This window comes from Nothoprocta perdicaria, unplaced genomic scaffold, assembly GCF_003342845.1.
Source record: "Nothoprocta perdicaria isolate Ctin4 unplaced genomic scaffold, notPer1 scaffold_108, whole genome shotgun sequence".
Classification (NCBI taxonomy): Eukaryota; Metazoa; Chordata; class Aves; order Tinamiformes; family Tinamidae; genus Nothoprocta; species Nothoprocta perdicaria.
In genome coordinates, this window is record NW_020454183.1 from 2,272,845 (window position 1) to 2,344,533 (window position 71,689).

General features: G+C 41.5%; 2 protein-coding genes across 2 annotated transcripts; one reads left to right on the forward strand and one right to left on the reverse strand.

Annotated features, from left to right (window-relative positions):
• Positions 1 to 11,300: 11,300 nt before the first annotated feature.
• Positions 11,301 to 35,066, forward strand: NRDE2 (NRDE-2, necessary for RNA interference, domain containing). The gene is made up of 14 exons (XM_026046408.1): positions 11,301 to 11,370; positions 16,177 to 16,285; positions 18,347 to 18,565; positions 19,901 to 20,050; positions 21,503 to 21,962; positions 22,149 to 22,551; positions 25,296 to 25,429; positions 26,127 to 26,250; positions 27,118 to 27,290; positions 27,896 to 28,282; positions 28,981 to 29,909; positions 32,154 to 32,292; positions 33,712 to 33,783; positions 34,430 to 35,066. Exons 1-14 carry the CDS (start codon positions 11,301 to 11,303, stop codon positions 34,553 to 34,555), a joined length of 3,495 nt encoding a protein of 1,164 aa, XP_025902193.1. The 3' UTR covers positions 34,556 to 35,066.
• Positions 35,067 to 35,427: 361 nt separating this feature from the next.
• On the reverse strand, positions 35,428 to 44,195 carry PSMC1 (proteasome 26S subunit, ATPase 1). Its single transcript, XM_026046420.1, has 10 exons — positions 44,143 to 44,195; positions 43,188 to 43,284; positions 42,089 to 42,213; positions 41,452 to 41,637; positions 41,114 to 41,242; positions 40,174 to 40,270; positions 39,850 to 40,039; positions 38,666 to 38,817; positions 36,712 to 36,866; positions 35,428 to 35,980 (listed from the first exon to the last, which is right to left on the reverse strand). The coding sequence occupies exons 3-10, from the start codon at positions 42,146 to 42,148 to the stop codon at positions 35,846 to 35,848; spliced, it is 1,104 nt and encodes a 367-aa protein (XP_025902205.1). The 5' UTR covers positions 42,149 to 42,213; positions 43,188 to 43,284; positions 44,143 to 44,195; the 3' UTR covers positions 35,428 to 35,845.
• Positions 44,196 to 71,689: the final 27,494 nt, after the last annotated feature.

Sequence of the window (71,689 nt, forward strand, 5' to 3'; positions counted from 1 at the left end):
AGAGCCTACCTGGCCATCACAGGATTTAGAAACAGTTCCTGGACTGAGGGAACAGTCTGAAAGCTGCCATGTGATTCTGTGTATGGCATTGGAAATGCTGGGGAAAAAAAAGGGGGGATTTAGAACTGATCTATCTAGAGAGAGTTTGGGAGCTAAAAGTAAATAAATTGCTCTAGCCCTTAGAATTTCTCTGTGCTCCATAAAACAGGGTCTTATGTTCATTCCTCATAAATAAAGGGGATTGTATCAAAGTTCATCCATTTCTCTTCCAAATGTTAACAACCTTCTAGATCTTGAAAACTGGCTGATGAGGTGGACCAAAAAGAGTTGGTGTTTTTAGGGAATCACTCAACATTCAACACTGGAGCAGACTGATGCCTTCGTAGGGAACAGCTAGCAATGCTTTAGGGTAGGAACACTTCTATTAACCTAAAACTAAGGCATCCCAAGGGAACTGGCTTTCTTTTCTATAGCAGAATTCTTTGATATTGATGTTCTTTGATATTGATCTGTTTATCTTTTATACTGATAAACAATTTAGGATGCAGCATAAACAATACAGAATAGTCAGCTGCAAAGCCACTATCTAACACTAAAATGTAGTTCCACTGTGAGAGGTGATAGTTCTATCACACTTTGCACAAAACTACAGTACTCACGAGCTTTGGGGCAGCACTATAAGTGGTAACCAAAAAATAGCCGCTTACAGCTTCAGCTGGATGCTGAGTGTCAGCTAGCTCCACGGCCTGGCGCCGGGCCAGGGATGGAAGGCTCTCAACAGCCTGCTCGGCATTGTAATGTTTCCTGTTTTCTTTTGCAAGTAACACTTTGTAGTGTAAATGCCTTGCTAGTGGTGTCACCTATGACACTTTGGCCTTTCCATTCTGCTCCCATGCTTCCCTCCAGAAACTGGCCCAGCTTGTTGCTGATGTCTCGGTGCTATCTATCTCCTTAGTTCCCTCTAGGAGAGCTCGCTGGGTCAGATATCCAAACTGGATCCGTGCATGCGTATCGGATTCGCCTGACCTAAAAGGCCTCCCACAATCCAATCACTTCAGCTGTCTCCGCATGGAGTCGGCTCCAGCTGGCCCCAAGCCCGCCTGGATTGGATGTGTTTCTGAGGGAAGCAGTGAGGTGTGACTGCAGCGCGCCATGCGGAGAGACCTCCGCCGCCTCCTCGGTCCCAGGGAATCCTTGCACTTGTAACACGGGTAACCTGCAACACAGCCAGTCCCATCGGAGATAACTGAGGACTGGCTCTGTGGGCATTACGAGCCCACTCTCACTTTTCTTTTCTCACTTTTCTCTTGCACAGGCTGTTAACTTCACTGCTGTTCAAGCAGCATTATCAGCGTGAGGTGTTCCTGCTCCTCTTGCTTTTTGTTGCCTCTTCTGTCTGCCCCATGCCACCCATCCAGTTGTGCAAGCCCAGCTTTCCATGGAGCAACAACGCAGATTTGCTTACTGACCAAAAAAAAAAAAGGCACTTTTTCTACAACGATCTCTTCCCTGAATCAACTTTCTGGCAACTTTTTTATAAGCCATATATTTAAAAACCCAACAAAAAAAATTGTATTGGCACAGCTGAAGCGAAGGGGTGGTATTAGAAGGCCTTAAACTACTATTGCCATTTTTTACTGTGAAATGGCCACAGGGCACCTATGCTCTAATAATTTAACTATACCGTTGTAAATTAGAATTAATTTCAAGTAGATACACCACTTCCAAAATCAAATACAAACACCAAACATGTCTTTTCTGTGCTGGTGAAATGTTAAAATGAAAAGTAGTTGATAGTAACTGGAATTTTAGAGGGAAGGCTTCACCTCATCACCCTTGTAATTAAAATAGTTAGGAATGGCATTAATAAATAGAATGATTTCTTTGTATCACATGAAAATTGTATTATTTTTGGTCTATTATGTATTTGCCACTTCACAGGCTTGCAAAATTATAAACCACACAGAGTATGGTACTCTCCAAAATGCTGTATGGATTCAGCCAGACACAAAGCACTTCATATTGGTTTGGAAAAAAAACACAAGGGATCCTTGTCCTTCTCACTTACCTTTGCCAACGACTTCGGCGAAGGAAAGGTTGCAAATGAAATGGCCATGAGGGGGTTCTCTGCCCCACAGTTACAGCGTAGGTCGTAAGGCCAGAAACTGTGGCCGATTCCCTGCTTGGCCGTGTTGCCTCCTCTTCTTGCTTTGCTCCTGCTGTGGGGGAAAAAAATAATCAATTGGAGAGGGTGGAAATGGGGGAGGAAAAGGAACAAGATGATCATCAGGCTCCAAAGGTCAGCTCAAGCAGCAGCATCTGGATAGCTCTAGCCATTCCTTAGGAGGGTGAGTGACCTTATGTGCAGAGAATGTCGCTGGAAAGAAATCCAAAGGGAAGGAAGAAATACACAGCAGGAGCTTTACTAGGGATCAGGAAATTCCCTTGACAAGCAGAGGAAGTGCCGGCTGTCGAGCTGCTTCCCAGACAGGCAGGAACGATGTTGGAGTCTGCCGCTGGAGAAACCTCCCACCCAATCTGGCTATCACAACACAGCTGGCGTCCCCAGGGAAGAGATCCCTCAATATCAGAGAGCACCTGGAAAGACTGTATTTCTCCTGACCAGAGTGAACAAATTCTATTACCAGGAGCCTCTATTTGGCTGTTAATTTTTAAAAAAGAATCTAGCGGCTCCCATTTTTTAACTCTGGCCGTCCTCATTCCTTTCCTCTCTCCCTTTCCTCCTCTTCCATTTCTCCATGTCTCTCCCCAAGTCATCCATGTCCCCGACACCTCACTGAACATACTGTGCTGATTATCTGAACACACTTATCTCCAGGCTCGTCTCCATCTGCTAATCCTATTAATTTACCTTTCTTAGTTATTTACTGAGCAGCAATAAAAAGTAATTATTTTTTTGCTAACAAATCTGGAATACCAATGGACAAAGCCGAGGTATAGTGTTCTCTAACATTAAAAGACTGCTGCAAGTATTCTTTTCTAAATGAAAATGTGACAAGCTCTCTGAGCAAAAAGGACCTTTTCATGGCCAGATGGAAGATGGTGTTTCAGATAATGAAATGGAAGTTGTGAAAATGATCCTAGGGTTCACGAAAACCCAGCAGCTTTGAACAAAACTGATAAGCTGACAGAACATAATTATATATTATCAAATATGGTTTATATACCAAATATGGTATATAAACACACATGTATATATCTTTCCATTAACACTGCAGAAAGTATGTAGACATTCAAATTAGGCAGGCCTAGCCTATTTTATTTCATTAAGAACCAGGTTAGAATTACCATCACCCTTGATGCTTGTCCTAAAACACTTTATGCATGCAAAGCATTTTTTCCAGCCTTCTGAGCCAAAAGAACTAGCTTTTATGCAATTTGATGGGTGTAGAAATCCTTTCAGGGATAGGTAAGGTAAGAGGGAAGTGGTTGGAAGAAGCATGATAGTGTCTTTGAAGAAAGGTCATAAAAATAAAATGGATGTCCTGCCTTATCTATATGAAAATTAAATTTCCAGATGCTATTATGCTGCTTACCAAGTGCACCTGCCTACACATTCTCCTTTGCCTACCCATTCTCCTCCAGGTTGTACAGCCTTTTGTTAACTATCCCCAAAGTAGCTGCACTTTAATAGAATTTAATTGCAGTGTGTATAAAAGTACTTTCACTGCTAATCGGATAAAGGACATTTCTTTTTTAATAAATATATAATCAATTAGTCCTAGTTAATAACATAACTTAGTGATGCCATCCATAATTTAGGTATCTTAAGCTGTTATTCTTATAGACATAATAATCTTCTATGTGCTGAAGGGAGAGTATACTAGTTTAGGATAGCTGTATGTAAGTTCGTTATGTTGCAGACTTTATATTTTTACTGCATGTATATCAACTAGTTTCAGTTCCTGTCATATTGACTGTCAGCATTCTGTTGGGCAGGTGATGCTGCACACAACTCAAACATTATACAAATTATCTGGTATTAAAACTTTTTACTACCAGTAAAGTGATACTAAAGTGGAATTTTCTAGCAGTTTCTAGAAGGCCTGCTGTCCTACTCATAGCTAAACTAATGGCATTACTTTAATGGAATTAGTTTTGCAGTGCAAAAAGACATAGTACAAATGAAAATCTCCCACGAGCATTTCAACTTGATTGTTGGTGAAACATGGGGATGAGGAAGAATTCTGAGGTTGAAAAGAGATTCAAAAATACACTTAATGAGATAAGCAGAGCCCAGAAACTCATGCATGTGACAAATAAAGCTTTTTTTTTTTTTTTTTCCCCCCCCGATGAGCACTAATTGATGCTATTTTAGACTAATTTTAGATAGGTAGCAATAGTGGGGAGAGAGGAGAGAGATGGTTGGATTTATAGAACAAACAGAGCACTTGCCCTTTTATCTCCACTTAGATAATAAGTCCAAATGAAACAGAGGAATAAACAAAGCTGCTTTAGTAATTAGAACTTTGGAGGGCTTTTTCATTCCAGAAGAACAAATTTTGGTAGAGTTGACATAGTAATTGATGTAGTTGTATGGACTGAATAAATCAGAGACTTAAACATGACAGAGATCTGGAATTTGTCTAACTCAGAGATGCAAAAAATATCTGGAATTTACATTCCAAGTATAGAAGCTGGATGAGTAATCACCTCAACAGTGAGAGTAGAAACAAGAAAAGGGCCTATAAGGAGTGGAGAAGAGAAATGAATGAATGAAATGAATGAAATGAATTAAGAAAGGTATGAGTTGGAGGCTGGGAGGTGCAGGTATTAAGCAACATTTGCCAAACCTAAAGCATAAATAGATCTTGCAAAAGAGTAAGGCAAAATAAATAGCATATTATTAAAATAAATAAAATATTAAAATAAATAAAATATTATTAAAATAAATATAGGCAAAATTACTAAACTAAAGGTGGTGGTGAGGGAAAACACAGAGATCATATATAAGGTAAATCCCCAGCATAATAAGTACTTTTTTCACTGTTTAGGAAGGATAAAATATAGAAAAGAATGTCCAAGATGCATTTTTTTTTCTGGAAAAGTATATATATTTATATATGTATATATTTATAAATGAAAAGAACCATGACTTGGAAGCTAAACTAGAAGAGCTCATCTTGCTCAAGTGGGGAGCATTACTGACTAATGAAAGAAATAACACATGAAGTAGAGATTTTAATTCATCTCTTCTGTTGTGGAGGAGCTATGCAACAAGAGAAAATGATAAACATTTAATGCATTTTCAATTATTCTGTCTAGTCGAAAATAACACACAGAACTTTAAAACAATTTTGAAGAAAATGAACAATATGGATATATATAGGATATGTTTGATATGGATATAAATAGAAGATGGGGCAAATTCAATGCAAGTTTACTAAAGGTAGACTGTGATTACTTTAACAATAACAGAATTTTAACATATGGAAGCCTGATAGATCCAACTTATTGTATCTCAGTAAAGCTCTTAAACTGTGCAGTGCCTCTGAAATTGTTACTTGAAATTGGAGGTAGTACAGGAATTATTGGGTAAAGAACTGGCTAAAAGAGAGATGGCAGTGGGTCTGTGTTGAGAACTGTGAAGCTGGAGGAAAGTTTCAAAGGGAGCTCCTTCTACCAGCATTTAGAACAATCTTATTTAATAATGGCAGTGGGAAAAAAGAAAAAAAAAATGTGCCAGTGACAAAAAACAAGAGGCCTTGTCCACAAAGAGATGTTTCAAAAATGTTCTTCCTAGAGAACCTGTGACCTAACAGCATGGAGAAATAAATTTAATATAAAACACAAGGCCATGTCCTTAGTGATTAATAACAAGATTTTCTGATAAAATAGGGGTTTCATCCAGCAGAAGTGATTGATTAGAAAGTGACAGAAGGTAATAATTGATCACTGGGTCATTGAGTCCTTGGTATTACTCAGCCACCTGAAAGATAAATGCAGTTCTGTAAAAGATTTTCAGTAGAGATTGAGAAGTATGATGCCATTCTGTAAAGTATCAAGGAGCCTGGAATACAATGTACAATTCAGCTTCTGATTATGAGCTGAATAAAAGTGCAAAAAATACAGTGGATTGGACAACCAGTCTATGAGAAGAGATTGCTAATTGCTAAAATTGTTAATGAAGGAAAAACTGAGTGGTATATGATTACTGAACATGCATAGAGTTCATCCAGGTAAACACTCTGGGGAAGGAAGAGCTATTTTAAGCCATAGGACAATGCTGGCAGTGATACAAATGGATATAAACAGAGCATGAATGAAATTAAACAGGAAATCAGGACGCTTCTGACCATCAGAAAGTGGAGTTTCTGGAACTCTCAACATATCTTGTGGGTAGAAAAGACCAGCAGGTTTCAAAAGGGCATTTATGAGCAGGCCTGTATGTAAGCATATACGTACTGTACCCAGTGACCCAGACCATCCCTTCTAGATCGGTGTTAACAAAACACTGGATGCCAGGGATAAATGGCTAGATAAATTTTGCTTGGCTAATGAGAAAAAGAGAATGGATTTCACATAAGAAATAATGAAACCCCTGGGAAATCCAGAACAATTCCTGAGTGCTTCCAAAGGATGAATGGATAATAGAAACTTGAAAATCGTTTCATTTTGACAATGCCAATTTATTTAAACATGCTAAATGTGTTCTATAGGCTGCATTCTGAAAGGTTTGTCGGCGACATCATTACCTCCCCCTCATATCAAAGCATCTGATTCTACAATCCCAGCATAGAAAAACAAAACAAAAAGCAAACAAAAAGGCATCTAGAAGCTTCACCTGTGGTTTCAGATGAAGCCACAAAGTCTCCTCAAAACAGTGCACTGAGTTAAATGTTTCTTGTCTGAATAGCATGCAACACTAATTTGTTTTGACTTGTGAATAAAAGAAGTATGTCAAATGCATTTTTCTTACAGGAAGATCTATTCCTGTGTTAAAGGGAATGATAGTGGGTCTCCTGGGTACAAGACAGAAAGGCTGGAAAGATGGGATGTTTTTCTTACAGGAACCAAATTAAACTTCTTGCCTCTGTTGCTCTACAAATAACAACTGGCTAAAATTGCATTTTGGATCTATAGGGAATTCTTATCGTTCAGAACTTTTTAAAATTCTATCTAGTCCTGTAGTCTTCACGCTGAGAAAACTTGTATAAACTGCTAGTGGGGGATTTTAGCAAACAATGTTCTGCCTGTGTCTGCAAAATACCTCCGTCCTCTTCTGAGCTTAATTCTATTCTCAGCAGCAAAATTCTATGTAAATGTAGTATCATATCATTTCATCAATATCTTTTTTTTTAATTTACATATATCATTTATACTAACATTCATACACACACATGCAGCAGGACTAAAACAACAAACCTGAAATTTGTGTCTAAAAACCTAACAGGCTTACCTAGAACATGACCTAAAAGCTGAGATTCCTTGTATTTATTTGACTATTTGTTTTATTCCATTGAAAAGTTGAAAAGTATTTTATATTTTATACACAAATAAAAGCAAATCTAACTATGACTTTAATTCAGACTTAAAGGCCAGCACTGCCTTGCAGCTTGAATAATACAATGCAAAAATCTCCCTTAGGGATTTTAAGTGTAGAATCAGAATGCATATCTGAGCTGAACCAATAATGTTTATTGCATATGTCCATCATAAAAATACCCACTACAGTTCACCTACTCAGAAGGCATGTGATATGATGCTTGCTATAAATGAAAATTTTACAGATACAACTTTATACAGATAGAACATTATACGGATAGAACAGTAAATGAGCACAAGGTTTGTTAAAATAAACCTTTAGAAAGATCATTTCTAAACTACCTGATAGCCTTTGTAAAAATAACAGCAATCATGAATGTACAAAGATCAAGTTACATAGGTTTATTCTCCATGTAGTTTTTCTTTTGAAGAAATTTGTATGTACCACTTTGATGAAATGTTATACTCCTGTTTTATTAATGATTTAGACTGCTAGGATTTTATTCATATATTATTTAATACATTGTAAGAAGACAAAGGCAACAGAATACTGTATTTTCATGCACGATAATATGATTTTTCAAAATCTCTTCAAAAAGACTCTAGAAATGACAAACTGACCTTCAAAATGGGATTACTTTGAGGGTAAAACACAACACATCAAATGTAATAGCAGTATTATACAATATCCTCATCTACTATACTAAATGTATACATAAATACAATATATAATTAAAATCCGAAAAGAAAGTTAGCATTTGGATTTTGTTGCTAAAGATGACTCAGGTCTCTTCTCTTTAAAAATGCAACAGAAGCACTTTTGAAAGAGATTTAAAGTTATTATACTTTTGCATTAAACTCTGTTCGGTTTTGATCTGTCAGTTTTGAGGACTGAAAGAATAATATCAAAACATTTTAAGAGTGGGTTTTTTTTTCCTTTGGAAGTTATCTTTCTGAGTTGGACATGTCAAAAAACAAACAAAAAAACCCCAAAAAACCTAGCAAAAGTGTGAGATGAGGGAGAGATTTATGAAACATTCCAGCTATGCTGCACTTGGTGCTTGCAGTATGAATCTGTTTGCCTGGGGAAAGAAAATAGGAAGTGGGGAGAGCAGGTTCTATGAGAGCTGTGACTGTGTCCCACATCTGTGTTCAGTGAGGTCTAGCCCTCTTCCTCACCTGGCAGCAAAGGCAGGTGTGGGAAGGAGAGCAAGAGCTTTGGGGGGGAATGGAGTGGGGTGAGCTGCTACAAGGATCATCAGGGCATCACTGAAGACCCCAACACATGGTGTCCTGTGTTCCTGCAAGAGAACTCTTCCTCTTGACAGCCCTGCTGGCTTGGTCTGCCATGGGATGCGTCTGGAGTTACCACTCTGACCGCAGGTCTGTGCAGGACCTGGTGGAGCTGAAACAGGAGCTGCCACGTTGCTGCTTGCTGCTGCTGCCTTGCTCAATGGGTCTCAACAAAAAAATTTGCCCTTATTAAAATTACTCAGTGGATCTCAATACATCTGAGTAGCCTTGGCACGGACAAAAGGATTTCTCTGTGAAAGAAACCTGATAAGAGAATGGGAAAACATAGAGGAAGGCTGGAAACTTGGCACGCTATCAGAAAAGGAACTTGTGTTATTAGACACCTCATTGTGCCCCATAAGTCTCACCACAGAAAGATAAAATTATAGCACCCTCCTTTTACATTTTCCCGATTTCTCACTGTTGACCGTATTAAAACCACTTATTTTCTATATTTTTACAATAAGCTTTGAGAAGGCTGGTGAAGCTTAAAACGCGAAGACTGCTCACCTATCCCAAAGAAGTATTCGCTTAAGAAAGCCAAAGAGAGTGCATAAAAATACATCGTCACCTCTCCAGCTCTGTAGTCGACATTCACTTCCTGTTCTTAATGCAGTTAGTGCTCTTGCAGTCTTCTAAACTTTTATAATACTCTAAGGATTTTTTTAATCTGTTCAATGTAGCATGTATTCAAAATGGATGCCTTTATTTCTAGTGCTTTTGTTGAAGATAACCGCAATGTATGCTGTAAATTACAATGTTTACAGCACTTTCACTGTGAGGCGTATGCTGTAAGCCTTTGTATGTGAATGTATATTCATATGTAAGCCTTTGCATATGAAAAGAGGTCTTCCTTTGTAAAGAGGATGGTCTCTTTTTATCTTCTAGTGAGATAAACCTAATCCTGCCATGGACTCTTAGATCATTACAGTGTAAGAAAGAACACTACTTCATTTTATTAACTATAACATTTTATTAAGTATAACTTTGTTAACTATAACAAAGTTGAATACTCTAAGAGCAATCTGTAGTTTCCTTTTTCTTTTTTCTTTTTCTTTTTTTTTTTTTTTTAATAAGGTTCTGTAGAGCTTGTCCTGTTACTAAGAGGAAGCCAGGTATACAGCTGCTGTGTATTTCTGTAGATATTGTAAAAGGCTTGAAGCTTTCCCATTAGTAGATAGAACTGAAGTGACAAAGCTGAGTATTTCAGCTAACTTTATTTTAAGTGACAGACATTGAAGGTGTTTTGGTCAGGATCCTTACAAAAGGGGGGGGGGGGGGTTTGGCACAACTGAGTGGAGCCAAACAACATTTTTGTTAATATATTTATAATAGTACTTTTTGCCTGCGAAGGATTATAAAATATTCATATAACATTATCGAAATGCATTTTTGCAGGGTTGTAAGATAAAAACTGCAAAATAAAGCTTGCTAAATGTGTAACTAAAGATTTTACACTCAACTTTTTCTCCAGGATGGGCACGGTTCACTTAGTAAACCAGATAAATTCAACACCTAACATTTTAAAAGCCTGATTTTAATTAATCATAAAATAAAAAGAAATAATATAATAATATAATCAACTTCCACACAAATTTAGCTTCTGCTTCCGATAATGGGAAATACTGCCTTCATGAAGACTCTACTAGTGTTCAATATCTATTTAATTTGTTGATGTTATAATAAAATATGCATGGCAAAAACAATAGAACTCTCAGTTAATTTATCCCTCTCTTTTATTCATAGTTATGGCTGATGTCCAAAATGCAGGTCTTTATTTAAGATCCTTATAAACTCCTTAGTTATTTAATTCACTCACAGAAAACACATTTTCTCTTTTTGTATTTTCTTTGTTGAGAAATTTTTAGATACCATCATTATGAATAGCTGAAACAATGTGTGTAATGACATTTCAACAAATAAAAGTGAATGGTTTTATCATGAAATCCATTTAGTTTATCTGGAATCTAAAGTGTCAATCTCTTTAATGGGCTTTTTGTCCAGTTCCTAAAAGAAAAGGATTTTCAGTAGACTGGTGGTAGTTTTCCTAGCATTGAAGTTAGAGTAAAAACTTTCACATTTCAATACCTGTTCAAATTGGATTTTAATCTTATGGTCTGAAAACACTGCTCTACATTGATAATTGTTTTCACAGAATTTGTGCACCTGTTAACAACCTCTACCCTCTGGTTAAGTTAGAGCAACATTGTTAATGAATTTTAGAACTGCTGGAAAAAATTATGACATCAGGAACAAACATTTATACAGACAAGATGATGCAAGTTTTCTCAGGAAAAGGGCTAAAAATTGCACGTGACAAGAGAAGGCTTAGCTTTTATTATTATTTTTAGAATTTAGTCATCAATTCGTGAGTGGCGGGCTCCTTCCGCCGCAGCCCGCCATTTTGAGAGCCGCGGCGGAAGGACTACATCTCCCAGCGTGCTCCGCGCCCCGGCGCCATCTTGCGCGGCCGCGCAGGGGCGGCGGAGGCGGGCTGGGACATGGCGCTTTTCCCGGCCTTTGCCGAGTCCGGGGAAGCCCCAGCCAGCGGCGGCGACGGCTCTCGGAGAGGTAAAATCCCGGGGGAGACCTCCGTCCCCCAGCAGCGCCCCGCGGGCCGGCGCTTGGGAGGCCGTTTCGCAGTCATTCGCCGCCCCGCGCGGCCTCCTTCACCGGGCCAGCCTTTCCGCGAGCCTCTCGCCTCCTCGGCGTGCGCTCTGAGGGGCCTGACCCGGCCGCCCGCCCTGCAGCGGGGACGGGACGGAACGGGAGAGCCCGGCCCGCTCCGCAGAGCTCCCGCCCCCGCGTGATGACGCGCTGCGCGCGCGGGGCTGCTGGGGTCGGTGCCGCGCGCGGGAAGGCGGCGGCAGCCGTTGGGCCGCAGCCGTTGGGCGCGAAGCCGTTGGGCCGCAGCCGTTGGGGGCGCCGCCTCTGGGGCGCACCTGAGGCTCTGCTGCCTGGCCGGGTCTGTGCAGTCCCGCTGCTGAGGCATTTGTGTAAGTGCTGCCGTTTGGGATGTGCCTCCCTTGTACACAGGAAACATTCATATGTGTGTGTGCCTATGTATGTGCTTGGGCATATACGTTGTGTGCTCGAAACATGTTTCAACAGTCATGGTTGCTTTCTAGCAAGTTATACCTTATTAAATGGATGAAGAACTGGTGTGTGTTACCAAACTCTGATGTGTCTGCACAATCCCAGCCTTGACTTCTGCTGGGAGATGGCGTTGGGCTGCAGTCCTCTACCACCCCTTGGTCTTGTTTTATCAGCTAGACCCCACAGCAAGCAAGTATTTAAACAGAACTGTTTGCATAGGTTAATTTTTGTATGTATCTGGTCCTGTCTCAGTATTTGAGTTTTTGAAGCTTCAGGAGAACAGGGTGGTGGTTGCTGCTTTCCAAATCCTAAGCAGGTTGGTGGTTCCCATGGGTGGTATTGAAGCTGTTGATACCTACCCTGGCAGTGCAGAGATGTTTTAGCCATGCCGGGAACCGTTCTGATAATGATACTTGGTGCAGGGAGTAGTAGATTAGTGTATAATAAAAAGATCCCACAGTACAGCTTGTAGGAAGAGGGAAGCAGCAGAGATACAGCCAGACTTCTCTAGCAAGAGTAACTTCTGCTTATATTTTAAATATCTTGGAATTAAGCCTTTAGATTTGTTATGCATATTCTGTGTCATCACAGAATACCTGTTTGGAAGATTAGGTCACAGAAAAGAGGTTAAGACTGACTTTCAGATCTAGATCCAGTTATTAGCGCTGTTTCTTGAGCTTTTTTGGGGGCTCCATTGGAAGGTCTTTCTAAAAGTGGACATCACAATCATGGACAAAACTTAAGGGAACATCTCTTGCTCATTTTACATTTTAGATGATACTGCATTTTGTTGTTAACTACCACATTTCAGTACAAGCTACAAAAATTGTGTTAATTAGAACTGCTTTTATAGTGGCATGTATCAAATTTCACACATTCAGCTTGTGAGAACATGAGTGGCAACTCTGATATCTCTCTGATAGATGATTCTCAGAGCTAATATGAAGCCAAAGTCTGCAAGAGACAGAGATCATGTTTTTAATGCAAAATTGAGGTGCCTTTTGCAATCATTAAGGACTGCTTTGTAGTGTTATAGAAGTTGAGGCTATAATATTCTCTTCACGTTTCATTCTATGTCTTTTTTTTTTCTTAGAAAATTTCCTAAACCAATTGTAAATTAAGTGATATCTGAAACAAGTACTGCTGCACACTCTTGCTATCCTGTTAGTTGCAGACACCTATAAGAGTGTGAAATAATCTCACATATGCTTCCTTGCAATTACATTGTCAAGCTTAATTAGTTTTTGGTAAGAGTTGAATTACAAATTTATTAGTAATGCTGCTGAACAGAGCAATGGTAATAACTGGCTCCCTGACAGCAGTAAGCATTATGCACAGCATTATTTACAATCTGAATTATAGTTGGAATGATATGGTGGTTTCTACTGAAGGCAGACTTTCAGGATTCTGAAGGGCAGGAGAAAGTATAGCCCAAATCTTAAAAACTGCCTCTGCGGATGTGCACTGTAAATCTTTCTGGCTTGGGAAGCAATGCAAGGAATGCCATTGGACTCCTGCTGCTACTGCGCTTGTGGATGCGGATAGTAGAAGTAAACAATACATGTGGTTTATTATGAAAGATCTTTAAGAATGTAACTCCTGTCCCTGCACATAGGAAACGTTTTTAGACATTGGACAAGTAAAAATGATTTTAAAAGTGTAAAATTTTAAAATTGGGAATGCATTTTAATGTTTTGAAATATTTCTATTCAACCAGCTGATTCACTGGAGATTATTTACCAGAGGGTTTGACTTGTATGTTGTGGAATGGAAAAAATTGTATCTTAGCCTCCTGCAAAGGTTACTAATGAATTATTTACACATTACATAGGGAAACAAATCATTTATTAAGAATAAAGAGAAGCTGTAAGAATTCAAAGTGTATAAATGTGTAATACATCTTTGGAATAAGTGTAATGATTTTAAGGTCTGTGGGGCTAATAAGTTCTAGTTTTGTACTGGTAGGTCATTTTAATGAGCCTGCCAAGCAATAAGTGTTAAGTATATCTGAGTGATATTACAAACATGAAAAGGAAAAGTTTATTTTGTATTCTCCTTTGTTTTTGTAAATAAGCAAAAGCTCATATGTACAGATACTGAATTTAGTTGCATTTGTGTATATCTGTAGTAATGTGGACCAGTGATTTGCTCTGAGTTCATCTGCAGAGAACAGTATTTCAGGAATACAGTATCCTCTTGTGTTCCTTTACACCAATTCCTCATTACAAAAATGAGGAGAAATAATTTATGGCAGATACTTTTTTTTTTTTCTTTTTAATCAAAATCACATTAGTCTCAGGTGTAAGACAGAACTCTGCATAAAACTGTGACATTTATTGAAACATTAACTTGATAGGATTATGCAGTTATCAGGTATGTGAATTTTTTGAATTTGTATGTGTTTTAAAAGTGGAATTGCTACAGAATCATCTGAGAAAAACAAGTTGGTATTTCCTGGAAAATACTAAATACAGTTCTTCTAAGAAGTAATTCATCCTGTAGGTTGCTGCTTAATATATCCCTTACAGGAACTCAGTAAGAAATTAGCTTATTCTTGCACAACACACTATTCTCCAGCAGAGCAAGTAATTCTTTTGACAGGTGAGTCAAAGATTGCCTGGAATTAATCCAGCATAAATCTTCAATCTTGAAATTCCCCAAATGTTTTGGAAGAATGCTCTGTGGTAGATTTATAGTTTAAAAAGCAAAGACACTTAAAATGGGTAGTTTTGTGTTGGGATAGATTATTTTATATTAAATCTTTTTATTTTTTTTTAAATCATCCTTTAAATAGGCAAGTAAGAATCATGGTTTTAGGTTCTCAATTTAATTTAATTTTGCATTAATATCTCTAAAATACTTCCCTGATACACAAAATGATTCTTGTGACAATTTGCAGCAGAGAGGCAATGCATTTGTCCTAGGTATGTCCATTCTGGTTGCTGGACAGAAGGACACACAAGCTACACAACTGAATTTTTATTTACTGTCTGCATTACCTGTTTGATGAGTTGAGAAGTGCTGCATGGCAGTGTTCTGTAGCGTACTGGTTGGGGCACTTTCTGGGAAGTGTCTTTTGGTCTTTGCCAGTTCTCATTCCTTGCATTGTAGGTTCTGCATTGCACAGACATCCAGGTTCATATGAGGCAGGGAAAGTCACTTCATCGAGCTGGGATGGTCCCTTGGGAGGGCTGGAGCTTTGCTTGGGAATTCTTACTTCTCAGTGGGTTTAGCCTACAGTAGTAAACAGTTTTGCAGCCTGCCCCACTTTAATCCCATTTGTGAGCAATGATTCAGGGACATGAGACAAAGTTTTGTTATGAAGGGATGTTTCTGAGAGAAATGCTTTCCTAGGAGGAGAGAGATTTAGCCTGACAGGCAATAAGGTCGTGCTTTGTAAGGGCTAGAGGTTAGTGTAGTCAAAGGCACAGAGACCAGAGTGTGGCATGAAGATCACTGAGCTAAGATGACAGTAAAGAGCATGAGGGACCACCAGGGAGACAAAGCATCTTCCTCTTGTCATCTCCAGTGCTTTGACACGTGAGAGACTGCAGTTAAATTCTATGCCTAAGCAAAATCACATTCTATACCCTATACCCTGTCAGCATCTAGTTGATGACCTGAAGGTATCAGGTATAGATGTAAAATGTTAAATGCTAACTGATATGTCAAAATGAATGATATCAGTCAGCTTATTTATTTATTTTTAATGCTGTTTGAAAGGCTAATGATGGTTAGAGGAATGAGAATCTAGTTCTGTGTTATGACCTATATTCAAAGAAAAACTGATGGGAATGCCCACTCTTGGTAAGAATTCTCAATAAGATTGTGTTAAAAGTATTTTCTGTACAGGCAGTACAGTATATTCTTTGCATTTTTAAATTTAAGGTATATTGCATTTATTAACTACATTTAGGTTAATTAAGTCCTTCCTGTATTTTTTTTTTTTTTTTTTCAGTTTTATTATCCAGGTTGGGATCTTTACAACAGGAAAGATTTTGTTTATTAATGTCTACCATAGAAACTGTAGCATTTTCTTAAACATAAAGCTTAAATTGATGTTTTGGAAAGATTCTAGTTCCCTATTGTTTTGGTTTGTTAAAACCCAGTGATTTGCTAAATTGGAAATTTCATGGACTGCTTTCCAAAATGCTCGTCTATTAAAAATGACTTAGTAACTTTGTTGTGAATTTAGCTGTCTGCTGACTAGATGAATCTCCAACTTTCAGACAGCACAGCAAGCTCATTTGGATTTATCTCATGTTTTTTCTTTACCTGCAGAATTAGACTGGCTTAGTAACCCAAGCTTCTCAGCAGAGGATGCGCTCCGACTGCATCAGCACACTGCAGAAGCTGCAAAGCTCGCTCCTGAAAAATCACCACTAATCAGGTAGAATATATTTCAATATTCTTCTAAATAGCCTTGTTCTTATGGCCTGCCTATCCTTTGTTCTGTGTGACCAAATTCAGGAGCTTTCAGTGCTGTTTTTCATTTCACTGCTCACTATTTAAAAGGCCTGAACTGAGTCACGTCTAACAGTATGAATAATGCTTCTATGTCCTTTAACTTAAAATAATGAGAAATTATACTTATATAATTACATTCCCATTTTCTTTTTCACACAGCTGCGTTTAAATCATTGTTAGTTTGGCAAGGAGAGGGAGCGAGTGATCATGATTCTTCATTAGCTTTTGAATGCCCTAAGTGACCCTTGAAATAATGTAAAGATTATCATCTTTGTGACTTCTCTCTGGAAAACAGTTCAATCAGCCATTTTACAGTCAAGTATAGGAAATTTTTTACTTTTATAAAACTAGCCAAATGTGTGAATTAATGAAATATTGCATATATAACATGCAGCTGTACAGAAAATGCCCATCACTGAAGTGGTTGACTATATTCTTTTACAAAAAATGAGCTTTAAGCAGACAACTTTGAAGAACTGGAAGTGTTATGCAACCTGCACTAAAATAGGTGTTTTTATCTGCATATCTAGACTATAATCAAGACTTAGTAATTAATGGAACCGTTACTCCGTTATTGGCGTTTGTAATCATTGCAAATTTTGGAACTCAAATCCAGCTTTATTTGATACAAATTCATTTCTTTATGTTGACTATTGTTGGTAGTGATAGAAAATATTCATAATAAAAACCACAGCTGAATACCACTTCTTGTGTACCTCCTATGTTCATGTATAAATATATTGTGTGAATGAAAACTTTTTCTAATTGCTGTTTTTTTCTTCAAATATTTTCAGATTTTTAATATTATGAAGCTAATAAATTCACAAATTGCCCTTCAAATAGTGTGCTACAATAAAAATGCCATATTTGAATCTTTGAAAAAGAATTTGTACACAGAAAAGGAAAAAGTACCCAGAGAAATATGTTAGTTTGGTTTTTTTGCGTATTAATAGCACACACTCTCAGTTCAATGAGCAGTAACTCTACTGGAGTATGTGTGGAGCAGGGTTCGCTCCTCGCTTATTCTGCGGCATCTATTTTTTCCTAGTACATTTAAATAAAGACACTGATTTGGGTAAGGCTCTTTTTGGATGTGCCCTGCTTTTGAAACAACGCATATTCTTTGCTGATGTATTGACGATTATTGAGCTTTGTCACTTCTCTGAAATATTCCTGATAGTTTCAGACACGGTTTAAAATGAGATTGTGTCATAGTAAAGGAATTAGATATATCTGATTCTTAAGCAAATACTTATGTCATTTCCGCTCATCATTAAGTATGGGTGTGCAGGTAGTGCATACAATGAAATGCATGCTTTTTGCAAAAAAAACTGACTTTTTTTTGACTTTTTGATGTTAGTTGTCATTTGCATGTAATGTTTGTTACTACATTATTTTACATGACAGCATTAATGCCGGTCACCCACAGCAGTCTTTTGAGAGAAAAAATTAGACTGAAAGTGATTTTTTTAAAAATGTTTTCAATATTTCTTGAGCAAATTGTAAAGAAGGGAAAAAAGGGACACGTTTTCTCTTTTTCAAGATTGCCCTGAAAGGTTTCTGATCTTTCTAACTTGACCAGAGTTGACTTAACAAAGGAGTTGGGAAGTCTTAACGGCTCAAGCTGAAAGTCATTCTTGAATTTGATGATGATAACGTATGGATATTGATGTAGTTAACACATCAAAATATCTTTGACAACTCAAACTTTAAGACTGGCAATTCAGTCATTCCAGAATCCGGGGGGGGGGAGGGGGGAAAGGGGGGCAAAACCAACAACAACAAATTTTTTTCATTTAATGCGGATTATTTCACAAGTATAGTTTTTGTGGCCGTTAACTCTCATCTCCAAAATTATAGGGAGAATCAAGATAGAAGGTGAAAGGACTGCACGCTTTGAAAGAAAGTGGTGTTCTTTTTTGTGTTGTTTTTTTTTTTTAAACAGTTTTACTAGTAAAATATTTAAGGAATTGTTTCCAACCAGGAATACTTCAAGATCAGATCTGTCAGAGGAAAGCGATACAGATGAGAATCTAGACAAGACAACTAAGAAGAGAAAAAAGAAAAAACATCACCACCATAAAAAAACAAAAAAGAAAAGCAGAGAGGACTCCAGTAGCAGTGAATCAGACTTGGACACTAGGAGCATCAAAGACAAAACCACAGGAAGTGGTAGAAGTCGTGAAAAAGCAGCAGCTCCAAAGTATGTACTTAGTATAGTGCCAGATACAAGTTCAGTCTGTTTATCTATATGATTCCTTAACTTAGCGAATGAAATTCTTGCCACTGGTGGCAGTGTCTTATTCTTCAGAACAGAACAGGGAATGGCAATAATGAAACATACTTTTAAAGGCAGAGACTTATTTTAAATTTTTGTAAGCTTCTTATTTCCTTTCATGAACCTTTGATTAACTGAGACATGTTAGAGAGGGATTGTATTTAACGTTGTTCTTCATCCAGCAGCTTAAAAGGCAGTTATTTTGCCTTGTAACAATACCTTCTCCTTCACAGAGGTAGTTTCTTTTTTTTTCCCATATTAAGAGTTGTATGAATCTAGCGGTATTTATTACATCCAGCCTTTAACTGTTTTTTTGATATATGCTGTATGTTTCATATATCTTGTTCATACTACATCTAACTGGGTATTTGAGTGTCTGAAATTGTTTTACTTGATCTTGTTTGTTGATTCCAGAAGCTATAAAATACTGTGTAATTAGTGGAGGTGTCATTCCTATTCAGAATAAGGAAATAGATTTCTAGTGTGAGTGTGATCTTTGAGCAGAAAAAATCCCAGTTTGGCATATGTAGTCCTGCATTTTTTTCCTTCACCTGGATTTTGATCATTTCATTCAAAGTATCCCAGTCTGGGTGAGGATTAGTGGAAATTGTCCACTTTCCATGTAAATCACCTTTCCCTGCTTATCATCATGTTTGCTTATTTGAGCAGCCATTTTGCCTTTCTTTGATTCCCTAGTTGTTATGTGAATAGTATCACTTGCTCTGTCTGTGATTCACAGCATCTCTTTAAGTGTCGTAAGTCATGTGGAATTCTAGAAAGCTTCTCAAGATTATAACACTCTGGTTACATATTTAGAACATTAATTCTGATGAGGAGTTCGAAGTATCCCATAGTTCTTAGGCTAATGGCAAGTTCCACTTAAATAATTTAGCTATAATTTATAAACCACTTTGTACTTTATACCCATGCATTTGATAAAATGAGTAGACTCACAATTTTAGATTATAGTTTACCAAAAATTTAAGTAAACCTGGTTATTGCATTTAATAATCATGGAGCTCCTGGTAAAGCCATGAGTTTTTGCCTTTTTATTATTGTTATTAATTGTCTTGATGGCCTCTTCAGTGTAATTCCAGTTTGCCAGCATGTAACTAACTTTATGATAATGATTCATGTACCATAACTTTCAGCAAATTACTATGAGCTACAGAAATGCAACCTTTTCTGGTTTTGTAAATGCTGCTTATGTGCCACAAATATTCAGAAAATATTTCTCTCTTTTTTTTTTCCCCCCTTCAGTCTAGATAATAAAACATCAAATCTTACCAGCAATCGTTCTGTTTGGCTTGATGATGTCCAGGCTTTCACATCAGAAACGTTCAGAATAGACAAGAAATCAGATCCTGCAAACTGGACCTACAAATCTCTATATCGAGGGGATATTGCAAGGTGCAGTATGTTGGTTTGTACTGGAATTCAGTCTGTCTCAAGACTCGTTAACTTCAGTCTGGCTGTGAAAAGCTATAAAATTTTTTTATGTTGAAAATGAGAGATGATAACAAATGCAGGACTAGCTTATGTCAAAATAAGCCTCATATTATGTGGAAGTATTTTAAGAGTGAAAAGATACCATGAAATAATAAAAATAAAGTACATCATCAATTTTTTTTAAAGCATTTACTTTTAGTAGCCTGCGAGTGTGTAAACTCACAGAACTGCCATTTCAAGTTGGCTGCATGGGACAGATATAAAAACATGAGTTTGAAGTCAAAAATCCTAGGTTCTGTTCTGTCCTACCTAGTATGTGGGTAATCATACTTCTTGATCTCTTTATTGCCCTGTATCAGTGAGTAAAAAGGAAAACAAAGATGCTAATTATTGCACACAGTATTTGTGAAATTTGATTACTTGCAGGTTTAGATATCCTTGCCTGAAAGGTACACTACCTTCTTAGCAAATGGATTCTATGTTAGATTACCCAGACTTTGCTTAAAAGGTATCTTCCTTGCACAGGTTGCTCTGTTTCAAGTGATATTAGATGAAATTGCGTATTAACATCCCTGGTGGGATACTGGTGTTAGGGCCTCAGAACACATCTACATGCAATAGCAGACTTGCCCGTCTAAGGGAGCATACCCTTGCCTTGTGTATTGTTTGTGACCTTTTCCTTGATATGTTTGTCAATGGTTGTTAGATATAAAAAATAACTATTTGCAAAGAGGAGATTTACGGAGCTTATTTTAGTGTCTGTATCTCTGTAGTGCAATAGCCTACCTACAGTCCATTTCAGTTCTGTGCCATCTTCAGACTTGCCTATTGCTTAAGGTGGAAAGTAGTATTTTGGAATTGCACATCACTGGTTCAGTCACTGAAATAACATTTTTGGTAGTATTTTAATTTGTCAGTTTTTAGGATCACTGGGGACTCTCTCCACTCTTATTCAGAACTCTTCCTTTCCTTCTTCATCTCAATCCTGCCATCTACCTCCCCTTATTGGCATCTAAGATAGATAGAAGCTTAGGGATACAAAAAGATACTACAGGACTGAACTACTGGTGTCTGATTAATCTGATCTGAATAAAAATCTTAAATGATATTGCATCTGTTGTGCTTTCTCTGGGTTTGTCTAAATGGCTTAAAATTATTGGAGGAAGATCTTCTACTAACACATTAAGTCAGAGGAAATGTAATATAATAGTAATTTTGATGGTAGCAAAAAACATATAATTGAAGCATTGCATAAAAAAAATACCAAGATATCAAGTTTTTCTTACACTCTTAAGTCTTGGTCTATGTGTTACATGGGTCAATTTGAAGTGCTCAATGTAGGCTTACTTTCGAAAAAAAGGTGCCTTTTCTAAAATGTATTTTAAGAGATTTAATAGTATTTTTCCATACAAGGTATAAAAGGAAAGGAGAATCCTGTCTTGGCATAGATGTGAAGAAACAACGTATAACATGGGCTGATTCTGCATCAGAAAAGAAGCGATTGCAGAAGCAACCTGAGCGCTATTTCACGAAGAGCAATGTGAAGATGCTGACCACGGATGGGATTCCTGTTCACAGTAAAAGTTCTCTCTCTGACTCCACTACTTTTATACCAGTTCCCCACATGGAAACTTTTGATCCTCCAGACTCAACAGAGGTAAATCCTCTTGGGATTTATGATCCATCTACTACAATGTGGCTGCAAGGAAAAGGATGTGAAGAAAGAGCCCTCGAACCTGCAAAGCAGCAGGCATCCCAAGAGCCTGGGATAAATACCAGCTCGGTTCTCCTGTCCAAAGTGGAAGAGCATAACAAGAAGGTCAGAGAAAACCCAAGAGATATTCATGCTTGGATGGAGTTTGTTTCTTTTCAGGTATGTTTCTGACCTAATTATTGGCAATATAGTAATTAAATAAAAGTGTGGTATATTGTAGTTTCATTTGTTTAGAACTACATAGCTTTAATGGTAAAGAGTGATCTGTTGATTGGTTTTCACAAATGACAACGTTCCTCTGTGGTGGTTCTTCCTAATGTTGTCATGATTTCTTTTTATTTTAAGGATGAATTGATGAAAGGACCTAGTCCTTATGCCAGTAAGGGAGAGCAGGAAGTAAGAAGAAAATCACTGAAGCTAATCTTGGAAAAGAAACTAGCTATTTTAGAGAGAGCTATTGAAAGCAATCCGGGTAATGTTGACCTGAAACTCGCCAGGCTGAAGATTTGCGCAGAGTTCTGGGAACCACCAGCTTTGATCAAAGAATGGCAGAAGCTAATTTTCTTACATCCCAATAGTCCAGACCTGTGGAAAAAATATCTCCTGTTCTGTCAAAGCCAGTTCAGTACTTTTTCTGTTTCAAAAATCAATAGTCTCTATGGAAAATGTTTGACTACGTTGGCAGCTGTACATGATGGTAGTATGGTATCACATCCACTACTGCCTGGCACAGAAGAAGCTATGTTAGGTAAGGTTATTGTTATTTATTTTATTCATTGCTTATTAATATTATTTTTATTTTTATTTATTTATATGTTATGGTGAGAAATGTTTTTATAGGAGTTTACTGCATTCTCTATAGAAAAAGGTTTTCATATATATTATGGGAGATTTTTATTCTCCTCAAAATGTCTGGTATCCTGATTCCTGAGCTGAGAATTGAAACAAATATTCCAACCAAATATGGATATAGTAGATGCTTTCCTTCCCCAGGAGAGTTTGTCTAATGTGCTGCACCATTTCCAGTACAAATGTCAAGGTTAGAGAATTGCAGCCAACACCAAAGAGATGTGCTTTTATCTTTGAAAATATATTTTTTAAAATGGTTGGCTTGTGAAAGAGACAGTTATCTGGTGTTCAGGAATCTCATACTCACCTTAATCTGGAAAAGAAAAAGGTGATGGAAAGTCTGGCGTGAAATTTTCTTGATTGAACTCTGTCAGCAGATTTGGAACTCTAAAACAGATGATGATGTCTCCTGTATTTATTATATACATATATCTACAATTTATAATTTTTTATATAATCATCCCTGTAAGGAAATAAGTGAGATGCTGGACCACATCCAGGAAAGAAATAGATTCATGCTCTGTTTTGACACAAGCTTTAAATTGATTTGGAGCCAGATGACTTAACCTATGGTGCTGCAGTTCATTTGACTTCTCTGTCTCAAAGGGTTGTCATGGTTATTGATCTATAAAGAACACTCAGGCGGGAAATACTGGTGTCACTATAAGTATGGATTTTTTTTTCTTTTAAAATTTATTTTAAAACTATGGGAGAATATTATGAGATAGTTGATCTTTCTTCATATGTGGTGTAGGCCAAGGAAACTCTGTTCCATTTGAGCTATATAGCAGCTATTACGTGATATCCAGTCTGGGTGTAAAGACTTGAGTTGTTGGATTGCCAGCTGATTTCAAGGGCGATACCTTACGTTGTTCATTCAATCGTCTTGGATCAAATACTGGAAAATGTCCTATAAAGGAAAAATCTGGTGCTTAGAGGTGAATGTTGGACTGCCTGATGTTCTCTAAGTACATCTGCCTTCTCTAATTTCTGACCCTTAAGTCACTTCTTGCAACAGCATGCATTTTGTCAGGGCAAATGAATTACTGAGCCTTTATTTCTCAAACAGGAAGGATTCTTTTTTTCTCTTCATGGGGAGCACAGTTGATTTGCTTAACTATTGATTTTTCGATAGTTCAGTAGGGTCCATTTAACTGTTTAATATTTTCTGAAAACATCATTGTTGACAATGCATAGGTTCAGAATTTTTCTGAACAAAAAGAACAAAAATTTTCATTTTTGTTCCTATTCACTCTTGTGTGTGTGTGTATGAACAGTAATTTATTACACACTTGCATCCTCCCCCCCTCCCACCCTCACCCCAGGACTCAAATAGCAGGAATGGGAAAACTTCCAATGGTCTGGTATTTTTTTTAGTACCTCGACCATCTGTAGCTCCTGGGCTGAAGTTGGACTGATGGTGTCCTTTTACTTATTAGGAAAATTACCAAATTACCCACTCACAAATTAGTTATGGAATGATATTGTAACTGCATGGTAGGCTTTTATATTCAGCCTTTTACAAAGTGCAAGAGCTGCTTTTTAGTAGTGGTAGGCTGTGCCATCTAGTGTTCAGCAGCGTACAGTACTACCTCTTGGAAATACAGGGGTCATTTTTAAACCATGAAATCTGGGAAAGCAAGGAAAAATTGTTTTAGAAGTCTAAATCAGTTTTTATTTCCAAATTTTTGTTTGAGATTTAGTAGTTCAAATTTACTAGCTTTTGTTATTGTAAAGTTAATGCTTATGCACACTCTTTGTTTTTTTTTTTAAATATCTTTAAATATCTGATTCTTAGCGATTAGAAGAAAATAGGTTCCTTTGCAGGAGATGCTAGCAAAATGCCTGTTTTGTCCCAGCTGAATTCAAATTTTTATGCCAATGAATCTGACCTGAGTCTGCATGCAGAGCAAACAGAGTACAACATTTGCCATTTGCATGTATAGAAAAATAAGACAGTCGTCACAATCAATTGAATTTATATATGAATATATAAACAAGTAAGCTGGGGCCGTGTTTCCCTTTGTAAAGTGGACCTTGAGGCTCTGTGTAGCAGGGCTATAGCAGTGATTACAGAAATACTTTTGAAGGACAGGGGTAGGGCTGTCTACTTGCAAGTGTTAATGCTTTAGCCAAGAGACCAGACTTCTCTTAACTGAGTTTTTACCTGAATAGAAAAAAAATGGGAGTGACAGTTGGAAGGAAAATGCTTTGTTACAAGGTATATTGCCAATGTAACTACCTCTTGGAAAAATGATGTGAAAAGTATTTGTTACACTGGCTTACTGTGTGAATTGTAATAATACCAGCATCTCCAAAGACACTGTGACAGATGCTGGATAAAACGAAGTTGAGACCTCCTACATATAAATTGTTTTCATCATCAAATGCAGTACGTGTGTGACATGAATTTGGGACACATATATAAGGTGAAGGGTTTGAAAGCAGATGAACTACAACAATTTTGACATGTATTTGTGACAGTTCCTTCGTGTTTGAGTCCTCGGTTTGATAACATTCCAGGACAGCTAAGCTCTACAGCAGTTCTTGCTAGAGCATGTTTATCTTCTGTATATTTGGGACCCATAATAAAGACAATAAACTTCTTGTGAAGCTTTAATATTTTATCTCCTTTATTTACAGCTATTTTTCTTCAGCAGTGCCATTTTCTGAGACAGGCTGGCCATTCGGAGAAAGCAGTGTCTTTGTTTCAGGCTCTGATTGACTTCACCTTCTTCAAACCTGACAGTGTAAAGGACCTACCAACAAGGGGACAGGTAGCAATTTCATTTTAAACGGGTTTGTGTCTCTGTGTGTTATAAAAGATGCTATTAACAAAACAAGAAAAAAAAGGGATGAACCTTTAAGGACAAGTGATTACATTTTAAATTGTAACTTATTTTGGGGTTTTTCAAGGTAGCCCCAGCAGTTTTCCACTGCAGAGAAAAGTTTCTATAGTGCCAAATGACCATTTCTTTTCTATATAATGGAAGTGTGTTAACCAGTCATCTCGTGTCTTCTTTCTTACTAATTAAAGAATGAAAAAAAATCAATTGGTTGTCAGCTCAGCACTGACACATTGGTTGAACTGGTGTCTGCCATAGTGGGTGTTTTCATTGAATGTTTCTACTTTATTTTAAAAGTCCAGTGCTTCATTTTTCTTCACCTCATTCTTTATGCACTACTTTTAAGCTCTTCCTCTTGTGTGAGCACTCACATGTGCACCTACTTCAAATTCTAATGTCCATAACTGTATGTGCACTTTGATGTAATAACCTGACAAAAGACTGGAATATGTGATCCGGAAAAAATTAACTTCAGGATCCCTTAAAAAAGTATTCTGGTTTAGGGTTCATTAAACAAGATACTGAAAAACTGAAGATGACCCAGTTAGTCTTTTTACAGAATGATTCTTCTATATGTGACAGATTTTTTTTGCTTTGCTTTGCTTTTTTTTTCCCTCCTGTACTACAGGTGGAATTCTTTGAACCGTTTTGGGATAGCGGAGAACCTCGAATTGGAGAAAAAGGAGCCAAAGGCTGGAATGCATGGATGCACCAGCAAGAAAAGGGTGGCTGGGTAGCTGTTACAGAGCCTGGTATGCTCACATCAACATGTGTAGATGTTTTCCATGTGTTCTTCTAAAGAGTTTATTTAGAATGATGAAAGTTTTTTTTCCCTTTATTCTTTTTTCTCTCATAGTTTTGCATACTAGTTTTCAAAAATATTTATGAAGATTAAAACAAACTGTATCCCACTTGGGAGGAAAAATATCTGCTTTATGTTCTCTCTTTTCTATTGTTCATGGAATATTGTCATCCTTTCCAGCAATGAAAAACAGAGGGAAGGCTTGAGATGTGAGCCCTTCATTGAGCCCTGTGCCCATATGTAATGATAGGGCCCTTATCCCATAAGGTCTTTTTCATCGTATTGATAGCCCAGTAAGGATTGCAGTGATAGATGGGCGTTTCCTGAGGGATAGTTTGTTTCCCTAAGAATAAATGTCTGAAAAGTTTCTTCTCTTTGTTAGATCAGAAGAAGAATGAAACTTTTTTTCCCAAAAGATTATTTAAGTAACCATAATTACTTATAGTACTACTTTTGAAAATGGTTTATGAACAATAATATTCATAAAGCACATATGAGAAGTGGGCAAGTTAAGTTACATAGAAAGATGACTGTCTCTTGGTCGTAGCTCGCAAACTGTAGACGGTACTGTAGTCTCAGCCAGTTGGGGACTCATTTGTTGCCTTGTGAGGAAGTTTGAGTGCTGACACTGATCCTCTGGTCCAAAAAACTTGGAGATCTGCTTTTACACAGTTGGTATCAAAACTCCAATGTGCAAATTTTCAGCTCAATCTCATGTCTGTTAGAATAACATGGCTAAGTCTGGTTGTTAGAATTGGTGGTTTAGTTTTTTTTCTGTAGTAATCTTGGTGGGGGGTTGTTCCTCATTTGTTTATAGATGATGATGATGAAGAGATAGACGAGGATCAAGAAATAAAGAATAAAACTCTACCAAAATGGCAAATTTGGCTGGATGTTGAATATTCACGTGAAGCAAGACAATGGTTACCCTGGAGGCCAGACAAAACCAAGAAGCAGCCTGAAGAAGACTGTGAAGATCCAGAAAGACAGGTCATTGTTATATGACAAACAATAGATGATAAGACAATATTCTTTATATATGATTTCAGTGCTAGTGGATGTTTTAAAAAAGTAATTCTTGTCTTCTGTTTGGAATTCCCATTTCACATGTACCGTTTTGCTGAGACTGCTGAACTCCTTGGGAGGGTCATGATGAACTTTGGAAAGGGCTGTAACCAAATGGTCTGTCCTTGCTGTTATGTGGTTTTTCCCTCATCTGCATGTGTTTAAAATAGCTGCTTTAAATAAGCCAAGGATGTCTTGCTGTTTAGGTGCAATCAGATACTGATTTCCAAATACCAATGAGTTAAATAGCATAAACAGTAATATCTTTTAGCCTCATTGTGCAAGTTTCTTTTGGAGGTCCTCAATGATCCAGAAGAAAGAAATATCTTTTAAGCAACCTTGGAGTCTTAGTGAAAGATTGCATTGCTTGTTCAGCTTGTCTGTTATCAATTTGAATGAAATTCCCTTATCATTTAATAGAAATTATAAATTATTATTGACTTGAAAACTTATGTCATTAATTATATAAATTTAAGATTTGCTTTTTTTTCTTATTGCATCAATTAACAGAGTTTTTTTTTTGCATTTAGGTATTATTTGATGACCTTGGACCATCTTTAATCCAGCTCTCTAGTCCTGATCTTCAGCGTCGACTAGTGTACTCATTTCTGCAATTCCTGGGAGTTCCATGTACAAGTAGGCTCTTTCCTTCAAGCCTCTACATTGCCATGGATGAAAATAACATTTTTGACAGTGTTCTTTCTGATGAAAAGCCACTGACTTCCATGGATTTGCAGCTTTTTGGATTCAACAGTATTGGTCACATGGATACAATGCAGAGAAGACGACATCACATAGGCCACTATAAGGAAGGAGAGGAGTTCATACAGAATGCTTTTCAAGTTCTATTCATGCTGTTTTCAGGAAAGGAAAAATCTAATCTGTCTGCTTGCTGGCTGCAATATGAAATATCTAAGGTACTGTGGATTTTTCATTTAGTTGTTTTTGTGATGTGTGGCTTTCTTGGATACTAATGTTTATATTTAATTAAAACAGGTAAGTCTTGTAGGACCGAGTATTTAGGTAAAGAAATGTTAGTTAAGATTATGTCAGGAAAGAAATGATACCCTATTCTACCATAGATCACCATTGGAAACTTAGTCTTTCCTAAAAAAATTACATTACAGTGTTGTTGAAGGAAATAGCACCTAATCACTTGAATATGTGTTTATTTAAGTAAACCTTCTTTAATTCTTTTGTGGGCATCTATTAAAGAGCTAAGGTTGTCTTCCTGACTTGAATATTTCAGAAGCTTTAGTATTGTGTTATTCTTACGGACAAGTTCTCCCTCTTATCCGAGCATCTGGTCATTCAGATACTTGTCATTTATTTTTCTCAACAATTTCAGATTAGCAGCTCCTTCGTGTCAGGAGTTGGTCTCTTTTAAAGAGTGAAAATTTTTACTCGGAAAATTTTCGCTCAGAAATCTACTGCGGTGGCTTATGGCTGAAAACAGGCAGTGCTGCCAACTTACAACACCCAGTAGCAGCACCTCTGGCCAGTGGTGAAGTGTGAAATGATACAAAAACAAATGAAATCAAATAATGCTGTGCTGTGATTTTTTTTTGTTTGTTTGTTTTTTTCTCATGTCTCTTTTATTCACTGTGCTCTTCAGATAATTCAGTGTCTCCAAACAAAAAGAAAGAAGAAGCTGAAAGTGCAAGGGAGGAAAAGTAAAAAATTGGCCAAGAATCTCCTTAAAGCACCCGACAACCGCAATCACCTCTCCCTCTGGAAGCTGTATGCCTATCTGGAATGGCTACTTGGGAACATTGATGATGCTAGGAAGGTGTTTGATACAGCTCTTAGCACAGCAGGAACAGGAGGAGTGAAGAACCCCCAGCTCTGCAGCCTGAGTCTGCTCTATGCCCAACTGGAAGTGGAACTGCTAGAAAGTCTGGAAGGAGCCGTCATGTCACGGGCTGTTCATATATTGACCAAACTGGCTGAAAATGGACCATATGTGCCTTATAGCGGACAAGTAGTATCCGTTAATATCTTGAAAGCTAGGAAGACATATGACCATGAGGTGCAAGATTATTTAAACAAAATCTCAGCTGCTAATCAGAATCAGGTCAGCGACTCTAACCAGCTGGTTAACTTGGTTGGTTGTTACGCACTTTTCCAGTATTTGACTGTTGGGATTGATGCGGCAGTACTAATATATGCACAAGCTTCGGAAAAGCTTGAAGTCCCTGATCCAAAGAACTGTGAAAATCCTGGAGAGAATCTTGCTGTCCCAAATTTCCCTGCGGCGCTCGAAGACCTTTCAGTGCTGCACACAAACTTACTCAGGTTCCACATGAAAATCAGTGTCTACCCTTTGGGCCCGCTGCGAGAGGCGCTCGCGGCGGCTCTGAAGCGGCACCCCCATAACCTGGCTCTCTGGAGGTCCTTCGTCCTCGCCCAGAGGAAGTCTCACAGCGCCAGCAAAGCACGGAGGTTTTTCGACGGGATCACGAGGTCCGCTCTCTCTTTAGAGCCATGGCTGTTCGCAATCCGAGCAGAGCAGATGAGAAAAACACTCATTGACACTGTCCAGAGGTAATACCTGGGAGGCCCTTGGGCTTTTGTGGCTTTTTTCTTTCTTTTTTTTTTTTTTCCTTTTTTTGGTTTGTTTTCCTGCTTTGTCTAAGCACTTCACAGAAAAGGGGAAATGGTCTCATTTTGCATAAGAAAAAGCTGCAGCTGAGGGAGATTTTCTTGCTCAAGCCTGGACAGTGAGTTAATGGCAGGGTCCTGAATGGAATTAAAGACCACGATTGTAATCTCCTGTTTTTTCTCATAGTCTAGGTAGTTTGTTGATTTGATTACTTGACACTGATTATCAGGATATCATTTCTTTAAGTAATTAAAAAAAAGAACTACTATGAGCTTAGAGGACCAAAGTGGACATTATTAGCTTAGAAATTTTAGTACTACAGAGCTAAGGAGTGTAATAACAGAGCTGCATTTTAGTTTCTTGCTGAGCCCACTGCCCTGTATTATTCCTGGATCACGGAATACAATTGTGGCAAATTTCTCTGTTTCCATAGCGATTACTTGAGAGTTTAATCTTTACATGGAGCTGTTGCTATGTAGAAGAGCTTGGAAATTTCCCGAATTCACAGTGTGGTCTGGGCTCAGCAGATATTCCTCATTTTCCACCTTTCCCAGGAGCAAAATGAGCAAATAGGAGGTGTGGAGAACAGAGGTACATGTCCATTCTTGGAGCACAGTGTCTTTAATGGTGTGAAGCCTTTGCTTGGAACTACCTCTGCGGTGCTACCTACACCTAATCACCGTGACAGATTTGTTCTCTGTGTCCTGCATAGAGCAACAGAAAGCTCTAGAAAAACATCACCATGAAGCTTGATGTTGCTGCAAGCTTTCAGTATTAGCACTTGGTGGAATTATATAATTAGCAGTACTTTGAAGTGCTGGAGCACTGCTCTGGTTGCCAGAGCCTGGCAATGGGCACAGCGCGGGAGGTGTGCCCGTTGTTGCCAGTGCGATGGGAACCTGGGTTGTAGCAGCGCTGCAGCAGCCCCCAGAGCCAGGGACAATTCATACAGTGATTAACTTTTGCTGTTAATTACACACGGACACTATGTTAAGTTTTCATTATTGTTACTAGAATTTTATGTAAAAATACGGTGAGATGATTTTCTCTGCAGTACTTAGTTCTTTCACAATTGTCATCTTCTGCTGGCATTAGCTTTTCCTGTAGATTATGTTTGTGTTGGCAAGTCAGGTGTTGAAAGAGCAGAGAGCTACGCTGCTGCAATAGAAAGATAAATGTTTCCACAGTCATGGATAAAGAGAATGTTTAATACTGCAGTGACAAACTAGGAAAATGTCTATAATGTGTGGCTGTTTCGTGATTCGTTTTCTATTTTTACTTGTTTAGATGCATAGATGTAGTTTAGAGACATGAACATGTCTTAGCTCTAAAAGCTAAGTAGTAGTTTATATAAAACAATGTGAGATACAGCACTTTTTAAATCCTGATTTTAATCCTGACTATTCCTTGCGGCTCAGGTGAGGATAAGAGGCAACACCCTCAAAAGCCTTTGGAAAAAGCGGGGCGCGTCAGGGGGAAGCGTGGGATACGCTGGAACAAGCTGTGTGCTGGGGGGACACATGCGGCAGAGGCGATGCTGCCCTCAGCACTGTGCAGCTCTCCCCTGTGACTTGAGCGTCAGGATTAGCCTAGTCTGTGTCAGCTGTGGCTAGAGAGCAACACTTCAGTGGATGCCGAATGCTCCTAGTGTCTTCCCTTTGTGTTATGCACCGAGCCTGTGGGATTTATGCTACTGCATGGACAGGAAGACGGTTCCCTGTTGTAATCCCAGCTGGAGGCCAGCCTGGCTGAGGGCCCTGCCTGTGGAGGACACAGCACCTGGCTGCCAGAGATGCAGGCGCTGGGGGAGCCCCGCTCAGTGCGGCCGGGCCGAGCGCTGCGCTGAGCCCCAGCTTGCTTAGAGCCTGCGTCCAGTCTTTCCACGTTATGTCATGGTGCATGGTTATACTCGAGGACAAGTATCTGCCCCTGTTGGACAGCATTGTTTTTTCAACATGCTTAAGTAATATTCATAAAAATATCCAGTTTAGCTTCTTTTAATTGATACTTCCTATTTAGAGGAATGGGTGCAAGAAATCCCTTCTCCGACATGCTGAGCTCATAGTCTGACTACTCACAGTACCACGAGAATGGTTGACACGGCTCCATCTTTGTCCTCCTTCACCTGGACGTGGCCCCTTGGCTCATGCTTAAAATGCTTCCCATTTTCTCTTTCTCTGTTTCAGGGCGGATGTTGGTGAAGTACACGCTACTATTCCCGAAACGGGCTTAACAAATCGGATTATAGCTCTGTTTGAGCACGCAGTTCAGAGTGAAAATGGCACCCACTGCCCGCTGCTGTGGAGGATGTATTTGCACTTTCTGGTGAGAGGAGAGCGTTGGCCTTAGCTGATTTATAGCACTTGGAATTTCTCGTGACCATCAATATGATGCTGTAACACGAATGAATGCAGAGTATTGCATAGCATACATATCGGTGGGAAGGCAGTGCATCTGCAGGTGGTAACACTCCTGGCTGTTTGGAATATTAGGGAAAACGTAACTCGTGGGGGTTAGGAGTTGTTTTTTTGCAGTATGGTTTTAGCATAGATACATGGAAGAGACTGCACTGTAACTCTGTATAGATTATAATTACATACGAAGAGTTCCTCAAAACGTCTGAGAATGGGGAGATTCTGCCAAGTGTTACTCAATATAAAGACAAATAGGATGGGGAGCAAAATTTAGCAAAAGAGGAAGCAAACTGTAGGGATGTAGGATTCTGCTTTTTTTTATTATTTTATTTTTATTTTTAAGACAGTGAACAAACATCTCTTGTTTTTGTTACCTTCAGGTGTACTAGTAGATTTGTAGGGAAACTGTAAGGCTTTCAGTTTTTCAGTCAAATTCAAATCTGGGTTTTTATATCACTTTCAGATCTGAATTATAAAAATACAGTGCATGAAGATGCCCAGAATCTGCCATCACTCCTCTTTTTTTTTTTTTTTTTTTTTTAGTTAGTTATGGTCAAGTATAATAGAAGGCATTGTTTTATTTCGACTCCTCAAGTATTTTATTTTTCTCTGTTATTTTATCCATATTATAAAAACTTTCCCAGCTCAGTATTTTGATGAATTAATTTCAGTGCAAGAGAGATATATTGAACCCCCTTGAGCATAAAGGAAGACGTAGGGTCTGTCAGGGAATTGAAAGAAAAACATGAACTTTTTGTGAGAGTGCAGAAGAAATGGTTGAGAGAGATGTGGCCTTCACCAGCTCCTGAGCAAGATGGGGCATATGCACAATAAATATGTGTGATGGCTGCAACCCAAATCTGTACAAATGGACATGTACAAATGCAAGGTGCTTATTTGAAAAATGAGGTTGAAGGAAGGTGATAGCAAGTTGATGGCAATCCAAGGACACTTGGCTGTTTTCTGTCTTTCAGTTAAAAAAGATTTTCCCTTTGTCCAAAGATCTTGGGTGTTTTTCTTGTAGCGGATCTGGTGCAAGTTCTGTGTCATTTGCACTCTTGCTCATTGCAGTAATAGTTGTCAGCAAAGGGGCTGATTTTAAGTGAAATGTACAGCTTTGTGCTAGTGTGTGTTCCAGTGCTTGTCTTAGCCCTTAGAACTGTGCAGCTCTCGCAGGATCTAGTGAGAAAGACCCCTCAGCAGAGCAGCACTGACTATTCTTCAGTGCAAACTTCTCTGTTTTGGAAATAATTGTGTATTATTTCAGCTATCACTGTTTATTGAAATATCAATACCTTTTTTCTTTTTTTTTTTTTTTTTTTCCACACAGGCTTCACTAGGAAAAACAGAGAAAAGTAAAGGATTATTTTACAGAGCCATTCAGAACTGTCCTTGGGCAAAGGTAAGCACAAAGAAGGTATAAACATATAGCGAGGACTTTGATTTTTGTAACTCTGTTTAAAAAAAGATTAGTTATCATAATGAGTTGCATGCAGATGAAGGGAGCACTTTCCAAAGAAAAAAAAAAGGGTGAGAATGTTTGCAAGCAAGGGATGCATCGTTCCAAAGGGGGACAAGGGCAGTAGGTGATGCCTTGCAGAGCAGAGCGGTACTGTGCTGCTTCTTTAAGTTAGTAAGTACCTGTCTCTGTAGCATCTGGCAATGACTAAGTCCTGCAGAGTGTATTTTGTTATAAGCTTGTTGGTAGCAAAAATAAGTAGGCAAGTTAGATTTTGTTGTTTTAGGTTATATTTAAATATATGATTCAGGAGCCCAAGTGAAGTCTGTGTAAGCTATAACTGCTGCAGTATTTGACCTACATTTAGTCTTTGGAATGGAAGGATTTAGCATGAATTGGGAAAGATTGGACATCTGTATAACTGTCCTTGTAAAAGTACTAAACTGATTGCATTATACTTGTAATAATGTGTGGCACTTTCTTGCATTCATGCTGCAGAGTTGTTTGCATGTGTTCCTTGTTGTCAAGTATCTTCTTATGCTAGAAAGACGGTAGAGAAAAATGTTTTAATATTAGCATTGTTTTCTAGGTACTCTATATGGATGCAATAGAGTACTTCCCTGATCAGCTGCAAGAAGCACTTGATCTAATGACTGAGAAAGAATTAAGAGTGCGGGTGCCTATGGAAGAGCTGGATCTCCTTCTGGAGGTTTAAAGGAAGTGAGTCAAGAATGGAAAAAGTGCAGAAGCTGGTGCCAAACCTGGCAGTTAAAACTGTCTCTCTGCAACCACGAACTCTCTTGGGGCTTGGGTACTGTGTACCTAAAAGGCAAACAGACTTGCTGGAAGGTTTACTAGCTACAAGTTATACTGCAATCAGGTACTGCATTTTGCCCACAAAAAAAAAATGCATCCCTTTTCTCTGAAGGTAGAGCTGGCTTCCACTGGAGGCTACTCTCTCCTAACTAGCTTCTCCTATTGAACATTGCCCACATTTCTTAAATCTGTTGCTTGAAATTATGTTCCTGGGATTCAGTGGAGATTCTGTACACAGCAGCTCCGGCTCAGGGAGCAAAGGAACTCAAGGTGCCCACGAGGCTACAGTGCTGCCCTGCAGTGGGCAGGGCTTAAGCGGGGAGCTCTGCTTGTAGACTGGTACCTATTTTGGACTTGTATTTGTATGTTTGGACAAAAGACCACTTTAATATGAATATTTATAGAAAATATACCAGAATACTTTTAATTTTGGCTGAAATTTGAATTATTTTTGTTTCTTAACAGGTCTGAGAGAGAATTCAAAGTGAAGTTTTATAGATAACATCTCTATAAGCAGTGTATTTTTAAACAAGTTGTTGTAATTAATTATTCCCTTTTTTCCAAATATAGGTAACTGTCTTGAGGGAAGTAGAGGGTGGTTTTCTCTCTGTTTTCACCAGAAAAGGCAGAATAGTCAATGCATGACCATTTGACAGGAGCTTTTACTCAAGAATTTTATTTCTTTACAGGCAAGGCCCTAGGGGAATAAGAAATGTAGCAGCAACTTAACAGTATGTGTTATGTTATGCGTTTATTTTGAAAGGCAGGAGGTGCTGAAATATGCAAGACTAGGTTTAGCATCTCCAGGGTTGAGACTCGAGCGCTCAAACTCTCGGACAAGCAGATCAGCCAGTGCCCCAGCAGTTGCAGAGGGGCAGCCGCTTTGGTAGGAAGTGGGTTTGGATCACCAAGGAAAGCCCCGTCAGCCATGTCACTACTTACCCTGGAAGCCTGCAGCAACAGGAAAAACAATCCATGTAAGTAACCACTCTTTCCCAACACTACAATACAATTCAGTTCAAACAAATATTTTATTGGGAAATGAAGCAGTTGCAGTAACTGAAAAACACAACCCCCCAGGATTTTAGTATTTCAAGAACAGGATTAGCGAGACAGCTTGGTTGTGCACGTGAGGCTGTCTGCAAACCAGCCTAGCACTGCTGCCACCCCACAGGCAGGTAGAGCTGGCTTAAAGATAGAGCCCCTCTGGGGTTCCCTCCTGCTTCTTATAGAGAACGTTCTCTTTAGATTTCTTGAAATCTTCATTTGTTACTTTCATGCGTCGCTCCCTCAAAGCCATCAGTCCAGCTTCTGTGCAAATGGCCTGCAAAAGGGAAAGCACAAGCTACACAACTGGCTGAGTGCAGCCTCTAGCCCACAGCCCAAAGCAGGGGCCTTCTCACAGCACCTGAACTAATTCTCTAGTAACAGAAGTGAAGATTGTGGGCAGCATAACAATTCTCATGTTTGATGTTGTTCAGTAGCACAGAAGTATATAAAATAGCCTCTATAAAGCTGGATGCTTATGGCCTTTTGAAGGGAATGTGATGCTTCCATGACAAAAGAAAGGCAGCCTTAAGATAACACTTGACTAAGGAGCAGATTGCAGGAGGCTCCCACACTTTTGCAAGCAGGTGATCAATTTAATTTGGTAAATTAACTCATGCCACAATCGTAGCAAAGTCTGTCTACTTTCAAAAGTAGACGCTGGGTATCTGAAACTACTCCAGCTACAAATTCATCTTATTTCTGCTCACAACATTGTTTCTAAAATGCTTAATCTCCTGCAGTTCCTTGAATAGTGATTTAACATGATCTCTTGCATAAATATTCTACTCCTTACATTTCATATTCAGGTGGCACCACTTCTGTCAACAGAATTAGCATTTGAGAGAAGCAGATCTGGCATTTGCCTAAGAGATGTTTTAAAGCAATGTTTTAAAGTGATGACCCTCAGTGATGTAACCACAGGAAGAGAGTCAAAAAAATATTTAGCAGATAGAAAAAAGGGAATTAATTTGTGTTTTGAAGGGTAAGCAGTGGTGATATACAGACCTTAATATCTGCCCCAGAGAGATCATCTTTTGCCATAATCAGCTCATCCAAAGTGACATCGTCTGCTAAGGTCATTCTGCTTGTGTGGATCTGGAAGATGCGTTTCTTGGTCTTTTCGTCGGGGAGAGGGAACTCTATTTTCCTATCAATACGTCCTGTGCCAGAGAAAAGTTTGCAGGCTTATTTTTTTTGCTTGCAGCAATTGGAAACAGAGCAAGTACATTTCAAGTTTGGGTTGACAGCCGTTTCTGCACACCACAATCAACCTTCTAGAGCAAGAAGTGACATCACAGTCAATTCTGCCTGTAACTAACCTGAAGTTATTATGGCTCAAACACAGTTTTGCTGTTGCTGCTCTGTAGAACTGCAGGTAAAGGAACTGCATCAAAGAAGCACAAAAAGCTACAACTTTCAATCTCATTTAACTAGAAAACAATTTGTCATAACCCAGCAGAATATTCAGGTACTTACATTTTACTTTTACTTTCTTGTAAAAAAATCATTGTGCTCTGAGATTAGGTTTAGATCAAACACCGAGTTTAATATTTGGAATGCATCTTTGTAGCCATACAAAAAATCCTTCCTCTCTGAAAATAGTCTTTTTTATTCTATGTAGTGCAGTTAAACTCAACTGAAGAAGTGTTTTGTGTAAAAGTTCCCACTGAAAGTTCCCACTATGTTTCCTTTTGGTTAGTAGGGACATGCAGCGTTCCTGCCTCCGTGGTTCCAAATTAACAACCACTCTTTTTAGGGTTGTTTCCATCTCCAAGTCATTCATAACCATCTCTGCTTCTACAGTAACTTCTCTGAAAGGGCTCAGTAATTATAGATGAATGTGGCACACTGGTAAACTAGCCTGGCGAGCTGCTCAAGCAGTAACTTAACTATGGGAGTATGTGGATGAAGGTTCCTTCAAAATTATTTCAGATCATCCTAGCCTGTCCCAGTTTTGGTACAGCAGAGGAAGATTATTTGCTCCAGCAGCACTTACCATGGTTATCTCAGATGATCTTTGCTCTATTACCTTATTAAAATAATAAGACAGAGGTATCTTTACATGTAATCACCTTGATCACTGAGGTAAAGTAAATGTAAAAAATCACTAAAAAGGGATTTACTTGAAGACAGTAAGGGGAAGCTTAGCCTATTTCTTTGAGGTCTCTTCTACTTGAGAGATTCTGTTTTTGCAAACTCCATCATGTAGGTTGGCTGTGGTGGTAGGTCTCTTAGGGACCACTTGAAAATACTACCCTGTCTGTTCAAAGGGACCCATGTCCATACATAGCCATGAGCTTGGTATTTTGTATTTATTATATATACATATAATGTAAATAATATATACTATTTGTATATTATATTTTTTTTATGTTTGTAAATAAATAAGACATTACTTATCCCCCACTCCCTTCTCCTCCTTTGCAAGAGGGGCATTGTGAGGTGGGTAAGGGAACTGGTCTGGTTGCATCAGAACCTAATCTTCACAAGGACCAGCAGCAATGTTTCAAAGTCCTTGAGTGCTTAAGCTCCTTCTGAAGACTTCGCTTTGATGGTTTAGACCCCAGTGCTCCTCTGTTAAAGTGAAACAGCCCTGCCCTGCGTTACTGAAATGCTGCTCCTCTTCTATACAGTTAACCTTCATAGTTACCTAACAGAGAGCTAGGTATTTAGCCATCTGAATACAAAGGAAGAATATTTGAATTATTCTTTTACAGAAGAATCATCTCACTTGCCCTATAGTGTTTTTTTTCCTGCTTGCACTTCTATATCATTTAGAGGCTTGTGAAAGGGCTGCGATTTAACAGATGCCCTCTTAAGAAACACCGAGGCAGAGGAGACAGTACATAGATATGAATCAATTACATGCATTCTTTTCAGCAGCACATTTTTTGATAAATTGTGACATGCCCTTTTAGAATAAAAGCAATGTGATAAATGTAGCCAGTGGAAATCTTACCTGGCCTGATTAAAGCTGGATCCAGTGTTTCTATTCTGTTCGTGGCCATAATGACCTTAACGTCCCCCCGAGAGTCAAACCCATCGAGCTGGTTCAACAGCTCCAGCATCGTACGCTGGATCTCCCTCTCACCACCTGAATTTGAGTCGTACCTTGGAGAAAAAGCAATATAATCAGAAAAGAAGGAATGCAGATTTAAGAACACACTTACTAAGAACACAGATACTACCACAAGCACGTAAAATTATCCATTTTTTTTAAAGCACCTATGTTATATAGGGGAGTTTTTATGTGCACCTATAGAAAACAAAACTTGTAGTTTTTCCCAATATAGGTTTTCAGAACCTGATTATGACAACAGATAAGTAAAAAGACAACAAATTTGTTTTGCTAGGGAAAGTAATGATAAGTGCATGAAAGAAATTTGTCCCTTTTCCATGTTTATGATGTATTCTAAAATCATTCCCAGTTCCCTTGCACAAATATTTTCTAACAAAGCTAATTACCAACAACAAACTAATTCTTAAGAATTCTTAAGAATGCACCCACTTCAAAAAATAAAGTATCTGCATTTCAATAAATAAATCCCTTGTCCTTACCAACATGGATCCTGGTTTTGCTCTGCACCTTAACTCTAGGTAGCAGTGGCTGCATTTCTTTGTGGCTTAGTCTGATATTTACCAAATGAAATGACTATATAATCTGCACCCAGAGACTCACATACTCTTTTAAGCTTGAATTGGCATTTAAGAAGAATTTAAGAAGAATTCTCCCATATTATGCACTTCACCCTCAGTCCAATCCCTACTACGTACACTATAATTTATGGAGCAGACACTGTCTTTACACTACATCTTCACTAGTCCTGGCCAAGCTGCAGTATGCACAAATATGCTTTTCTTTTGTGCTAAAGATGGTTTTTTTGTTTTTTTCTAAAGGCTTAAAAGCACTTTGAACATCCTTATCTTTTGCATGCTGCTTCCAAACTGAATGCTAATGATGCCAGTGTCTAGCAATACACACTTGGTGGGACTTGACCTACGCTTAGTAAAACCATCGTTTGATTTGAGCCTAGTGATTTTCCAAAGCAACGTGACAAGCGTGACACAAGCAGTGGTCACCCCGTCCCGCAGCCGCGACACGACACGACGCCCACGACAGCAGCAGCTCGGCTGCCCCCGCACCTCTTGGTTCCGATGGCGTCAATCTCGTCGATGAAGACGATGGAGGGCGCGTGCTCCTCCGCCACGCGGAACAGCTCGCGCACCAGCTTGGGGCCGTCGCCCAGGTACTTCTGTATGAGCTCCGAGCCCACAACGCGCAGGAAGGTCGCCGACGTCTGGTTTGCCACTGCCTTGGCTAGCAACGTCTTTCCTGTTTTCAATCGCAAAGAAATAATGCAGTTAGCCTGCAGCAAAAACGTGTCCAGAAAAAGATTCCCGACAGTGTCAAGGGTCAGTCAGTTCAGCAGTGCCAGCTCCGCCCAGACGGTGCTGTTCGTGTGATACCTGTGCCAGGGGGGCCGTAGAGGATGACTCCTTTGGGCGGCTTTATGCCCATCTCTTCGTAGTATTCAGGATGGGTGAGGGGAAGCTCCACAGACTCCTGCAGTGCCGGGAAACAAAGGAAATGGGATTTCTATAAACTGCCCTCAGCAGCTGCAAGGTTCTTTCTTGAAAACTGTGTTACAAGCAATTAAGGCAAAAAGAACCTAATTTCAAGACAAACCTTGAGAAACACGGGGATTAAAAAAAAAAAAAAAAAAGCCTTCATGTTCCAAAAAAGCTTATTATTAACAGGTGTCCTGTCCTGTACTTGTTTCCACTTGAAAAAGGAAAGAGAAGCAGTGTGCGAGTATTTCCCCCTTCTAATCTGGATGCACCATACTAACTCAAACTGAGGACACCACAAAAAGAGAGAAAAAAAAAAAGAAAAAAGCCCTTCTTTCATATCACTTTCCATTATGAGTACCTGATACTATAGATCAACATCTTAAGAGTATTTGTGATTTTTGAAGCCCAACCTAAATCACTTCAAAAGGTCTACTTATCCCAGGGTTCCACCTGAACCCTACTGGAAAGAACAACAACAAAACCAAACCACCACCCCACACCCACCTCCCTCCAGAGTGTCCTACCCTGAATGACACTCAAGACAAAACTCTGTCCCTTAGAGTTTCTCACCTGGCAAGTCAATAACTCCACAACATGCCATACATTGCACAACAGCATGTTACCGCAGGACTTTTATAAAGTCAGTGCTCTGCAGCCTCTGTGAAAGGTTTCTAGGTCTCTGAAGGGGTGCCCTACTCGCTGAGGAGAGCTGTTTCAATCCCCGAGTGTGTCTAGAAACGACACGCACAGCAGCAGGGTGCTGCTGGTACTCATTTAAGTTCTCAGTGCTATAGCTACGGGGATAGTTTAACTGTGAGTTGGCACACGTGAATACCTTGATTTCCTGGATCTGGTTGTCAAGGCCACCGATGTCAGCGTACGTTTCTTGAGGCGCCTTCTCAACTTTCATCACAGTAACTAACGGGTCTGTGTCATCCATGAGGACGCCTATCACCGCATGAACCTAATTCAAGCATCAAGAGCGGTCAGAGACACCTGCAAGCAGCATTTCTAATAAATCCTCCAGCCTAAGCCCAGTTGCACAGATTCATTAAACACGCAGCATTAATCCTCAGGGCCTGTGCTCCTGAGATTCCCAGAATAAAGGCCAGCCAAAAACAATCCAAGAACTTGCACTTCATTTTCTCATCTTACTCTGTAATGACGACTCACCTTGTGATTTAGCAAAACAGAGCAGCCTGGCTCCAGCAGATCCTTGTCCACGAACGACAGGATGCTCACGTAGTGCTCCGAGCCCACCGACGTAGACACGATGGCGTGGTTGTCGTCGATGATCTCCTCCAGCGTTCCCACGGACATCGGGGTTCCCCTCAAGTCATCCACCTTGGAGCGCTCTTCCTGTTAGGAAAGGAAGGAAAAAAAGAAGAAAGAATTCAGAAATTCTCTCTAAATACAACACAGTTAAAAAGAATTCTGAAAGCACAGGAAGGGCTTTTGCTACTGCTGTTTTAAGCTTTAGGGCAGCAGCAAAAGCACAGGCTGTTAATAAAAAAAACTATTTTTTTATGTTTATAGACACAAAGCTCCACTTTGACAGACCACTGAAAAGCAAAGGCGGCCACTGCTGCCTGTCTCAAGTAATCTGTGCTTAACTAAACACACCAACGCATTAGGAAAAAAGATCCTGTTTTCTGTACAGTAACTGAGACTTAATGACTAACCACCATAAGCCTAACATGTTCAAACTGGCACACACATTCATGGCATTAGGCCCATTACTTTTGTATCAAGTGATTTATGCTACAGCACCTGTTTTAGTACTAGAAGTAACAATTCTCTCAAAACTCACCTCTTGTTTTTCTTCCAAAGGTTTCATTTGTTCTTGATTTCTGATAAATTCTTCCTCCATTAACAAGTAATCTTTAATTCTCTCTAATTTTAACAATTTGAGTCTGCACTGTGTATGAGGAGTCACTATAATCAAAACAGAATTTCAGTATTTTAGAGAGCTTGACACGGTCCAACTATTAATTCCTTACCAAAAACAAAACAAGGAAACTTTTAACTTTCCTGAACAACTGCAATTTCTATACAAGCCGCAAAAGAAAAGAAGCTTTAGTAGTAGTAGATTCCAAAGAGCTGGTTATTTAAATGTGAGTTTTAAATGTATTTTATTTTTCCTACATCAATTTTAAAATGCTAATTAAACACAGATCTCTCTGCACGTTGGGCGGAAACCCCATGCACTGCTGGTCTCTTTTGTGGGAAGAGGCCTTGGCGCGCGGTAGCTGATCCCTGGCAGAGCCGGGAATCCCTAGGGTTTTCCGTGAGCCAGTTGGTGCCCCCACAAGGGGAAGGGTGACAGGGTCGCCAAGGCTGCTGCAAAGCAGGAGCTCTTCAGCTGGAACCTGAAGCCTGCCCCGTAGCAATGTGGCCCCCCGATATTTCCTGCACAGAGCCACAGGTGCCCAGGGGGGCTCCACCAGCCTCCGCCAGCACCAGCAGGCAGAAAAACCCAAAGGCAGCAGGGGCAAAATCTAAGCCCGAGATATCTACTGATCAGAATCGGACATCATTGTGTCTGATGCAACCCCATTTCCAGAGAAAGTCTAATAATTCATCAGGCAAATGCTTATTGCAAACTGATAGCTCAGGATATAAGAAATTATTGATTATACAGGTCAGTGAAATGACTGGTCCCTATTTTACATATCCCACTAATTCTTCACCAAAGCATTTTGTTTAAACAAGCTTTCCCCTAGTTTTCTCATCTCAGCTTCCATCTCCCTTATATGGGAACCCATATGTATGAAATGCATCTCAAACGATAAAAACCGTTTTTTGTATGTTTTAAGGCTACATTTGGCTGAAGGGCCGAATGAGGGGAGGCCTGGGCCCCACGGGCAGGCGGGTGCTGCCGCTCGCCAGGGCCGCGTCCCCGCACTCACCCAGGGGCAGTTTGCTCGCCGCGTCCGGGCCCTTCGTCTTCTTCTTCTTTTTCCCCACACGGGTTGGAACTGGAGGTTCATATTTTTTCTTCTTATCCTTTCAAAAGGATTCCATAACGAGATAAGGAAAATGCCATAAAAATAAAATCAGGGCACTAACAAAATAATCAATCACACACAGGTGTCAGACACTAAGACTAACAGAAAGCTAAACATACACTGAATGTCTACACAACAAAAGCAAGTTTTGTTTCCTTTGTGATATATAGTGAAATGTCCAAAAAAAAAAGGTTCTTAAAAAAATTCTCCTGTTTGTTCTACACCCCTCTTTCTAATTAAGATTTCTTTATTCTGATGAATAAAGAAATTCTGATGAATATTCCGATGAATAAAGAACACAGAAGGCTGGAACCTGAAGCAAACCTGAAACAAACACACACACACACACAAAAACCACGCATGGAAACTGGACCTGATGATGAGGAAAACACTAAAAAGCCCCCAAAGTGGGGAGATCCAGTCCGTATGTAACCTGCACTCAGTTCTCTAGTCTGCGGCACAGAGCTCCATACCGCGCTCTCCCAAGGAGAACGAAGGGGCTTCTACAGATCCACAACATGTGGAACCTCACGTAGGTGCAAACACAGCGTCGCTTTCGTAACAAAACCAGTTATTTGAGTGACACTTTGAAGATACCCAACCTTTTCTAATCCAGACAAATTTATAGTTTTATTTTGTTAAATAAATTACTACTGTCAAATACTTCCCCTTTATGTCTTTATTTTAAACAGCAATCTATTTTCTCCAATATGTATCTGGAAGAAAGGCACTTCAAAAAATAACAAGATTATATGTGCAGCTCAGATCACAAGAAATAATAACAAAAACCTAACCGCCCAGCAGCAGCTTCTGGAGGCCACCTGCAGCTAGGATTTTCGATTTTCGCGTTATTTACCTTGTCATCCTTCTTGCCGCCGCCAGGCCCGTGTCCTCCGCTCTGGCTCTGGCCCTAGGGCAGGGGGACAGCGAGGTCAGCGCTGCCGCCGGGCCCGCAGCTCCCCGAGTCTCGGGCACTCTCCCCGCCGCGGGCCCGGGCGGCTTCTCCCCCCGCAGACCCGTCCCCGCCCGCGCCGCCCCGTCCCGCCGGGCCCACGCGGCCGTTAACGGCTGCGCTGCGGCCGCCCAAGGGCCGGCTGCCCGCGCGCGGTGACGCTGCAAAACGCCGGCCGGCGGCGGCAGCAGGAGGCCGGAGCCGGCGGCAGCAGCAATTCCCCCTCGATGATGCCGCTGCCGCCGCCGCCGCCGCCGCCGCCGCCATGGCCGGAGCGGCGGCCCCGACCCCCGCCCGCGCCGCCCGCTCACCCACCATGGCCCCGCGCCGCCGCCGCCGCCGGAAGTGCCGCCCCGGCGCTGCGGAACGGGCCGCGGCCGCGGCGGCGTCACTACGGCGCGCGGCGAGGGCCGCACGAGCGCGCGAGCGCCGCGGCGCGGCCGTTGGCGGCCGTTGGCGGCCGTTACTGGGCGCCGCGCTCCGCCCCGCTGCTGCTGCGACCCGCGGCTCGCCCGCCCTCTTCGCACTTGCTCTGCGCTGCGCGCATCGCCGCGACCCGCTGGCGATACCTGCGGGAGCTCGCAGTCAGCCACTGCGGGGTCGCTGTTCTATTAATTGCACTGAAAGTTCTGAATCCCCGGAAAAATAAACGTGTGTTAATCCTGCCAGTTCAGGCTACCTCCCAGAGGCGCTGCATGATAAAGCTTGCGTTTGCCCTGGCAGGAAACCCAAACACTTCGTCTCCTTTGCACCACATATCGATCCCCTGCGTTTCAATGCTCCAACAAGATAAACAGGAATCAACTATGTGAACTAAAACCCGGCAGCTCTTCCCCCCAAAGCTCATTTTGGTGTGGAAGAGTGGCAAATATCCCGTGTGACTTGTATTTGAAGTTAAAACGTTGCTTTGCTCCGTTTTGTTTCCCTAGAGCTGATGCCCCCTTCCCCATCAGGTAGCTGTTCATGAGCACTGCGGGCGTCTCCCGCGAACATCTCCCTGCAGACAGACCCAGGGAGCACTTCCCGCTGCGGCAGCCCTACGTGCAGGCAGAAGCTGAGGCTGCTGGAAGCGCGGGTGCAGCTCGAGGCTGTGCTCGTTCCTCACGGAGGCCAGCGCGGCACCTTCGCTTGGGTGCAGCACAACCCTACAAGTGAAGCGCAGGGGTCACTTCTGTCCCCTCGTGGGGCTGCTGCCACCGAGTCAGGGCCGAATCCCTCTTGTGGGTAGAGGGATGGCTCCCGGCACGCTCGGCCCCGGGCCTGGAGCTGCGTGCGGTGCGAGCGGAATCTGTGGATTTTCACACTCTTCCCCTTCTTTGGGGTGAAAACTCCATGAAAAGGTTCTGCATGACTGTCTGGGGAGGTGGTCTTGGTCTTGGGGAGTTTGGTGGCCTACACTAGCAGCGGGAAGGTTTTCAGCAAGATGAAAGTATGGTCTAAAAATAGCTGTATCCCGCTTCCACCTGATCCCTGGGGGAATGTCCAGCAGGTAGAGTGTATTTACATCTACAACAGTTCTCAGGGCAAAGATCAGAGCACTCGTGAAACGGCCCTTCATTTTAGAGCCATCAGTAGGATGTTCGCTCTGATGCTGTGTTTTCCTTCATATTTTCACTAGAATTCACTTCTGTGAATAAGGAACTTGGTTTATTAAATTTTAATGTGACCCTGGTTCAGTGTGCAAAGACGAGGGGAGCTTCACACTTATCCTTCCAAAACATTGATGAATGTGTTTCCCAATATTTCCATTAATGGTCCCAAGGGCTCTAGCGAGCCTGTTAACCTGCTGTGCTGGAGTGGATAGATTGCACTGCATTGGAAAGTCTCCTTAAAATATAGGAGAAATCCTTAAAGTCTGACCTCCCAAAGAAGCAGCAAATCCCATTTTCTCTGCATTGCTAGGAACAGTGTGGGTGAAGTCCAGGTTCTTGAATACAAAGCCCTCCATTCACACAACTTGAGTTGGCCCTTTTTTTTCATATTTGTAAGCATCCTTATGCTTGGTTCTCTGTTCTGACATTTTACTTCTCAAGAACAAGCACATTAAAGAAATATATAAATAGATTAAAAATTAAATGTCTCGACAGCATTCCACATAGACTCCCTTTGAAACTTTGATTTCTAAAGTTTTTAGAATAAGAGAAACATTACTGGAAGCATTCTTTAAATGCAGATAATAAAGCTATATACCCTTAAGTTTTGCAATAATCACCTTAGAAGTTTAAGGTTGAAATATTCTATAAAAAAAAAAAAAAAAAAAAAAAAAGATTTCTACATTCACCATGAACTTCCATTTGACAGTCTTTCATTTATAACTCAAAAAAGCTTTTTGGCTATGAGATGGCTGACAGTCTGCCTTAACCTGCCCCATTCTTTTCAGTTAAGGTGTTGCTACCAGCCCAAACTCCCTCTACATTAAGGATTGGTAGATCTGTTTCAAAATGCACAATATTTCTTAGTCAGAGAAAACCTCTTTTGATGTCTAAGGACCACATTAAAGATTTAAATTTCCAGGTTGCGTTATTACAAGTTTTGGAAATATGAGAGGATTTAGATTATTTCTTGTTTCTAATCAAATGAATGATAAAAATAAATTAGGTAAATTGAATGAGAGTTTAGAAAAATTATGAAGAATTATATTTCATTTTATCCTTATTTTTGATTCTTTAAAAAGCATAAGTTTAATAAAATTTAGGAATAGAAAGGCATTAATAGAACACTTTTCCTTTAAAAAAGCCAACTAGAATGAATTGATAACATTAATATTTTCCCCAGGTTTTTCTTGAGGAAAGAAATTAATTGAAATAATCCTTTTCAACAGTCTCATCTCTTTAAAAAGTTTAACTTCCAAGCCAAAATGTCTAACCGGACATTCCCGACCAGCTCCAGGAAGACGTGACTACTTGGTGGATTTTTCCAGATCAACAATATGTTTAAAGCTGGGCAAAGTTAGTTTGGTTCCTGTAGCTGAAAAGGCAACCGAGCACGTTAGAGGTTTATTTGAAGGGCAGCCCTCACTTCATGCCGAGTGGAACCGGGTAAAGCAGAACAATTTCTAAACTGAGAAGGCTACACATCATCCCAATAGTACACAGTACATAGGAAAGACACATGAGTATATTTGAGAGATGGATCAGAATAAAAGGAAGAATTATCCATGACTCAACAAGACTCATAAAGAAATATGCAGCATTTTTAGCTTACTAATTCTCAAGAGCACAGGCGAACATTAGAGCAAATGTTTGCTCTCAGGTACTGGATTAATTGCCTGGCACTTGCTTGCAAGTTGCCGTATTTTTAATTTGCCCTTTCTGTTCTAGGAGGGAAACTAGGATGCCATATGTAAAATATTGGTCCCTTCCCATTTGCAGTTCATATTTCCATATTGCAGTTGATATTTTTAAGTATATTTTTGTGAAGTACTTTGAATTAGGAAAGCCCATCTGCATCATGTTATCTTTGATACCTGTTCCACAAAACAGCTCCCATTGTTATCTGTTGATGTTGTCGAGTCTGAGTATGACCAGAACCCAAACTTCTTGGAGCAGGAATGACTTAAAACTTGACCAGGAGAAATCTAACATCCAAAGCAAATTAATGGTTTAGAAAATAGTGGGAGTAAAATCCTCTGGCATCTTCCAGTGCAGCAGGAAAGCACCTTGGAAGCTTGTTCATACCTGTTTTTAGAATACAGCAGACTAACATTATATTAAAATAATGGTTGAAATATACTTTGTTTCTATATGGTCTCATTTGATAACCTCAAAATATACTTCCCTAAAGAAGTTAAACCTCCCAGTATTGCAGAAGGCAAGTAGGTGAAGGAGATTGTCTCACTCCCATCATCAAACAGCAGCAGTGAAATTGCTCTCACTCGGTGTCAGTGATACCAGCACTACCCCGATGACTCTGGTGGCAAATGCCTTCCCAAAAGCAGTGGCAAAATCTGCCCCAAAGAGTTCCAGGGAGTTAAAGCAGTGTAAGGTCAAAGTGGGATCCTAAATCCAACCAAGAGTGAGTGCCAAAATAAAATGTCATGCTACACATTTTGTAAACAGTCACTGGCACTAGAATACCAGGTATTCTGTGATCATTAGCTCTTGTATTTCTGTAAGAAAAGCTGCTTTTGAACTTCAGCAGCAAGCAAAGAACTATGTTGCTGTTGGTGACCTTTTGGCATGGCAGGCAAATGTAATGATCAGGTGATTTGTTCATAATTCTAACATATTGGCCAATCTATGGTTTTTAGGGTTTTTGGTAGTTTCATAAAGGTAATACAGAGGACTACTGGCAGAGGAAATTACTAAATCTGGGGGAAGGAGAAAAGTGAACTGATGAAACCTGAATGGAAGTGAATTAGAGGGAGCGCAGAGCTCCCCACCAGGCCTGTTGCTGAGGTCGCAAAGGTGCCAGTGCCCCACGCGCCGCCGAGTCAATCAATCCCTGATAACACCGTCAGGCTAGGACGGTCTTAACAAACTGAATATTTCTTCATTAATTACATCAACATTCACACAAATTGAGTTTGTTCCAGAGCCACTTTGCACAATCCAGTTATGCTGATGAACAGGGACAGTGAAATAATTTCCATGGAAAGAGGGGAAAAAATGAAATCTTCTTTTCCCTCACTTCCCAGAAAGCAGTATTTGTAAAGACACATATGAATGCTTTCTAAAATTGTGCTGACTACTCAGGCTGCACGAAATTCTTCGAGAGCGGCAGCTGTTTGCCAAGTCCGCGTGCTCCGTTTAGTTATTAACCACTAATGATGCGCATGGTGTTTTTCCCCCAAAGGGCAGAGTTGTTGCAATTACTTCTCTACTGCTGTAAGTGCTGCTGCTCTGTAACATTTGTGCAAGGCATTGAGTGTAGGTGCTCACAGGGCCTCTATCCTCCTGGCCTGCATGGTTGCAGAAGGGAGGGCAGAGCTTATTGTGCAGAGACACCAGAGAAGGGTTCATTAAAAACAGTAGTTTTGAGAAGAGGCTTCAAGTCAGAGAGCACTTGGGGACAGTCCCAAAGCTCTTTGAAGCAGACGGGAAGAAAGGCGGAATCTCATGATGAGGAGCCCAAGTGGACTGAAGGCCCCAGGGAATTAATGAGCAGCAGGAAGAGGAGAGGATGGAGGAATTGGTGTCAGGGGAAGGGGAGCCTCTGCCTGAGACATCCCAAAGGGAAGCAGAATAATCGTCACGCCTCTTGTATCTATGGGTCAGTGATTTCACCACCTTGCCACTGTAATTAAGCTGAAAATATGTTCGTTTTAATTGCTCCTCACTGAAGCACCAGGTCTGCATTAATCTGCTGGCTAAAATACAATCACTCCTGTGTGCCATTTCCTGCACCACTGTAATCCAGTACAGCGCTGGCCCCTCACCCTGCTCACATCCTCTATTGAATAACTGCGGCTTCGGTTTCACGACGCACGGGCTGCTCAATCAGTCTCTAATTGCAGTGCTCTCTGAAGCTATGTTTGATACACCTATGTAATTATGTTTACTCTTAATAATGCAAATGGAGTCTGTTGAGTTAGTCAGATCAGTCATCCCCGCAAGCAGTGGTTTCTACAGGTAATTTTTTTCAGCTACTGGGCAAGTGTTTTTTGTTTTTGGTTTTTCCCCCTAGTTCTACTTTGCTCACTCACAGAAAGGATAGTCTTATTGACGGAAAACTGCCAACACAGCAGCTAAAAACCCTGGAAATGTTAGTGTTTCCTATAGAAGCAGCACAGAGCGCCTTCCCCATCCAAAGTGACCGGGGAAGACACTGATCTCAGTGAAATGAATGTGGTCCTGCTTTATACAGTGAGTGATGCAAAGTGCATGAATTGCTGTTTGCTTTGGGTATTGCTTCATTTGCCCTGTTCTAATAATGGGCAGGATGATTAATGCAGACTATGTGGAGGTGCCACAGTTCCCTCTGGAAAAGCTCATGAGGAACAGAGGGATCAGACACGGGTGCTGTGGCTCTGAGGCTGCACTACCCTTTACACAGAAGCCTGTTGAAAAGCCTTTGTCAGATGCAGATTCCATTTAAAGGAAGCCTTGGCAAACAACTTCAGAATCAGGTTTGTAATGAGTGTAATTGTCTATATTTTGTCCTGTAAATACAGCTTTCCACTTCAGTTTCCTTCGCACTGTATTACTTATATATTATATCTATCAGGATGATACACTCCAGGATTTTTATCTTCACTGCTTTTCATTAACATCAAAGTATGGGGTCATATTCTGGCATTTTGTATCACCCTTTCCTTTCATTATATTTTTCTTTGAAAGCCATGCAATTTATTCTTAGCCTTGTTTGAAACAGGTAGAATTACCTGTTGTGTTAATGCTTGTTGAATGGGAACATGAAGCACTTGTAGAGCCTTTGCAGCAGGCTGATGTCCGTAGTTCTTCACGTCCAAAAGGATTACACCACATCAGCCCAAGGAACATAGGTTTGTGCTGTGATCATTTGGCAGGATTGGTGTATTTTTCCCCTAGCAAAGAGAAGGGCTTAAGACAGAGATATATGAAATTATACAAGCCAGGGGTAGCAGCAACTTCACTTCTTGCAGCAGTTTCTCAGTGTGCAGAGGGAGCTAAATGGGGCTGGTAACGTGTCAGCAGTAGATGTGGAGCAACCAGCAAGAGGGCCCAGGCTGACGGGCCCAGTGTCATTGGAGCCTGTGACTCCCGGCGGCTGCTCCTGGTGCTACAGGCACAACCGGCTGCAATGGGCCACGGGATTTGTTATCTCCACACTGGAAATGTACATTAATTTCAAACCAGCCTCTTTTCTGTGAACTCTTTCACCCTTTACTGACATAAGCTACATGTGAATCAACACCAAGATGCGAAGGTCTCCAGGCTGTGGTCCCGCTCCATCCATCTCTCTCAACACCAAAAGGGAGCTTCTGCAGCTGGGAGGTCTCACATCCCCACAGTGGCCTGGCCCAGACACATGGCAGGTGAAATACAACAGGGTCACAGAGCCACCAGAGCTGCAGACACCTCATGGAAAGTTCTTCCTCACATAGAGATGGAACGGCCTGTGTTTCAGCTGGTACCCATTGCCCCTTGTCCTGTCGCTGGCCACCACTGAGAAGAGTTTGGCCCCTTCCTCGCTACATTCTCCCCTTGAGTATTTGTATATGTTGATAAGATGCCTTCTCAACCTTCCCTTCTCCAGGCTAAATAGGCCCAACTCACTCAGTCTCTCCTCATACGCTAGATGCTCCAGTAAACACAAAGTGTTGCAGCATTGAAAGTAATTACACAGGACTGAATCTATCATTGGATCTAAGAGTATAATTTATTTTGGAAAATTAATGTCTTTCCTTCACCAACTGTATTTTTATCAGTATCTGTCTTTGTACGAGCTCTGTCCACCTCTGTTTCCCCAAGATTAGTTTTAGAGATAACACGGTGCTTACCATGTATCACCAGCCTGGTGAGGAAGGATTTAGAGTGGAAAAGCATTTGCCATTTTGAAAACTGTCTGGTTTTGAATGTCAGATTTAATTAAGTTGCTTCTGTTGAATTTCCTGAAGGTCTGGCTCCAAACTCAGCTTAGGGCCAAAAGTAAAATAAGTACCATGTCTCTCTACATCTCTCCCAAATCCAGTCTGTCACAACAGCCTTAATTGACTCCAAATACATTTTTTGTTTTATGCTATGGAGAATAAAAACAAGATCTGGAAGTATCAGGGACAGGGTCTGCCGGTAAGATTAGTCTTCTGCTCTCACCAGATGGGGTTGAAAGACAACAACATTTTATACTTGGCATACAAAAGAGATATCTGACAAAAAAAATCCAAATACTTGATTAGAAGATTAATGACTCATTTCATACAGATACTCTTAATGTGTGCATATGTGTGCAAAAGATAACAGTGCGATGGAAAGCCCAGGGGTGGAATTTGCGAAGGGGCTCATGGCAGGCAAGTAGTGGGTAAGACGGTAGCAATGAGCAGGCTCTGCATTGCTAGGGAAGCAGTGGAAAACACTGCCTAGACTTTCCAAATTAGATCAGCACTATATTATGGTAGAAAAACAGCATTAAGAACAAGTCATGCATTGTAAGAAAGGGTGCCAGGACAAGCTGACAATATTGGTCCAGCACAGGCAGACACAGGTGAGAGTTTCATAGGCAGGGGTGGGCAGGGAGAGGGGGCCTAGAACTGAAGTTAATTAAATGTTTTAAAAGTTTTAGGCTCTCATTCTATTTCCAGTGATTCTCAAATAGCACTCGCCAGCAGAGATTTTGTGTGTCTGTCCTCGTGAAGGGCAGACTTTCCTCCAGTGCATCATGTATTCCCTCATCATTACTCACTGATTGCTTGGTGTGCTCTTATGGGCAGTGCAGACCTCTGCAGCAGTCATACAATCCAGGTAAACTCTCTCCCTGAATAGAAAAGTCACCGTTGCACAGAAAACTGAGACCCTTATAAAACATGTGTCAGCTTTGGACTGTCCTTGCTTCATGATTAAAGTGAGAGAGACTGAGCAATGACAGGAGATGTGATAACACAAATCAACAAGGAGAAAATATCCTCATCATCATCCTCATCAACATCACAAAAGCCAGTAAGAGAAGTAGATCAGGAGAAATATCTAAGCGGTGTCTGAGGATATCTGGGTATCTGTGTGGCAGGGGCTTGGAAAAGGCAGAATAATAGTTTGTAAATACTTGAAAAGTAAAGCCACAAAGAAGGGAGAGGTGATATCTAACTAGGAAGGACGGATGAAGGAATGATGGAAAGAAGGGTATAATTTTATTGCCAGAAAAAAAGTAGAGATGAGTCTTATAAACAGAATATGGGAAATCTATATCCTAAAGATGTTTAAAAGGATAACGAGCCAAATCTTGGGGCACTTGCTGTTAATCACATTCTTGGCCTGGTGGGAAATGGCTCCACCAGGGAGAAGAGCTGGGCAGACTTGGATGGAGGGAGAGGGTTGAGGAGCAAGAGTCAAGAGGAATCTACGGGATTTTATATTTGTTGCTTATCAACACTGTCAACCTGCTTCATACTCCATTCTTCTGGGCAATATAAGCTTTGAAGCTTCATTGGACTAGGAAGAACTACTTTGTGAATTAGAAGTACTTTAAAGTTAGTATTCTAGCAACTAAATGACAACTATTGCCGTTTCCCTAGAAGATAGACAAGATCCCTCTCCAATTGCTTCTGATTTCCATCTCCACTCAACTTTGAAAGGGGGACTTGGTGTGGAGATGGACTCTTTTCTCTACCATATGAGTGACAAATAATATTCAGCTATCTCTTTGTTACAGCTACTTCATAATCAGATATTGTTTGCCTTTCTTATTATGCCTGACACACACCTATTTCAAGGTCATGATTTCCAGTAGTTGACAAGAAACTGTCATTTTTGAAGATTTTAGTGAATATCTGAATCTCCACTTGACATTTCCCTCTGTACTCCTCTGTGGATCTGGATTTATGGCCTTTGTATCGACAGTGACTACAAATGTCTAGTAGACACCAAAACAAACTAGTACAAATAATACCCAGGCAGAAAAGAACTGGAAATGTTATTGTACATAATTATGATAATTAGCTAGAATTCTTAGGAGTCTGTGTGTTCTTTAGTCAAAATATCTGTAGCCTCTATAGCCACAGTCCTTTTCACTGATATTTGATACCCAACTACTAATAATGCTCTTTTTAAAATAAAGATTTTTTTGGTGTGGAATCTAACATGATTCATTGCTTTGTAAGGAGACTGCATATGTTTTAATTAACTAACTGCACTCCATGTTTCCCCAAGGTAATTGGTAGCTGATTTGTCTTGGACCTCATGACTAAGTTTACAAAGATTATTGGTAATGTCACAACCAGATAAGTGGTGCAAAATAAATCGTACAGAAATGATAAATGCGTAGAGTGAATGGTAGCACTGGCTTGCATGGATTTCATTGGAAGTGTGGAAATTGTTCAACACCACACAAGACAAACTAGAAGCAGGAGCCTCTCGAGGAGGTGGATTTACTCCCCCAATGAGATGCACCAGATCCTACTGCCAGTTAAAAAGTGATTGGCCTATGTAATTACGGATATGATTATGAATATTAGATCAAAGGGCTGAAACAATCATGGTAGCCAGATTTCAGTCTCTGGCACAAATGAGATTAACAATTGAGAAGTCCATTCATGGAGAATAACCAGATTTCCTGTACAACATAAGCTTTCTTATTAAACTTGTCAAATGAAAAGGCCACAAGGCATCCCGAAATAGCAGTTCCAAGAAAACTATCATTTCACCTATTTTTCTTGCTCTGAATAGGTCAGTATCTGCAGTTCTCTCGTCAGCTTGTTCTATACTCCGCTGTGAAAGGTGGCAGTCAGTCTTGGTGACGAGCCCAGACTCGTGAGGTAAAATAGGAGACCTGATTATTGCTAAGTGAGGTATCTGGCCTGAATCTGGAGTAAAATAATTTAGTTACTGAACCAGCCTTGGGAGACTGGTGCAACGGCTGCTCTGGGCAGCAAGCAGATGCAAACTGCAGCATGCAGAAGGCACCAGCGTCCCGTGCCCAGCAGCCAAGGGGTCTGGCCAGGGGCAGCACAGCCCCCATTTGGGGGTTTGCCCCCAGGGGCAGCATCGGAGCATGGGGTACCTTCCCTCCTGCCAGTCTGTGGAGCCCGGCTCCCTGTGCTCGGGCAAGCTCCCCAGAGCTTGCTGTTCCCTCCTCCTCCTCATGACTTGCCTGTGGAGGCTGCCGACAGCCCAGCCACTAACAACTGTGGGCTGCAGGGCTCGGGTGTAACGTTCGCAGCGCTGCCGATGGAAAATCCCACAGCCAGGCTGTAAAAAACAAAATGAGAATCATGATTCTTTTCTGTGACTTTTAAAAACCCATTTTAATGGTCTCTCTGCCTCCGGCTTTGTGACCCCATGGAGGGCACCACAGCCTTATGTTCAAGCTTTTCTGTGCATGAGAACATACTTTCCTTTATAAAACAGAGCTGAGGTACTACTGGATCACCGTAATGCAGGGGCTGGGATTTCCAAGGAAAGCGCTCAATATCCTCAGGATGTAATAAAATCAGCAGTGGTGACTGCAGTGCTGATTCCTGACTACTCCAGGAGCAAGGTGGTGACCTTGCAAAGCACAGATGAGGCGCTAAGAAAAGCACATCCAGAGCCAGGGCAGCAGCAGCCCGAGTGCGGAAGCGAGCGGCCGGAGCGGAGCTTTACGGCAGCGCGGAGCCCGGCTGAGGAAGGAGCCGCTTTCTGTCACCTACTCCAGACAAGGAGTTTCCAAAAGAAAAAAGTGGTGGTCTGGAGGAGATATGTAACAGCAAATAAAGCAAACTTGGCTTCTTTTCCATCACTTACCTAGGGAGGGAATCTTGGAAAGACAGTTTACCCCAAATAAAAAAGGAGTGTCGGGCAGGCAGGATTCTGACTTGCCCTAAATGACAAAAACAAATATATCAGGGATATGATTTCTCTGCCTGGCTCTGCTACCAGACTCCTTGGAGGAAGATAATATTTCTGCAGAAAGCTGTAACTTTAACTAGTGCTAAAATGTCTTGAGTCTGCGAACAGTTTTATTTCTCCTCCGGTGACAGAGGTGCTAAAGAGGCAAAGGAGGCGCCAGGCTGCAGGTGCGGGGCGAGCTGTCCTGCTGACACCACACGCCTGTGTGCGGCCAACAGCAACAGCCCCCCGGCGCCCAGGCACCCCCGGGCACACGGGCGCCCCGAGGAACTCTGCTCTTCCCTTTGGGCAGCTGAAAGGCAGGGTTACACACACCAAAAAAGCGAGTGGCCAAGCGAGCAGACGGACCAGGAAGGCTTCTTTCTTTCTCCATGCATCACTGCTGAACAGACTCACTGGTTTGGTAACTCAAGGTTCCTGTGCACGCAGAACACACGGCCTGGATTTCACTCCTACTTGTGCTGCATTGCCAAACATGAGGAAGAGGTGAGAACATGAGAAACATGAGAAAAGAGGAGATGAGGTCTCCTGCTACCAACTCCCATGCGGGTTGTTGCAAATGATTATCACAAGCCCTAACTCTGAGACCACAGAAAGTGCCAGGTTAGCATCATCTTTAGTCTATAAACACAGATCCTGCTTGGAACTGTGCCCTGTTTGCCAGTTGTATTTTCTGCCACCTCCAGAGTACATCAGGCACTGCGGAGAGGCTCTCAAGTCCTTTCCCTACACAGGATAAGTGAAAATAAAGCACCACTGTCAGAGCATGACGACAACACCTAGAACCAGAGCTGGGTTTAGCCATTAGGATAATTAAACATGCTGAAAGCAGCCCTAAGCCAGGGATGAGAGTAAGCTCTGTCTCCAAGTTGTGGCTAGCGCTAAGGGCTTACAAGAAACTCCAGAAGCAGCACTAATACAAATATTTGAAGTTTCCTCACTTAAAAAGTAGATGTTCATTACATTCATGTATATTGTTTTGCTAGGCCTAGGTGCATGGGACCAGAAGCATTTCATGCAGCTTGAAGACTATGTTATTGAGCAGCTATTTTTAAAATTAGACTTAATAGAAAAATCCTCTTTAAAGCCTATTTCAGATCATCTGAACTCTGCTTTTAGTTCAGTTATTCATTTCCTATCTAATTACCAAGTCATACTTCCTCTTTGTTACAAATCTCCTGCCATTTTATCCCTGATAAAGAGATAACATGAACTTCTACTTCCTTAGTGCTATATACCTAATGTGTAAATTGCTGCAGGAATCCACCTGGGGCAGTCTGTTAAACAAAGCTCATTAATTTACTTGCTTGGATTTCTTGCACGCTATTCCACAAGCAGCGGGTTCGGGCAATGTCTGAGTGAGACCTCTGCGGTCCCCAGGCCTGCGAGGGAAGCCTCAGGACGTCCTTGGATTGCGAGCTGTATTTCGAGGTGCAGAAGGCAACTCATGAGGCAGGAGGCAACAAAGTGCTGCTGTGGCCCCAGTGGCCTGGTTTCATACTAGACCATTGTGCTTACACAAAAGAAAGGAGGAAAAATAATACCAGCTCCCACTGTGCAGGGTTATGAGGAGAGGGTGAAGTGCTCTGGTCCTTTCTCCTCACAGGCAGTGAAACAGGAGCTCCTCTATGTTGTGACAGGGTCAGTTCAGAGCAGAGCTGCGGTCCCTTTTCCCGCGCTGGCAGCCACAGGAACGTCCGTGCTGCGTCCGATGCAGCCAGGCTGCAGCCTCCCTCCTCAGGAAACGTAGAATCAAGCAACTCTGTAACTTTGATATTTTGGGTATCAAAATGAAAGAGCTACCAAGCAAACAACATACTCCAATGAGCTCCAAAAAGTGACAGGGGCCACTTGTGTCCAGAAAGCTGGTTGCTGCAGTCCCAGGCAAGCGCACAGCAAACACATAATTCAGTGTATTCTCCAGAGCATCCCCTCCTGCCCTAGCTCTGGGCTGTGGGCATTTCCCACAGCACGTGATTAAAGGCACATCTTCAGCACAAAGGGCCCTGTGCCGTGGCACAAATGAGATGCACAGGGAGCCAGTTCCAGGCCTTGCTCAGGCGAGATCCTGCCTGCAGCCCCTCACATTGACCCTCTGTTTGGGTTTTCATCTACAGACTCTTCCTTTTATCCCTCGAGGACAGGAAATTCCAGGGAATGTTTTCTCCCTGCCAGTGGCACCCATGCTGCATAACATACAGTTTTGTGGCTGCTGCAGCCCCAGGGCTGCCTTTGTGCTGCTGCTTGCTTCTCAGATTCTTCCCCCAGAACTTCTGATCACAAACTCCAGCAGCTTCTTAACTTGCATTTAATCTGGTTTCTCATACAAAGCCACAGCCAGAAACCACATCCACAAGTGAGAGAAACAGGGTGCATTGCTAATTAATACCCTACTAATTTATCTTATTCTACTAAGTCTACAGCTCCCAGCACAAGTGGTGCACGTTACGCTCTAAATTTACCCAAGAGATCTAATGAAAATACACTAGTTTTTCTTTAAAAATGAAAAACTGAAATCAAAGCAAATGTCAAAGGCACTCTGAGGCTCTGTGGCACTTGGCAATACCTTACTCCTATTGATTTATCTGGAGCTCAGGAAGGACGGCAGCAAAGGCTGCAGCTTCTGTCACCTGTTCCCGGTTCCATAGAGCAGCTCCGAAGCCCCGCTCAGAGCCTCCCACCTCCAGCTCCTCGCAGTCAGATGAGTGGGTTGGAAATGTTCCCTGCGCGTCTCATGCAGTCTGTCAGGAGGGACCTGAACCACGCAGAGTAAAACGATGGAAAAACAAGCAGCAGCCCCCACATTCCCCTGCGCTGCAAGGAAACCGCAGGGGCACCCAGTGCACAGGCAGAAGTATCCCAATAACCGACCATCCAAAGGAAAGTGACCCGCAGGCAACGCTGGAGCGCAGGGCAAGGCCGGCACTGCCAGTCTGTGCCAGGGCTTTGGGGCCAGCTGCACTGAAGCCGTTTCCAGACCTCCATCTTTTCCAGACCTCTGGAAATGGCTCCGAGGAGTTAGCAGAGGTGCAGCCCTCCGTGCTGGTGCCAGGGAGAGCCTGGGCAGAGCAAACCCGTCCGCGGGGTGGATGGAGCCGACCCCCCAACCTGGCGCCTTGCTCCCCTGGCACCTCCAGTGCCCGGCTGTTCTGCAACCCCTCTAACCCTCACAACATGCCACCAGGCAGCTTTTTATTGCTTTCTCTGCACAGAGATTGAACTGCTCAAATAGAGGCTAGTGATGCTCGAAAGACAGCCCTGTTCCACCTAATTTTACCAAGATTCTAGATCTTCTTCTGAAACTCTGGAGGAAAATTTAAGTTCTGCTGCAGAGCTCTGGAGCTGGGGTGGGAACTGGCAGGCTGAAAAGGGAACAGCAATTTCCAGGTCCCCTTCCCAACCCCCAAATGTAGCTACACGGCAGGTAGCAGCTAACGGGCCCATCCATCGGCACAACGTGCAGCACAGAGGCTTTTAGGGAGAGGGTTCCCTGCTCAAAGGCAATAGCGCTTCCTGAAATAACTAAAAAGCGCATTCATGTCAATCTGATGCCATTATGTTTAATGGAGCTGAATCTGTGGCTTTGGCTAAGATAAAACAGTCTTATAGCAGTGGGAGGAGAGAGACACATTTTATAGCGTAGCAGCCTTATGGGAAGCAGAACAAGGCTATAGGTGGCGCGAGGCTAATCACAGAAGTATAGTCATTTTATGCCTTACTAAAGTGAACATGGGAATGTTACTTACATAAATTGCATGGGGAAGCTGAACAAAGGCACAGGGACTGACATTCCCAGTAGCACAGCTTAGTAGGCGTGTGCTTTGCCAGTGGCCCCTTTCCTCCTCCATGATTTCTTCTTGCTTCCCATGTCACTGCATTACATAGAATATCACAGCATATATAATGGTTTGGGAAAAATTAACCTTCCCCGCAAAACAGCTTTTTTTCCTACAGGAAAATATATATTTTTTCCTATAGGAAATATAAGTTTTCCTTCTCCATTCAATGTCTCCAATGACACATACAGGAAAAGCGCCCCAATTCATGCAAATGGCCATACCAAAACAATACATAAAGGCTGAGATGCTAAACTTTAAATGCAGCCACTGCCCAGCCCTGGCGATGCTTGAAATCAGATCTTGCTGCGCATCCCTACCAGGGACATCCTCAACTCAGGCCCCAAACAGCTGCATTTGGCTGGGCACCTGACATACACCACAGGGCATTTAGCTGCTGCAGATGGTTTTGCCGGCAGATGTTTCTGACTCAGAGGGAGCCCGGAGGCCACGGGATGTCTGGACTACCCGTCCTCCGTTGTGGCAGTGGCTACAGCACCCTGGACATGACATTAATGTGGATTTGCCTCCAATGCCAACCAGCTATGCCCTTTTTCTGCCATGTCCCAAGCACAGAAAGAAATCTATATTCACAGATATAGGAGATGGTGGGGTAAGAGCAGCTGAAATCTATCACGCTATTTACCCTGGTTCTTTGGGGATGTTTAATTAGAGGAAGTGGAGTCTCGATGGTTGGGGTCTCCTGCAAATTTGGGAGATATTGCTACTCCCTTAGACCAAAGTCCCATTTGTAGCCCGCTTAGCAATTGTGGCCTTTCTTTTACTGTCATGTACAAGAACAGAGTGGTGACGATGGTAGCACAGGGCAGAAAACATCCCATGCTAAACACAAAAGAGGAATTACCCACAGGCTGCGCAGCTGGAATCAGATCCCACAGTTCTGGACTCAGAGGAAAAATACAGCTGCCATCTGGGTTTGTGACATGGCTCATCACAATCCCTCTTTTCTCAGTGTGTCTTTCCATGTACTGTTCAAGTACCTTTCGGAACCATAGCTGGTAGTGTGACTGCCAGTCAGTTCTTTCCCCTGCCTCTTCCGTTATAATTGTGTTTCTGTTTGGCTCCTCATTACTAAAGGAATCTTTGGTTTTGCATGACTATTCAATTAATCCAATTATTTTCAGAGTTACAAATCATTTTTTTCAATTTTGCCTTTATCAGTGCTGCAAACCACTCGATTAGTTTTTGGGTACAGAATTCCCCCACTCTCTGACAGTCACCGGTGGGCTCTGCATCACATGAGGCTCATTCATTCCAGCAACAGCAGGAAAAGAAAACATTTGCATCTAAATGGCAGCATTTGGGTTCGGCAGAGCACTTGAATGCAGGCCTGCAGCGCAGACCTAGCAAGTGCCTTGGCAAAGAGGGCCGCGCTGCAGGGCCAGGAGGAGCCCAGCTGTGCAAAGCAGCCCGTCCGCAGCACGGAGCGCGCTGCCGTGAGCCACAAAACTGCTGCTCTCCCGAGTGCTGCACGGCTGCTCTGCACAGGAGGCAAGGAATGGCCACACTGCCACCATCCCAGCACAGTTTTTCAGAAAAAAAACATTTGATTCTTCCCTGGTTTCCATTTCAAAGAAGCCGTCAGATGCCAGCAGCACTTTGGCCAGGTGCGGTGTGCCATGGACACTGCTGGTGCCGATCTGGGGGTGCAGGAGATCAGCTGAGGGCTGGCAAAGGGTGAAAACCCATCGGTGCAAAAGGCAGCAAGTGCCATGCAAACTCACTTCTGACTGTGCAGGTTGCTGAGAGAGGTGCAGGGGTGCCAGCCTAACCAACTCACCATTTTATTAGTGGTCATAAACCTTGGTACCTCTTAAGCACCTTTCAGTCAGTAGACTGAAATGCAATGGCCAAATGAAATGTCACCAGTTCCTTTTCTACAATATGGACACGTTACTGCAAAGCAAATTACCACATGAGCTTCCAACCTGGGAGCAAGAGCATGCTGAGAGCTTTGCCCCGGGCATGGGGTTAACCCAGCTGGTGCTTTCTGCTGCTGCTCCGGCCAGGGCCATCCCGCAGCCCTTCTCATCAGGAGGCAGACACTAGTTTGAGGGGACGAACAAAACTTTTATGCTTTACCCACTTGTTTTTCTTCTCCCTTCAATGAACTCCTCGCTCAGACATGCCCGCAGGTACTGTATTGATAAAGCACTTAAAATTAGGTTATATTTGATGAGATATCCCCGGTTCTTCAGCGATGAGAATTCAACTATAGCTACATATCCCATCAAAGAAATGAATCTGTGCTTTTTTCCCTAACTTACTAATTACGTGACTTACCATAGCTAAAAATGCAGACCACCCTGACTGAAGACCTATTTAAACATTGAGTTTGCCTGGGGAAACCATAGTAGTTTCACCCCTGTGCATCACAGCTTGACCTTTCCTGGGAAATTACGTTAGCTCTGAGGACCACAGTGTGCCCTGCCTGGGAGCTTGCTGCTTCCCATGCAGTGCATTTGGTCTTCAAGCTTACAGTCAGATGCAGAAAATATCCATTTAATATCCTGAGCCAGATCTTGCATGGGCACCTGGTGCTTCCATAGCTTGCTGAAACTCTTTTTTTTCTGATACCCTCAAAGAAATCAAATGACAGCTACAAATTTGTGGAAAAAATAGTCTTGTCATTTGGCCTCCAGTCTAAACCTCTGCAGCTCTTGGCTTTATATGTCTGTCCTAGCTCCCCTTGTCTGATGAATCAGAGCATTCACTTTATACAAAGAGAAGCTGCACAGGCAAAGCAGCACGGTGAATTTGGGAAGAAGTGGCTTGGAAAAAAGCTCTCTGCTTGGTTCCAGCTTGCAGGTTTGCAGCTCCTGTAACTCAGAACATCCCTTCTGAAGAGCTTTGGTTTTGTTCAGGGACTTTCAAAATTAACAGCATTAAAGTAGCTGCTACTATGAGAAGCACTTCAGTAAGTGATTCCCCAGTGAAATGCACTCTGCTGGCTGGATCACACAGGCTGTATTAACAGGGTTTCTCTCAGGAGAGGCTGCATTTCCTATCTCCACTTTTGTGTTTATTAGTTTTAAGAGACTCATAGTCTTCAAATAGTCAAGCAGAAGCACAAGTACATGCTGGAATGGAATAGAAGACAATATACTAAGTTGACAATTATGTTCATATGGGAAGATAATTTCCCTGTCTCAGAATTTGTAATTACTTTCAAGTCCATAAAGATAAATCAAAAGCACTTAGTGCAAAACTGCTGTGCATAAATGCTGTTTATTACCAGTGCTTTTCTTCTGTAGGTTTCAATATACCTTAGAAAAGTAAGATATCACAAGCCAATCTGCAGATGGGAAAATTAAATAACAAAGAAGTTAAGTGACTTTCCCAAAGTGCTGCTCTCAACATCATCCAGACACAGTCCAGGCTTCATAGCTCTGTATCTGACACAGCATAGGGTACAGAGTTGTAATTACACATAGAAAAGCATTAGAGTCCTGCTCTGAGCCACAGAATTCAGATCCCAGTTTGGAGTCCAGCCTACCCAGTCCCCAAGCCTTAAAATTATTATTTTTTCCTCTTTTGGAGGGTTACGTTTCTATAAGGAAAATGCAGTTCAGCTTCAATGTACTTGCTCTTCTGCTGTGGGAAGAGGCAGGCTGGTGTGAGGAAGGTGGGAGAGCGGGTCCCTCTTGCAGAGCAGCCCTGGGCCCAGAACCTCTCCCGGTGCCAAACAGGGGGTCCCTCCCTCCCTGCACCTCCCCTGCTCCATCAGCCTTGTCTGCTCCTTCCTTCGCCAGCTTGCCGGGAGCTCCTCATTTTGCACTCTGGCCAGTTCGGTGGAAAAGCAACAGCCTGTCTGTGCTTGATCAGGAATAGCCCCGGACTGAAGTACTGTTGAGCGATACGTGGATTTAATGTTCCTGATCTCAGACTCTGACAGTGGGTCTGATCACAGCAATGCTTCCTACAGTCTCTTCCAGTTGCTCAGTGAAGAAGGTTATTCAACAAACAGTGGGTTAAACTAGAAGAGCCATTATGGACTTGGAGAGCCACCCAAGGCTCACTGAAGGGTGCCACAAATAACGCAGAGACCCATGATAAAGCCATGTAGCCAAAGAGCACGGACCTGATTTATTCACTATGGTGGGAGGATAAACATGCATTTGCTTCTACATCTCAAGCTCAAGAAGCCTCCTTAGAAATCTGTTCAGAGCTCATTGCAAACTATGGACTCAAAAGGAGCCAGTGCCCTTCAAGGGAGCTGTAAAGACCACCGTCAGTCAGCAAAACTGTAATTACCCTGAGCATTAGATTTACAATCTAATTGCAAATTAAATTATGATGTTATTCCTGCTTTTCTAGCAAGCCACGCCATCTTTAAGCTGCTGGTGTAATCCAAAGATATTGAAATGCTTTGATATATTCTATACTTAAATGGCATCATCATTTGTTTGAAAACATCCGCTGTGTATAGGTCACTCTTGAACACACGGCAGGAATTTCTGTTTCTGAATATTGCTTTAGGGGTGGAGGGCCAGCAACGCTCAGTTAAAGCAAAGCATTGCCAAGGTTAAGAAAGCAAAGGCAACCAACTAAGAAGGTAGCCCTGCACAAGGCAGGGCAGGAGTGGGAGGTGAGAGAGCCATCCACTGCCCTGGCCACCCACGGCCCTGCTCCCCTGGCCACCCACGGCCCTCCAAGGGCCACTCATCCATCCTGCTCTCCTGGCCACCCACAGCCCTGCTCTGCGGGGCGGCGGGAGCACATGCAGGGACCCCACAGCATAAACGCGTTTTAGCTGCACGAGCAAGGGTCAGTGCCAAAGCTATGGGCTTGATTAGAGATATCTTGCTGGGCAGCACTTGCTTTTACAATTGCAGTTAAACTCTGCCAGTCTCCATAAATTCTCAGGGTTTATATTTAGGCACATCCATGGCTGAGTCAAGAACAGGACTGGGAGGCTTAGAAAAATGAGAGCCAACAGGTGACTCATTTGTGTATTTGTTGGAAAGAAATGAACATTTCTGTTTAAAGAACACTCAGTATTATTGGTATTGTAGGCAATAATTGCCCAGATGGGCCCAGTGGGTTGGATCAATACAACAGCCATTATTTTACTGGGTATGTTCTGTAACTATTCTGTATTTAACCAGCAGAGAGGGTGTCGTGTCCCCTCAGCACCCTGATCAAAGCTAGCTGCAGTCCCAGCACCAGCTCCCAAAGCCTCCCCTGTCCTGCTGTCCCTGCTGCCAGCAGGTCTCGCTGTCCCATGTCACACAGCCCCCAGGCACTTGCTTTCTCAGTGAGCAACACCACGTGATGAAGAGGGGAGGACTTGGGTTGTGCCAGGCATGTACAGCTTTCACCTGCGTTGCCCAACTAGCTTTGCCCAACCAACCTGCATTGTATGAGAAATACCCCATATCTGACAAGGCCACTTCTGCTTCTGTGCCATGCTTCAGTTAGTCTAGTTTGCAGGAAGTATTTGGATGTTAAATTTGATTTAAGCCATTATGCTTCATTTGATTGAGGAGCTTTGACTCACCGCTTGTTTAGTTGCTCCAGTCGCTTGTATGGCAGGTTGCCCATTAACAAGACACCTGAGCACCTCAGCAGCAGCTAAAACAAGACAAACCCCCTCATCAACCCCCAAGAGACTGAGGCAGGTTTAACAAGGGGTGATTCATTTTTCAGCTGACAACTTCCAGCTGCTGATCTGGGGAGGTTTCGTTCCCTGTGTTGACAGCACAAATGTCAGCCTTAGCTGTTTGTGAGACCTCAAGGGATGATGTCTAAACTAACTGATCCCTGATGCCAAAGGGCTCCCTGTGCTTGGTAACATCACAAAGGTGGTGCAGTCTCCCTGGTGCCACTGCTAGCCCTGGATGGCAGTGAGCACTCAGCGGAGGTGTCAGGGTGTCATTTTCATCACTCACAGCATCAAGATTATGAATCAAGATTGTGCACATAGCGTCTTGGGATGAAGTCAGAGCTCTAGGGACACACAAGGTGCCTTCCTCAGAGCCAGAGAGACCCTGGTTAATAAATCCAGTGCGGGAGGCCCTGGGGTTGGTCTCTGCTCACGCAGGCTGGTCTGCTTTCCACACCGCATGCACGAGCGACACACACTTCACTAGGCTGTGAAATGCAGGAGCAGCAGCTTTCTTTTTCTTTTTAACCTTTGTCATTATATGCCACCTACACAGGAAAAAAAAAAGATGTTCTAAAAATGTTTACATTAGTTTGAGCTTAGTTAATACTGACTTTGTTCATGAAATAGAAAGCAATCCTGGCTCCAGGAATATTCATTTCCTAATACCTGCAGTTAGGGATGGATGGTGGCAGTGGTGAAAATATTTTTTTTTGCTCGTTGTTCTGTAACCTTTTGCAGTGTTTTATGTCAGCCACAGCTGAATACAGGCACACAGGCTGGATAGTGGTAGCAAAAAATGAAAATTCATTTTCTGGCTGCCTCCCAGGAAGGGCTGGTACCATCAGGCTGCCGGGGAAGGGTGCACTTTCTTAAATGTGGCCCTTTCACCAGCTTCCCTAGAGAGGCATTGTTGTTATTTTAAGGCTAGCTCCAGGATTTTCAAGCTACCACTGGGAAAAATACATTTTTTTGGATAACTATCCACAAAAAATAACCCAAGTGACTTTCTGCTTTGAACCTGCCCAGCTGCTTTCTTAAATTAACAGCTTCTCAGCACATACCAAATCACTTCCTACAGCAGCAGACACATGTCCAGTTTATTCACACCGAGCCAGGTGAATAGTTCACTTGCCAGTCGCCCAAGGAAATGGCTGTAAACATCACCTGCAGCTGGAGAAGGGCTGCCCAGGGGCTCTGGGAAGGTCTTTCCTGCCCAGCTCTGGATCACAAAGTGCTTGAGGCAGCAGTCCATGGCCTAGCACGGAGCCTGGCACAGCTTCAGGTGTCCTCCACGGGCTCGGATGGTGGTCCGAGCAATTCAAACCTACCAGCCCATGGGACAGGCATGGGCAGCACTCAGAGAAACTTTGCTCTCTGTGTCACAGGGAAAACTGTGTGCTTTTCACAGGTTGTTTCTGTATTTTATTGACAGAAATATTTCCATTTTCACCTGAAACACTCTAGAAACACCTCCTGGGCATTCTCTTGCTGAAACTGTAGTTGCAGTTTCTCCTGCTTCTCCCTGGTGACAGGGGGTTCTCTTAAGAGTTTAAGATTACTTGTCCAGTAATGCACCATTCCTACACTACAGTGCCCAGAGGCCCCATGTTGTACTTTTCAATGGGAATGTTTTATATTTAAATTGGAGTATTGCAGGTTTGGACAAACCATCCACAAGGAGAACCACCCCATTCCATTACTTGGTATCTGCGAGACTTGCAGAACATTTAGCAATTTGCACAAGCTGTCCAAGGCTAAACAGCAGTTCCAGTTCAGTTACCAGTTGAGCACCTTAATCCCCAGAACACTTTATTTTTACTTTTTTTTTCCTCCTCTCTTTTTTTTTCTGCTTTTTTTTGTGCATTTGCAAGAAATGATGTTGTAGCCTTTAAATCATTTACTTGACAAGCAATAGGCTTCACTAGGGTCAGACATCTTCAAAATTATAAAAAGCCTGCAAAAAATATGTTCCCCCAGAGGGGATTTTACTTGAAAGTTCAAGTCAGGACAGAAATATATGGAGATCAAGGCCAGTGAGACCTGAGAGGTTGTTCCTATCTCAAGCCTTTTTCAGCAATTAGTTCAATCATGAGGAGAAACCATCAGTTTTTCATTCAGTTCAGCAGCATAAACAGTGACATTTGTTTTTTGGGGAAAAAAAAAAATCTGATCCACAACAAAATGGAACCTGCTCAGACCCCTGGAATTAAGAAGTTATTGAGAGAGTATCTCATATTTGAGACATGAAGGGCCACCAAAACTTTTAGTGCCCAAACTTTCATCAGGGAAGTCCTTATCCCTTCCCACCCCTTCCAATAAAATTTAACATGACACATTAAAGACTTTTATCTTCCAGAGCAAGTCTTCAAGAGAAGACACACAGTGCCTTGGCTCCTGGCACTGTTTTAAGAGGGGAGCCTCATTAAAAGCAAAACATACAGCAGGTGATCAGATAGCAATTGGAGCTAGGGACTGAACCAAGGTCTGAACAGCAAAGTGTGCAAGAAATGATAATTGCCTGCAAGCAGTTATACATGTAATATAATATATTTGATATATATATATGTGTGTGTGTATATATATATTTTTTCCCTTCTCATTCTATTTAATAAGATCCTCTCTGGCTTTTTCACTTCTTTTAAATGGCTTTGAGACCTGTAGATGGAGAAGGTTTTGCATCATCTGGAGAGAGCTGACTTGAAATGCTTCCCTAGGAGCTACATGCAAGACTGTGGGGATTCAATCTCTGCAAACGAATCTCTTCTCTTTTCAGAGGAGTACCACATCTTTCTAGCACAGATAAATAAAACTAAATATATTGGTGACGCTTTCCTTATTTAAATAAAATTTATAAACATATCTGTTAAACCTAAGGGGATAGTGGTTGAGTTTATACAGAAGTCTCATGGTAAGCTATTAAGGCTGCTGTTAATGTTGGCTATGTTTTGCTCAGACATTTACTAAAAATGAGTCACATCTGCTTAAAATCCCTGGAAATTGGACACATGCACAGGCAGCTTCTTGCCTATTTTATCATTAAGGCTCAAATTTCAAAGCACATCAGGGCTACCATTTTCCACTAGTTCCACATTAAGTGACTGTTTTACATACATGTGGCATGCCAAGTGCCCACTGCCAGCAAGCTGTGCGCGTGGCATTACCAGTGTGGCAAACACCTCACACTGCGACGTGCTGTGAGCTACAGCCTGGCATGCCTGTTGGTGACGGTGCACAGCAAAGACAGTTTAGTGACCCTTGGCATAAAATTAAGGATGAAAAGGTCCCAGGAACAGCCTGCAATGCTAAATGCTCACTAACTCTTCTCCCTCTAGCATTCTGCCTACAGTAAGCTATGACATAGTGCAACCTGGGATTATACTTCAATGAACAAGTGCCAAGGACTCCCCCCTTCTTGCACATTATAGTAGAGTGGCTGAAGTGGTAAACACTGTACGAACTGACTGTGTAGTTGCTGCACTCAGGAGAAGTGGATCACAGCACCTCTTTGCCAGGGAATGTCACATGAGCTTAAATTCCCCTTGTTCTACTTCCATTGGCCATCCACTGCTTTCCTTGTGCATTAACAGGGCTAGGAGTTCTGTGTGTATGTTAGACTGTACCATAAGCAGTGCTTATAGCACAGAACCAATATGCACTATTGATGTAAAAGTATTTTTACCAAGAACTTTTCAGAATAAGGGCCAAAACTGAGAAAACTTGCCTGAAATCAAACACTGACTTCAGCCTGAGCCACGGATGCAGTTTCCAAAGCAATCCTGGGAAAGGAGTGCTGCCTTGGACCATCTCATCCCAGAGCACCAAAGAATTACCTGCGAGCGTTCCCAGGGAAAACACTGAAAACACATTATTGTGCTTCTTCATGGTGCTCAGGAGCTGCTCCTACTTGTTTCTTTCCATTCACAGTAACAGGACGGAGGACAGAAGACCCTCCCTTATGTTCCGTGGTGGACAAGGGTGATGGATGTGCTCCACCACCAGCAATTCACACCTGTGAATGGGGCACCTGCATCCCTTCCCTATGTGCAGTGCCACTGCACGGTTTGGCAGCTTAAGATGAAATTATTAATAATTTAGTAACTTTATAAGACTTAAATATCACCTTCTGTTACAGCATTCTTCATTTTAAAGACAAATCATCTTTTTTTTTACTATTTTTTATAAACAACTGCTCCTGTTACCATCTTGCTGATGCAAGTAGCATCATATGTCATCTCACCTTCTAAAGAAATGGGATTATTTCCACCAACTTTGCAAAGTCTGTAGCTGAAAGGGATATAGGTGCAATAAGATGTAATTTATTACAAGTGAGAACCTTTTGCCTGTGAATTTGGAAGGCAGGAGAACAGGCAAACCAGTGGCAGTTTTCTGGGCCAGCTGAAAAACTGCAAAATGAGAGTGGAGGTGGCTCAGTGCCTAAGACCCTGCAGAATTTTGATCAAGAAACTTTTCTCCAGAAAACTTCTGGTCACATGACAGCCACATGTCCCAGTTCATTATCACCCCATTATCTTCCCATGTGAAACAAGAGTAGTAATATTAACTTAATTAGCATGGCAAAAATAAATATGCAAAGAGCTTTCAAACAGAAAAAAAAAAAGGAGTTTATATATAAAAGAGAGAGATACTTACAACAAGCACAGAGAAACAAGCATCTGTTTTCTACTAGCTGTGGTGATGAGAGATGTTTCTGCTTCCCAAACCTGTTGAGATCACAGAAGCCCATGAAAGAAAATACATAGGAAAGGCAGAGAACATAGCCAGTTTCAATGCCATTGATCTTATTCTCCCCTGCTTTTCTCTTATGAACTTTTATGAAGTTAGAAGTTTTCTTAACTTTTTAGCATGGACTCAACTCATAAAAGTTAGATGCAGGATTTCATCCACATTGAAGAAAGCAGGAAAACAATAGCCCTGCTGACAGGGCCATCCAATATTAGATATACTTATTTTATAAGAAATGTAAACGTTAATGCTTCTTGACACAAGCTACATTCTAAGTGAAAGGCATTAGAGAGAAATTTTCCAGATAGGAAGGTTATTTCATATTTATCTGTTAACCTAATTTGGACACTTCTGAAGTATCTTGCACTTGAAGTATCTTGGCAGTATACTGCCAGACACAGATCTAAATGCACCATTTATCTGATCCAGTATTATAGTCCCTTCCCTTGAGGAATTTTTCCCCAGAAATAATATATTTTCAAATATAATACTATAATGTATTTTCAAATTTTCAAACCCACTCTTCCAAGTAGCTGGTGTTAGCTACAGTGTGGTAGTAACCCCTGTATTTCATCTCCCTGTTTATGTGAATGAATATTTGAGGAGTCCCATTCGTTAGCAGGACACCAGCAGGCAAGTGGAAGAGGCAACGTTGTACGTAGATAAACACTTCAGAAGGACCTATGAGGCTATGGAACAGAGATAAGTGATGCAGTGAGAATTGGAAAGGCCTCCCTTCCTTCACAGGCCCCATTGGTAGCTGTCAGAGCCAGGGAGCACCCAAGACTCAAAGCAGCATTGTGCCTTTCTCTCAACTTGGGTAATTTTGGCCAGGCAAATACTCAGTGGAGTCACTTGGGACTGCTGAGATTTCCAAGTTCAGTCGTGGAGAGCTACAGCTTCTATACCTGGTGCATAGAGTGTCTTAATCTAATCATAAAGACAGTTCAGGCTGTTAGAAAAAAAAATAGAAGCCTGTAATTCAGTGGTTCCCAAACACTTCATTAATAGCTTTGAATAATGTGTTGTTTTGCATTCATAACAGATTGCCTGGCACAGCCTAAGGGTGTTTAACCAGGCTCTGTCTTCAGCACATTTGCACTAGTGAAGCTATTAGTGCAGAGCCACTTGGCTGTTGTGAGTTAGATCCTGGCTAAAGTTACCTTTCCTTGCAAGGCCCTAGGAGGATTTTCCTCTTCTCTGCCCACAACCCAAATCATGGAGTGTTGGCCAGTGTCCCTACCCATAACCTAAATTCACTCAGTTGCCTGAAGCTGGGGGAAGTCTCATCTAATTTCTCCTTTTCTTAGACTGATCATCTCTGATTGAATGATTCCTTGCCAAATTTGAGACCAGTTCTCTCCAGAAAAGGAGACCTGGATACCACTACGGATATGACAAATACAAAACACTTAGTATGTTTTATCCAAATATGAATATAACCCATTACTCCTTGTAGTTAAATCTAATTCCCCTTCCCTACAACAGCAAGGCACCAAGGCATGGAAATCAATGTTCTCAGAAGAGATTCATCAAGATAATCACCAGTGACAATAAGAGAAATGTCTTAAATACACCAGGGAACTCCCTGCATTGCGGTACTTCATTACAGTAAGTACTCATACCAGCTTAGCAAGAATCAGAATACTTACAAGTTATCTTGCAGATTTATGACATATCTTCAAAACATTAGAGCTATTATAGACTAATCAAAGTTATTTTAACAAAATGTGTGCTTAAAGTAGCGCTGCTGCAGTTGTACAGGTTCAGTAAGTATATCAGATTAG

What these genes read in the sequence shown, in the direction of transcription:
- PSMC1 (XM_026046420.1), bottom strand. Translation starts at nt 42,148, where the DNA reads ATGGAGGAAGAATTTATCAGAAATCAAGAACAAATGAAACCTTTGGAA. An exon ending in CTTTGGAAGAAAAACAAGAG is followed by an intron (nt 41,638 to 42,088) that starts GTGAGTTTTGAG and finishes CTTTCCTAACAG; the next exon opens with GAAGAGCGCTCCAAGGTGGA. An exon ending in TCCAGCTTTAATCAGGCCAG is followed by an intron (nt 36,867 to 38,665) that starts GTAAGATTTCCA and finishes TCTCTGGCACAG; the next exon opens with GACGTATTGATAGGAAAATA.
- NRDE2 (XM_026046408.1), top strand. Translation starts at nt 11,301, where the DNA reads ATGGCGCTTTTCCCGGCCTTTGCCGAGTCCGGGGAAGCCCCAGCCAGC. An exon ending in GAAAAATCACCACTAATCAG is followed by an intron (nt 16,286 to 18,346) that starts GTAGAATATATT and finishes GTTTCCAACCAG; the next exon opens with GAATACTTCAAGATCAGATC. An exon ending in GAAAAAGCAGCAGCTCCAAA is followed by an intron (nt 18,566 to 19,900) that starts GTATGTACTTAG and finishes TCCCCCCTTCAG; the next exon opens with TCTAGATAATAAAACATCAA.